This window comes from Acanthaster planci, linkage group LG11 (assembly GCF_054643075.1).
Source record: "Acanthaster planci isolate LZ-2023a linkage group LG11, COTS_SCS, whole genome shotgun sequence".
Taxonomy (NCBI): domain Eukaryota; kingdom Metazoa; phylum Echinodermata; class Asteroidea; order Valvatida; family Acanthasteridae; genus Acanthaster; species Acanthaster planci.
The window spans coordinates 10,154,650-10,215,597 of NC_141787.1; the positions used below are offsets into that span (position 1 = coordinate 10,154,650).

General features: G+C 41.9%; 4 protein-coding genes across 10 annotated transcripts in view; all 4 read right to left on the reverse strand.

Moving 5' to 3' along the window:
• LOC110989110 (complement C3-like) overlaps positions 1–264 on the reverse strand; it is a 92,141-nt gene extending 91,877 nt beyond the window's left edge. For 2 of the 3 annotated variants that reach the window (XM_087143325.1, XM_022253252.2), the window contains exon 1: positions 1–264. This exon is cut by the window's left edge and continues 67 nt beyond it. The gene's annotated coding sequence lies outside the window, so the exon portion shown is untranslated. The other variant, XM_022253253.2, reaches the window with a different exon arrangement.
• Positions 265–21,544: 21,280 nt separating this feature from the next.
• LOC110989120 (CDGSH iron-sulfur domain-containing protein 3, mitochondrial-like) lies at positions 21,545–26,464 on the reverse strand. The gene is made up of 3 exons (XM_022253266.2): positions 26,136–26,464; positions 23,874–23,964; positions 21,545–23,618 (listed from the first exon to the last, which is right to left on the reverse strand). The coding sequence occupies exons 1-3, from the start codon at positions 26,295–26,297 to the stop codon at positions 23,383–23,385; spliced, it is 489 nt and encodes a 162-aa protein (XP_022108958.2). The 5' UTR covers positions 26,298–26,464; the 3' UTR covers positions 21,545–23,382.
• A 1,022-nt stretch (positions 26,465–27,486) lies between these two features.
• LOC147797452 (uncharacterized) lies at positions 27,487–47,116 on the reverse strand. Of its 3 annotated transcripts, none has more exons than XM_087143329.1 (14): positions 46,962–47,116; positions 41,517–41,732; positions 40,598–40,792; positions 39,613–39,843; positions 38,339–38,560; positions 37,018–37,296; positions 36,601–36,771; positions 34,902–34,967; positions 34,067–34,330; positions 33,624–33,773; positions 32,796–32,947; positions 32,065–32,167; positions 30,984–31,190; positions 27,487–30,325 (listed from the first exon to the last, which is right to left on the reverse strand). In XM_087143329.1, exons 1-14 carry the CDS (start codon positions 47,044–47,046, stop codon positions 29,877–29,879), a joined length of 2,790 nt encoding a protein of 929 aa, XP_086999455.1. In that variant the 5' UTR covers positions 47,047–47,116; the 3' UTR covers positions 27,487–29,876. The 3 variants fall into 3 exon arrangements, with proteins under 3 accessions (XP_086999455.1, XP_086999454.1, XP_086999456.1); XM_087143328.1 differs by having other exon boundaries at positions 34,785–34,967; XM_087143330.1 differs by lacking the exon at positions 46,962–47,116 and adding an exon at positions 42,626–43,620 and having other exon boundaries at positions 34,785–34,967.
• Positions 47,117–50,901: 3,785 nt separating this feature from the next.
• LOC147797453 (general transcription factor 3C polypeptide 5-like) lies at positions 50,902–60,575 on the reverse strand. Of its 3 annotated transcripts, none has more exons than XM_087143541.1 (9): positions 60,418–60,575; positions 58,438–58,705; positions 57,761–57,984; positions 56,570–56,755; positions 55,100–55,307; positions 53,848–54,023; positions 53,037–53,265; positions 52,639–52,772; positions 50,902–52,602 (listed from the first exon to the last, which is right to left on the reverse strand). In XM_087143541.1, the coding sequence occupies exons 1-9, from the start codon at positions 60,565–60,567 to the stop codon at positions 52,492–52,494; spliced, it is 1,686 nt and encodes a 561-aa protein (XP_086999667.1). In that variant the 5' UTR covers positions 60,568–60,575; the 3' UTR covers positions 50,902–52,491. The 3 variants fall into 3 exon arrangements, with proteins under 3 accessions (XP_086999667.1, XP_086999668.1, XP_086999666.1); XM_087143542.1 differs by lacking the exon at positions 60,418–60,575 and adding exons at positions 59,636–59,804; positions 59,956–60,134 and having other exon boundaries at positions 50,904–52,772; XM_087143540.1 differs by having other exon boundaries at positions 50,904–52,772.
• Positions 60,576–60,948: the final 373 nt, after the last annotated feature.

Genomic DNA, 60,948 nt, shown 5'->3' on the forward strand with positions numbered 1-60,948 from the left:
GTCCTGCCTTTCCGATTATTTCACCGCCGACCTTTCCTATCGGAAGAACTGAAAGAACGAAGACAGTTAGAGTATTCACAAATGCCTGCACTTTCACCAAAGAATTTTGATGGACTACTTATAGTCTTTCGTCCGATGCCTACAGCAAAACCTTTTCAGATACGTTTCCGAGCACTCTGTATACGAGTAATACATAACAACTATCCACAGGGGAGATAACAAATCAACTTGAACTAGATCCATCTCTGACACTTAATGGCACGGAACAGCTTGTTTACATCCCCCTGCACGGGTTATTCACTTCAGCTTGGTAGAGGCTCTCAACCTTTCCCAGAAAAGAGAAAGTCATAAGTTTCATCACAACCAACGATTTATGCACTGGTTGGATGCAAAGGTCCAACCCCCAGGGATCGGCACAGGTTCAAGGCAATGAACATAAATATCATGCATCTAATAATGTTTCGGGGGGAAAGGGAATCAATCACAACTGTAGAGCAAAAACACGATAACATTTCAAGTCTGTGGGAATGTTAATACGAGGTTACTGTAAACTGTACTGAACGAAAAGGGCCTGATTCAAATGGGAGAGGCGACTGCAGCTAGAGATGGTGTAAAATTTGCCCGTTAAAGTTGGAGTTTGCTGAAAACAACAGATGCTTATCAAATCAGCGAATGGCCTGGTTAGTTTATGGTACATTGAGTTTCACTGAAGAAAGCTGGAACTTCATTTCAGATGATAGGATTGCGACTACATGTTCTGCCCGCATGGCAACGTAAACTCTCTAAAATTCGGAAGGCCGGCCGCTGCTGGCATTGGTTCAACAATACCTCAGTGAAAATGTGACACCCAAATGAGGTTTCCAAAATGCAAGACATAGGCCTACTTGCAATATACATTGGATTGCTCCTAGTATCAGTCAGGGATTGTTCACTGCTGTTCGGGATTTTTAATTATGGATAATCTGCATGTACACGAATGCCTCCTCACTGGTAGACAAGACAAAGGCAGGGATGAAATATTTAATCAATCTAGCGGCTTATCAAAATCAAATATCGGCACATCCATAGCCATACCTGTGCAAATCTTTCTGCTATGCCTTGCCTACCCACCGCTATTATGGGAGGCGTGACGCGCGCCAGCTTCTTTGTTTTCTGCCCCTCACCCCCCCAGTAGTAGAGAAGAGCCGATTCTGGATCACACGCCCTTTTCACCGTTTTCAGCAAAAACTCCTGGGTAGTACATCAACTCAAAAAATCGGGGGAATACCCTAAAAATCTGGAATTCCAGATTTTAACAATTTTCCCTGGGTACCTCATCAACCCCAAAATCTGGCTCTAAAAATACCGGGTAAATATACACCTTCTGAGCCAAAATCTCTTTCACCCACCCGCGCCGGGGATTTCCACTTCACTGACCTTGAACTTTTAACCCCGGCTGGCTAAACAACTCGTGACAGAAATCCCGCCCGAATAAAAATGAGAAAAATTTAGAAACCTAATTATAAATAGAACATGTCAACTCAAATGTATATCGTCTCAAATGACCACAAACGTCTAAATGCTAGCAACAAAAACCCAAGAATTACCTATGGGCCCTTTGACTCTGAAAATTTAGTCATTTTAAGACCTATAAAGTCTTCTTCTAAGATCCTCTATCGCCACGAGGACCAAAACAAACGATTGTTGATTAGGCTTGAAGACCCTTGTTACGGTATCAACCCGGTTTACAAATATGGCACTAAGGAACCTACTGGCCAAGATCAAATTTGTTATCAAGTGTCTCCCGATACTGAATCGCTGCTACTATGTATAAATGAAGCATTTTATAATTATTTTGAAAAATTAACAGATGATATCCTGGAAGATCTCCCCGTGATTACGCGTAACTCTTTTAAGGTGTCTCAAAAACTAGATGACATACCCGATCAAATCAATTATTTAGTTAAGCCGGCTTATACCGATAAAAGTAGGATGTACGTTAAGATCGCCTATGATGCCTCTTTGGTGGATAAATCGTTTAAAGAAATTGATCGCTCTCTTTTTGCTAATAAGAAATGCCAGGCGATCTCTTTGATCTCTCCTAAAGATATTTACTACGGCGCCCACGGTTCACTTTCTTGCGGCGCGAGTGTTAGGTATAGAGTTATATCGGCTATGCTAACGGTTGAAGAAAAACCTTACCTTTTGGACGCGTTTGATTAAAAGCAAAGTTAGTGAAAGTCAATTTAACCTCGGTTATATCAACCGGGGTTAAATTTTTTTACTTTAAATAAATAAATCCTTATATAAAATGACTGATGCGGAACTTTGCCACTTGCTGAATCTAAAGGAAGTACACATAATTGGGGCAACGAGAAATGTACAACCTAGGCTACCTTGTAACCACCAAATAGTTGAAATGGGTGAAAGATACGCGTGTAAACATTGCGGCCAAATTTGTGGGTGGGTTTCTTCGTTCGGAGCCGCAGACGTGGGCGATCGATACTTTAATCATCACGTTTGGAAGAAACCACCGCCGCCAAAATCGAGAAAAACCTTACAAAAATTTAACATTTGTTTTCAAAACGGTGAAGCGGGTGAAATAGAATACAAGTTGAACCAAGTTTTAAATGGTAATATCTCTAGAGGTAAACCGTTGAAGGCTTTAATTGCAGTCTGTTACCAAGACGTAACCGGGGAAATCGAATCTGAAGTTAAAGACCTTTTTCAAGTCTCGGACAAGCACTGGAAAAACGCCCTCGAGAAGTTTAACCTCGCCAAACAAGACGTATAAACCGTATATAATAAAATGGAGACTCACACTTTAAACTTGACCGAGAACCCGCAGACGTTTAGATTGAAAAACGAGATCAACAACACCAAAGGCGACAAAGTAGTCCAAGTAAAGAATATTCAGTTTGAAGCTGGATATTTTAACGTAACAAACGCCACCGAAATTGAGTGGGATACAAATTTGGACGGTAGGCCAGCGGGGGTACTTGGCGAACGACCGCCCGGTATGCCCTCAGTGGAAAGAACGGATTCATCTCCCAATCCAGAATTAGTACAAACAGCTAAAAACAGATTGATCGAAGCAAATAAAAGAGGCGAGTTAGCGGAAGAAATCAGAATAATCGCTGATGAAATTGAGCAGCTAAACCAAGAAATCGCAGCTTTAGAAGATCAGTTAAACCAAAGACAACCATCAGAAACGAGAGTTCGTTTAGCTTTTGATCTCGACGATAAAAAAATCAAATCAGCTTCACTGCTCGAGGGGCAAAGACAAGCTTTAGATGAAATATACGAAGGGAATCCACCAACTCGACCTACCACCACCACCAACTCCCCCAGGAGACCCAGAAGAGAATTAACTAAAAGACTTTTTTTGACGGGACTAACTGAACCTATATACGACAGACTTCATTCGCAAAGCTCATCCGAACAATTACCCGAGGGTCAAAGAGGAAGCATCGTGGTATCCCCCGGTTATTACGGCATAGACTGGTTTCACTTTTTGTTAAACTCGATACCGGGCGTTTCTTTTAAGGTTCACACGGAATCTAAACGGGTCACTTTGGCCATTACGGACCCCAATCTCAAGTTGCGACTAAACAAAGAAGTGTCCAAGCTATTAAACTTACCCAAAATAAAACTTTTACCCAACGTTATTTACGAAGGCAATTACGATTTAAACCCCTTGAAACTAGTGTTTATTCATTGCAAACAATTAAATACATTTGACAACTTTTATAACGGAAAGACTTTAGACTTGCTAGACGTGATAGCTACCGAGCCTAGCACCCGTAATAATTGTAAAACGCCTAAAAAGTTAATCGACAGAAACATCAGTGAATTGACTTTTTCTGTTAAAAATGACAGAGGTGAGCTCTTGAATAACATCGGCAAAATTTTAATCGAGTTAGACATTTTTTAAAACGTGTAATTATAAAAGTAATAAGATGATATACCCAGATTTAAGTAAACACTCGGACGTGACTTTAAACTCGGTTGAACAAGCGGAAACAGGCTAAGAAAGATCGAAGAAATTAAATCCCAAATCCAAAGAGAACGCGACGCGAGGGAAGCTTGCTACAAAAAGATCAAACGACTTTTAACAGCGCTCGGATACGTGGAATATGGAGTAGAAGCACTGGGCGCCACATCGGCAGCAGTAGGTATTCCCGCCATCTTGGGTGTCATTACCGGTCCCGTCGGACTCGTGATGGAAGGAATCGCTATCGGTGCGTTTGGCGCTTACGCGATTCTAAAGTACGCCTCTCGTAGACTCACCCACAAAACTAAAAAACATGACCAAATTCGAATGTTGGCAGACGCTAAATTAAATACCATCGAAGAATACGTATCTCACGCGATTGAAGACGGTGACATATCCCAGGAAGAATTTGTCCTTATTTTATCCGAGCTGAAAAAGTTTAACGAGATGAAAGAAAAGATCAGATTACAGGAAAATAAGGAAACTTCTAAAGAAGAATTTGAACGTCAAGTCAACGAAAGAGCAGAAGCGCTAGCCAACGAACGAGCGGCGGTTTTAAAAAAAGATCTTATGAAAAAACTTGGCGAATAAGTTTTACAAAGTCGGTTGAGTACGAACGAAGTGAGAACGAGCGTAGCGAGTACAAAGAGAAACCAGAATGTTTAAGGTGTTCAAAATTATCAGAATCACCACCCGCTTATCAAAACTTGGTCCGACCAACGGCACCTCCTTTAAAATTCTTTTAAAATAAATGGGAGGCAATTTTAGTAGTCTAAATATTTTAGTAAACGAAGACAATTCATTTACAGCAGAGTTTCCAAATTTAACGCACGCGTATAAATTACCAAAAGTAACTACGGATGAAGCGGTCAATCGCTGGTCTGCCGAGGCGATATCGTTTTACCAAAATCAATTTAATTTTGCGGTCTATTGCGCGACGACGGCCTGCGGTGTGGGCTTTGATCTACTGTCTGACCCTAATCCATACGTCTCGGCTTTATTTAACTTTCACGTGTATTACACCGTACGAAAAATATTTTACGACTGCGTGATGCCCATTCCTAGCGACGACGTATTTGACGCGTTACACAATAATTACGACAATCGGAAGTTTACCGACACGTGTCTTTTATACGGAGTAGACCCGAATAAATCGTATAAACAAACGAGAGACACTTTGTCGAACGGATTAGGGACAGCTTTTTATTACAACAATGGATACGTACCTGTTCCGGACAAAAACTATGACGCGCACGACTTACACGTGACCAACGGTAAATACGCGGGATCTACTTACATGGGATTTGGATGGGCGAAGCCACCTAAAGGCTCTGGTCACGCGAGCACATACACGGTTACCTGGATTTCACAGTCGGACGCGGTTACTTTGGCCTGGTGGGACTTCGTTCCTAAAAAGTCTCGTTTGACGGACGTGGGAATCACCAAGGTAAACGAATCAATTCGAGCTTACGTCTACGCGTTACTCGGGGCACAGGCGCAGACCAAGACCAGCGTTTTGGCCACCGGCACCGGATTAGACGCGCGACGGAAATTTATTATGATCGTAGAATCTTTAATTAATTCGGGTCCCGATTTGGAACAGTCGATTGACCAATATCAAGATTCGCTACAATACGCAAAAACGCCTTTAAACTTCGTAGTTGCCCCGGGTTTGTATCTGGTACCCTCGGACATGGACTTACGCATCGGCACGTTTGAGGGGTATAACAATAACTTACAAGTCGCGACTGAGGATATGAAGACTGGATACGTACCGAGTTTAAATAACGGAATGAGCGAGTGGAGCGAGCGAGTTACTAGCGTAGCGGGTACGACCGGAGCGAGTACGAGTACTAATGAAGAAGCGATTCAACCAGAAGTGTTACCGAGGAAGCCAACTGTAAAGCCGGTTTTTAGTAAGCCTTTAGACGCACACAACGAAGAGAAATTGTCCTTGACCATCGGAGCCGTTGCAGTGGGTGTTGTCGGGTTTATGTTGTATAAAATTTTAACTTAAACGAAGCGAAGCGGAGTATGAGCGAAGCGAGAACGTTTTGAATTAGAGCAAAAGAGAATATTCCCTCCTAAATCTAGGAAGGAATATTTTTTCTTTTTGGTCCTTTTTACCCATTCTTTTGTACGTACGTCAAAAGCAAAACACCCGCGCCCACGAACAAGGTCCACACGTGCTCTGCCACCCATCCAACCGCTTTACTCGCCACGTTAAAAATCCAACTCAAAATGCTACCGATGATCCCGGCTAAAGCTCCTAATGCGCTCACCCCGAGTTTCTTCAATACGTTTGCCAGGTTCCACAGTTGACGTTTGATCCAATCGGTAACTCCACCTTTGGAGGGAGGAGCTGGCGTTGGTTTAGGTGCGGGTTCAGGTTCAGGCGTTGGTTTAGGCGTTCCAACAGCTCTGACGCTAGCCACTATACTACTAACGATGGTGCTCACAGCTAAACCAATAGCCGTCAAAATGCTAGCTATTGTGATACCTTGTTCTCTAAATAAAATATTAATTCGTTCGCGTAGTGTTAAATCCGAATCCATCACTGCCGTAATCGTTTCTTTAATTCGATTAATTTGACTTCTCAATCGATCGGTATTTCTATTGATGACTTCTAATCTACCCCGTCTTTCGTCTCGCAAGTTGTCTAGTTGTTCTTGGAGTTCTGTACGTTCTTCTTCAGACGTCGCTTCTTCTAACTCGGCTTCAAATTGTTGAATTTTTGCGTCTAACTCATCTAATTTACCTTGATTTAAAATTAATTCTCCTTTTACCGTTTGTAACGATTTATCTAAAGCGTTCAACTCGCGGTAATTTAGTCCTTCTGTTTGAACGTCTACGTCATGGGTGAGACCTTCTATGATTTTACTTACTTGATCTGCGGCTTCGGGTAATTTTTTTGACTCAATTTGTTTTGGTTTAATTTTGATTAATTTTGATCGTGCTTGCTTAGTTTTTGTACCATAGTCGTTGAATCCTAAACCACGTCTTATAAAATCTACGCCTTCGTATCTCAGAATGGTACTGAATTTAAGAAATTCACTATTATTTTTTTCATGGGTTAAAAGAACTTTTTGACCTTCAAACTTTACGTATAAGCGACCTTTACTATCTAAATTAAAAATATTTTTATCCCTAATTGTCGGAGTGTACCCAGTATAATCGGGGTTATCGTAATATACCACGGGATTATCGTCGTCTATAAAGTACGTTTCTACAATTGAGTCATCTCCAGCTTGATATTGATCTTGATCTTGATTTTTATCTAATAGAGGTATTTCCTCATCGTATCCTCCCGTTGCCATTTCTTTTATAATAATAAGTTTTTAAGCGGTGGGTAGGCTCGCGGGTAAGATACCCTGCGCCACCAACCAACCTTGGGTAGCCAATGCACCGCTGGACAAAGCGGTTAATTTTAATGCATCTTCGGCGGACAACTTATTTAGATCTGGTGGTTTAATTTTAAATAGCTTACTCGACAGCATGGCGTATCCAAGTGAGATTCCTGAAACAACTGCGCCGTGGTAAACCGTATTGGCGATTCCGTTTACGTCGATTGATTTAGCGTTACTCATATTTAATAATAAGGAACTTTTAAATTGAGGAACTTTTATTCCATATCTAAAATTGGTTCTTGTTTGGGAATACTCGCTTCTTGCTTTGGCTGAATAATTTGTCGAGTGGGTTGTGAACTGCTCGACTTGTTTCTCCAAATTAAGTAGAGAAGAACCCCCGCAACCCCCAACGAACCGAGTATCAAGCTTCTGTTCTCTGTAACCGTTTTGTAGATCTTGATCTCTTCGTTGCTTTCTTCGCCCGCTAGTTTCATCTTAACGAGTTGTTGCTTCATCTTCTTGTTATGTTCCGCCAACTTCTTACCGTGTTCTACGCGCTACGGATTTTTAGCTCGTTCTACTCGCTTAGTTACCGTCTGAATTTGGTTGCTCGAGTTCGCTTCGTTGTTGCTCGCTGGTGTTGGGGTCACTTCGTTTGTTGACATCCTCTTTTATAATAAGAGAACTTTTGTTGAATTCTAGATGTTTTGTGGTAATTAACGCTGCTGTAAGTGGAGACAAGTACACACCGTACTTGTAACAGACCTCTGTAAGTAAATGACCCATCGTTTGATTTATAATCGGGTCGTCGTTTAAGTCCTTAGTCAGCGCTTCCTCTGATTTTAAGTTGACGTTGAATCCGAGTAGATCGATCGGGGTGGCTATTCCTAGTAGGAGGGAGTACAAACTTAAAATTGAAAGACCGAGCGTTTTGACAATTTCTTTGCCAAACTTAACTTCGTATAGGTTAAACAACTTTTCTTGATCTTTTGGTGGCATAGCTTCAATTTCTTTGATCGTGTATTCTTTACCTAAGTATTTTTTAGATTCACCCGAGGCAGCTATCGCGCAAAGTCTATCCTTTACGTTTGAGGTTGATTCGCTTGATTCGCTTTTTGAATCGGTGAATATGCTTTTTATGTCGTCCATTTTAATAATAAGTACTCTTTAAATTTGTTGTAGGTATGCTTTAGTCGTATGTATTCAACTGTATAATAAGTCAAGTTAGCTGCAATAACTAGCTGAATAACTAGCTGGACGTATTGTAGCAGGGCTATCATTTTATTAATAACAAAAATAAATTTACTTGAGCACAGCTGGCGTAGCTATGCTCAAGCAAAGAGTAACTAATTAGTAACTAGTTAATAAGCAAAGTCAAACAAATAATTAACTAGTTAAACCGTATTGCAACAAAGCTATTATTTAGTTACAACTGGGCTGACGTAGTCCAATTATAACAAAATTAACTAGCTTCACAATAATGGTGATGCGAATACTCGATCTCAAGATTATTCGACTTTTTAGCTAAGTTACATTTTAAACAGCAAAGCACGCAATTTGATTTGATATGACCAAATTTGTTATCTAATCTTTCAATAGTGCCTAAATCGTCTCTTTTCTCTGAGAACTGCATTTCAACTTCACAATCTGGGTAGAAGCAACGCGGATAGTCCTCAATTAACCCGCGGCAGAAATCTGTATCAATAAACCGATTAGGATCAAATCGATTATACATTTTGTCCTTTTGTCGGGCGCTACTAATCCAATTTCGTATAGTTACTTTAATTGTATCTTATCAAGATGTATTTTTTTTTTTTTTTTTGCGTTGGGGAGATGTTAATTATATATAACGGGTTTGCCCTTACCCAACGTATATTTATAAGCACTGTATGCTCAGTGCTTGTCCGAGAGCTTGCGAAAAAAACCTCACAAGCTTACTCGGGTGGGACTCGAACCCACGACCTCCTGCTTACTAGTGCAGATGTCTTAACCACTCGACCACCGAGCTTGCCGGGGTCGGCTGGCCGGTCCGAGTCAAATGAAGCAGCGGGTACCGCGAACTATTATCAAGATGTATTTTTTGCGTTGGGGAGATGTTAATTATATATAACGGGTTTGCCCTTACCCAACGTATATTTATAAGCACTGTATGCTCAGTGCTTGTCCGAGAGCTTGCGAAAAAAACCTCACAAGCTTACTCGGGTGGGACTCGAACCCACGACCTCCTGCTTACTAGTGCAGATGTCTTAACCACTCGACCACCGAGCTTGCCGGGGTCGGCTGGCCGGTCCGAGTCAAATGAAGCAGCGGGTACCGCGAACTATTATCAAGATGTATTTTTTGCGTTGGGGAGATGTTAATTATATATAACGGGTTTGCCCTTACCCAACGTATATTTATAAGCACTGTATGCTCAGTGCTTGTCCGAGAGCTTGCGAAAAAAACCTCACAAGCTTACTCGGGTGGGACTCGAACCCACGACCTCCTGCTTACTAGTGCAGATGTCTTAACCACTCGACCACCGAGCTTGCCGGGGTCGGCTGGCCGGTCCGAGTCAAATGAAGCAGCGGGTACCGCGAACTATTATCAAGATGTATTTTTTGCGTTGGGGAGATGTTAATTATATATAACGGGTTTGCCCTTACCCAACGTATATTTATAAGCACTGTATGCTCAGTGCTTGTCCGAGAGCTTGCGAAAAAAACCTCACAAGCTTACTCGGGTGGGACTCGAACCCACGACCTCCTGCTTACTAGTGCAGATGTCTTAACCACTCGACCACCGAGCTTGCCGGGGTCGGCTGGCCGGTCCGAGTCAAATGAAGCAGCGGGTACCGCGAACTATTATCAAGATGTATTTTTTTGCGTTGGGGAGATGTTAATTATATATAACGGGTTTGCCCTTACCCAACGTATATTTATAAGCACTGTATGCTCAGTGCTTGTCCGAGAGCTTGCGAAAAAAACCTCACAAGCTTACTCGGGTGGGACTCGAACCCACGACCTCCTGCTTACTAGTGCAGATGTCTTAACCACTCGACCACCGAGCTTGCCGGGGTCGGCTGGCCGGTCCGAGTCAAATGAAGCAGCGGGTACCGCGAACTATTATCAAGATGTATTTTTTGCGTTGGGGAGATGTTAATTATATATAACGGGTTTGCCCTTACCCAACGTATATTTATAAGCACTGTATGCTCAGTGCTTGTCCGAGAGCTTGCGAAAAAACCTCACAAGCTTACTCGGGTGGGACTCGAACCCACGACCTCCTGCTTACTAGTGCAGATCTTGATAATAGTTCGCGGTACCCGCTGCTTCATTTGACTCGGACCGGCCAGCCGACCCCGGCAAGCTCGGTGGTCGAGTGGTTAAGACATCTGCACTAGTAAGCAGGAGGTCGTGGGTTCGAGTCCCACCCGAGTAAGCTTGTGAGGTTTTTTTCGCAAGCTCTCGGACAAGCACTGAGCATACAGTGCTTATAAATATACGTTGGGTAAGGGCAAACCCGTTATATATAATTAACATCTCCCCAACGCAAAAAATACATCTTGATAATAGTTCGCGGTACCCGCTGCTTCATTTGACTCGGACCGGCCAGCCAAGCTCGGTGGTCGAGTGGTTAAGACATCTGCACTAGTAAGCAGGAGGTCGTGGGTTCGAGTCCCACCCGAGTAAGCTTGTGAGGTTTTTTTCGCAAGCTCTCGGACAAGCACTGAGCATACAGTGCTTATAAATATACGTTGGGTAAGGGCAAACCCGTTATATATAATTAACATCTCCCCAACGCAAAAAATACATCTTGATAATAGTTCGCGGTACCCGCTGCTTCATTTGACTCGGACCGGCCAGCCGACCCCGGCAAGCTCGGTGGTCGAGTGGTTAAGACATCTGCACTAGTAAGCAGGAGGTCGTGGGTTCGAGTCCCACCCGAGTAAGCTTGTGAGGTTTTTTTCGCAAGCTCTCGGACAAGCACTGAGCATACAGTGCTTATAAATATACGTTGGGTAAGGGCAAACCCGTTATATATAATTAAAATCTCCCCAACGCAAAAAAATACATCTTGATAATAGTTTCGCGGTACCCGCTGCTTCAATTGACTCGGCCCGGCCAGCCGACCCCGGCAAGCTCGGTGGTCGAGTGGTTAAGACATCTGCACTAGTAAGCAGGAGGTCGTGGGTTCGAGTCCCACCCGAGTAAGCTTGTGAGGTTTTTTTTTCGCAAGCTCTCGGACAAGCACTGAGCATACAGTGCTTATAAATATACGTTGGGGTAAGTGCAAACCCGTAATATATAATTAACATCTCCCCAACGCAAAAAAAACATCTTGAAATAGTTCGCGGTACCAGCTGCTTCACCTGACAAGGACCGGCCAGCCGACCCAGCAAGCTCGGTGGTCGCGTGGTTAAGACATCTGCACAAGTAAGCAGGAGGTCGTGGGTTCGAGTCCCACCCGAGTAACCTTGTGAATTTTTTCGCAAGCTCCCGGACAAGCACTGAGCATACAGCGTTTATCAATATATACATTGGGTAAGGGCAAATCCCGTTATGTAAATTAACATCTCCCCAACGCAAAATACATCTTGATAATAGTTCGCGGTACCCGCTGCTTCATTTGACTCGGACCGGCCAGCCGACCCCGGCAAGCTGGGTGGTCGAGTGGTTAAGACATCTGCACTAGTAAGCAGGAGGTCGTGGGTTCGAGTCCCACCCGAGTAAGCTTGTGAGGTTTTTTTCGCAAGCTCTCGGACAAGCACTGAGCATACAGTGCTTATAAATATACGTTGGGTAAGGGCAAACCCGTTATATATAATTTAATTGTATCGGTGCAAATTTTGCAGAGACGTTTTTCTTTTTTGTGCTCACATATACCGTTTCCACCACATTCAATGCAACGATATTTTTGTCTGTCATGCTTACATATACCTTTTCCACCACATTTAATGCAATAATATCTTATTCTACCATGCTCGCAAATAGATGTCCCTTCACATTTAGCGCATTGATGTTTTAATCTCCCATGTTCGCAGATACCTGAACCTCCGCAGTCAACGCACTGATGTCTTTGACGTCCGTGGGGGCATTTGCTTCGTTCCTGTCGAGCTCGTACTTTGGCAATGCAATTGTCGCAGTTTAAATTAATGTTACCACTTCTTTGTACAGAGAAGTTCGTTAGGTCTAGGAGACTACGACACATTTTACATTTCTTGTTCTCGATCATATTATTTAACAAACGTAATTAAAATTTTTTCCTCATTTTTATTGAACGAAATAATTTGCGGGTGGTTCTGTATTCAACACCAATTTACTGAACCGAACGTTGCGTAGATGCCTTTTAATTTCTTCTCGTTTTTCGTCTGGTACAACATCGTTTTCGTCGAGGCATTGGTCAAATGACGAACGATCTTTACAGTGGAATATCGCGGTCCAAGCGGTATTTTCGCGAAAATCTTTTAAAACCGAATTGTACTTTTGCGTCAAAAGCCAGCAGCTGTGGAGGTAGTGCCTACCCGAGAACGCCATCTTAGACAAAGCACAAACTGAACCACTCTTAGACTTCTTACGATATTTGATAAACTGATCGGCTGCACAATCGTCGATAATAAATAATGTATTTACACCATCGAATACTCTCTGATAAAGTTCTATCGCCTCATTTAATTCTAGTCTTTCTCGATCCAGGTCACAAAGATAAAAATTTTCATCGGTGTACACCCACAGTCGTTCTAAATACGTTTTATTCTTAAATAGCGTCGGGCATATGATCACGATAACTTCAAACGCAAAACGATATTCTGTCTCTAAAAGATTTAAGATCCAGTTGGTCTTCCCCGACCCCGTCTTGCCCACGATCAAAGCGCAATGAGGGGAGTAGTTACTTGCTTCGCTTTGGTTCATTTAATTTTAATAAACTAAACTTTTGAAGTTTCCGTCCTCCACCGTGAGTTGAGAATCCATTACCAGGAATACGTACATCGTCAACGGTCCTGCGGTCTCGGCCGTTCGTTCCATCTGTATAGATATGTCTCCTCCTCCGCCAAGGGGTCTGCCCGATCCGTGAGCCGAGTTATCGTCGGAACTTCTGAAGTCGAGCCATAGACCATATTTGTCCTTTAGGTAGTCGGCCATGTCTACTCCCAACAAGGATAAGTCCGAGACAACTCCTCTAGCCAATTCTTTATCCGAGTCTCCGAAATATTTAGTAACTTCATTCCAGTGTTGATATTCAAACAGACCCTGTGAGTACAATTGATTAGGTCTACCTTCAACCGTCACAATCGTTTTAGTGATATGCGGGTTGTAAAATTTTTGCGGGTTCTTGATCGTCGGGTCTTTAAACAGGATCAAAATTCCTTTTAGACTTTTAATACTCTGGTCTATGCTTATATTCCATAGCGTATCACTCTTGTTTACCGCTTGCTTCTTCCACGAGTGAATACGGTCGAATAGATAATACATCGTCTTCTTGTTTCTCAAGGTTTGCGCCAAGTCTCGATTGGTAACTACCTCGTATTCCAAGGTCAGATCCGAAATGGAGTACTCCGCGGCTGTATCTGACGAATTAACCACTTTGTCGTGTCCGTTAAAAGTCAGTTGGTACGTTAGAGGCTCTTTAAACCACGAAGGATAAAATGGAGAATGATCCGTCAACATCGGCGTGTCCAGTGGAATCGCGTACCTGTTTTTAAAAGCGTCGGCGATTGCCTTGTCTTTACCGTCGTTTGCGGCAGCATTAGCGTCGTCAGCTCCTAGACGTATCTTAGCTACGTTTTCTTTCTCTAGTCCAAAATACGCCATATTTTTAGTCTGCGACGGGGGTAACCAATTGTCCTTAAAATTGTGAAATACGTCCGCATCCCGGTAGCTTACGATCTTGTTTCCCTGGAGAGATATATTTATTTCCGACACCAGGTTTCTCGCCACGTTGTTATAAACCGTCCTGTTGTCGTCCGAGGCGCCGTCGAGGTCGAGTTTAAAAGCGAGTTTTGCCGTGCCGGGTACAATGACGTCGTCGGTGCCTAGGGCCGGGAATTTTATGTTTAACGTGTGGCCCGCGTCTATGGTGCTTGGGTTGTGCGTAATGGTTACTTCGCGCCGCTCGCCTTTGATCGCGCGAGGAACTTTAAGTCTGCGACTAGGGTTAAGCTTTTCGGTGTATTGTTGCGACATTCTTACTTTTATATAATAGTAACCTTATTTTAAAATGGCTAGTGCATTGATGATGGTTGGAGGAGCGATAGTAAACGCCTTGGCATTCACGGGCTCAAATTTTTTATTTAGCAGTTTATCAAAAAGTAAAGTCGACGAAGAACGAAGGCGACACGACATCGCGTTGGAGCAATTGGCGCAAGCGAAGGAAGAGTGGGAACAAAAACGCGTACACATGCTAGACTTTTTGAACGAACGAATGCGACAAGAACGCAAGAGTCAGCAAACATTTGTAAACGTGGACGAAGCTTTACGAGCTTATTCAGAATTGACCGGTAAGAGTATTATCCCGTTACCGCCAGAACCTACTTTGTCCGATTTTTACGAGCCTTCAGAAGACCAAAAAACCCGCGAGTTGGTTTGGATTTTAGGTGGAACTGCGATAGTCGGTTTGTTGGCTTACCGGTACTCGCTCAGCTCGTAACTCGTTACGCTTAACTTAATTTTAAAATGGAGAGAGAATTTTCAAAGTTGTTTTACAGTCCACAGGGTTACTGGCGAGGAGAAAGTGCTGTCGATCGTCTACACGAAAAGACCGGTGCAGACAAATCAGTTATTAGGAAGTGGCTAAAAAAGCAGGCCGTTTGGCAAATATATTTACCCGCACCACATTACGTACCCAGACCTACAATGTTGCAATCAGAATCGGTTGAACCTAATTACGCGCATCAAATGGACGTTTTGTATTTACCCTGGGACCGAGTTAAAAGGAAAACGTTTAAGTACGCTTTAACCGTGGTAGACGTGGGTTCGCGGTATAAAGAGGCAGAACCGTTGACCAGTAAAACCGCCGAACAAGTGAGTGAAGCAATAAAGAAGATTTATTTGCGATCACCTTTGACGTGGCCCAAATTCGTAATGGTAGACTCGGGATCTGAATTCAAAGGCGAGTTTAAAAAGTTAATGACAAAAAATAAAGTACAAATTCAAGCGGGTGAACCTGGGGTACACAGATCTCAAGGAATTGTAGAAAGGTTTAACCGTACTTTAGCCGAAAGGTTATTTGGCCACCAATACGCTCAAGAAATGTTAAACGTGGGTGTGCGTAACGTGGAATGGGTGGAACGTTTGCCCCAGGTCGTGAAATCGTTAAACGAGGAAAAAACGCGATTAATAGATGCCGTTCCTGCAGAAGCTATAAAATCAAAGCGAGTGAAACAAGAACCGAGTACACCTGTAAGAACTACCCAAAGAGAACTTCCTCCAGACGCAGTCGTCAGGTACCTCTATTACCCGGGTGAGCAAGAGGGTGGCACCGTCAGAAGGGCAACAGATCCGATATGGTCCGTGGACGTTTACCAAATTGAAAAGCGAACTAGTCAGTTTAAACGAGTGAAAGGAAAACGCGTCAAAACGGGTCCAACTTTATACTACCTTTTAAACGGACCAAATAGGAGTTTCGTCAAAGAGGAACTTCAGGTCGTGCCCGAGGATACCGGATTACCGGAGTAGCTCGCTCGCTTATGCCCGTAAGCTAACGTATCGATTCCGTTCGGCAATATGTAGCGCTTTGTGTCCAACGGCGACAAACTAAGTTTATTTTGTGAAATGGTGAACACCCGATGTTTATCCGATCTAAATAGTTGTTGTTTATTGAAATGAGAAACCCTTTCAAATAGGCATCTTTTATACATCTCGTGGGTCAATCGTTTCTCGGTTACTACCTTGGAGACCCCTTTCGCCTTCTTTAAATTGTGATCGGTAGTTAAGATCGAATACATTTTTGGTCTGATACAAACGGCTTCTAAAATTGTTTTACCGCCAAACTCGTCTTTCATTTTGCCTATGACTTTTTTATTTTTGACGCTGTAAAGCGGATGACCCGGTGGATAATTACTAAAGTCAAACAAATGGCGCTTTTCGTTTAGGTAACCAGTTAAATCGTCAGAGCTTTGCTCGATTTGAACTAATAGAGAATCAGTGTCCGTATAAAGTAAATTTACTTTTTCACCAAAAGTTGATTTTAGTTCGTTGTAGTAGAAATCATACATCAACGTTTTTGAGATATCGAGAATACTTACACCGCAATAGATTGGCTTATTTAATTTTGTTTTGGTTCGGTACATCTCCACAAACGAAAGAGAACAGTCCCCAAATGGCACCGTCGATTTATAATTCGGTTTATAAGTTAATTTTTTGTATTTGGCGGCGTCTTGTTCGTCCCTTAGGAGGTGGCCGTCAATTCGATGTCTTACATTTTCCATCGTCTTGCCAAATACCGAATTGTTCATCAATTTGAAAAAGTCTTTCTCAAAATCATTTTTTGCTTTCTTGCGCAATTTTGTGTTTTTATCGATGTAGCTCTTCATCCACGGCTTTTGGCGGAAACGCAGTACCCGGTGAACTTCTTTAATCCACAACCCTAGTTTGAGATATTTTTGTAATGTACGATAGTGAACCACGTATTTTCGTTTGGTGCCCAAAGTAGCCACTAGTTTGTCTACCGAGGTCACTTGCTCGCCATTACCAATTAAATCCAGTTGGTAACTCGAAAACCATTCGTTTGGTACCGTGATATTCTCAGGTGCAAGTGGAAAGTCATTGTGTTTGTCATGGTGACGTTCCGGGTAATCTAAAGAAATCTCAAACATGTAACCGTAGTCGTCGGTTAGTCGCAACTCTTGGATGTAATAGTAATTAAATTTTTCTAAGTCTGTTTCCCAGGTAAATTCCCCTACAGGCAGATATTTGCTCATCGCCCAGCCGTATAAATTATTTGCGTCTAGGTACATGATCTGTGACTCTGGCTTATTGGGGTCGTAATCGGGTAGTTCTGGATTATTGGCCTTTGCATATCGCTTTGCACCCACGCTCGAAATACCACCTCTTTTTGCCCTTTCAAAGAACAAGTGCTTGTCAATGTCTGTCAGTAGTTCCAGTTGTATACCCGAATGCTTTAAGAGGGCGTCCCACGAAAGGCCTGGCGCCGTATAGTAGTTGGCTGGGTCAAGGCCGTAGTTCTTCTTGCATACCTTCCGAAAGTTTTCAAATACACCCGCTAACAATAGCACGTCCGTTTCCACGTATAAGTCGTGGTAGTCACCCAAGTTTTGACAGCCAAAGGCTTCCCATACTTTCTCCGCACGAATGTATTCTTGCTCGGTTATCCCTCCCTGCTTCAGAGAGCTATAGAAAGCATCTATAGGCGGGAGTTTTGTTTCTTGAAATCGATCAAAGGAATCGATATACTCATAGGGATAAACCCCCTTTTCCAAGAGTAAACTCGTACTCGCTGGAAACCTTTCGCAAAGTAAGTTAAAATCATCGGGTAGACAATTTTTAACCAACCGATCTAGCGAAGCCGCCATAAAATGAAAGGAGTCCAAAAATCTGAGTTGGCCAAAAGAAAACGAAATGTAATTTTCAGTATTTTTAGCGATCAACTTGATTGATTTTCCATAAAATTCGTGAGCACCTTGCATAATCAAGTGTGCGTCGTATTTCTCCAAGTTGTGTAAGATCACCGGAATGGGTGTTTGATTGGGCACTATTCTTAACTTGATATTACAACTAGCGAGCGCTGGGCCTCGGTACTTGCCCGTCACGTGGCAATGATCCCTAACCTTTCTAAAATTGTTGATGGGCTTTTTGCAATCTAAACATTTCCACTCTTTGAACTCTTTATCTTTGCCTTCGACTTTAACTATACGACAAAACTTGATTTTTTCTTCTTTTGTCTCTGGTGTTTTTGGAATATCACATTGACAGTGAGATTCACCCGCTTTCGCCCGATCTATCAACTTTTCGCAGATCCAACATCTATTACATTGTTCGTAAAGTTTTTGTAACTCGGGTGACCAGATCAACTTCGCTTTGTTTTTAAACGTTTCGTTGATATTCTCTGTTTCCTGAGAAAGTGACCCTACAAAATCAACAGCCGCGTCTTGGCCTCTGTAAGTCTTTTGGCTAGTGCAAACTCCATCGCATCTGACGACCGCGTATGAGTATCCACAAGGCTTGTGAATCTGTGTTTTGAGAGTGTTTGTGTCTGCTGGCGGTAATTTTTCTAAAACAGACTCAAAATCGGCGTAAATGACAAAAGGCGCGTCTTGCTTATTTTTGTAATTTTTAAACTTGAGTATATTTTCACCCTCGGCTGGCATTTCAACTTTACATGTAGGAACGTTTAAGCCTTGGCAATCTTCTTTGTGGCTGGCTAACTTTTCTTCCGTTTGGAAATGCGACATGCACTTGAAACACCAGTGTTTCTTATGCTCGTGATGATCGATATCACCCGTCAACCGAGAAAAGTTTTTAATCCAACAGTAGTGATTTTCGTCACCTTTGTTAAAGTAAAGTAAATTGATCGGTTCTCGCTGCGCTCGTAGTCCGCTCGCTTCACTCGCTCCTTCTTCTGGACGCTTGCTTTTGTGCAGAATGTAAATACCGTCTTTTTTGGTGTAACCAAACACATTGATCGCCAAGTTATTTTGCGATTCGATACGTGGAATTTGTGAAATCGGTGTTGGAAAGCTTATGTTTATAAAATTTAGACTGTCTGCTTCTGACCGGTAAGTCGAAGGTCGCTCCTTATTTATTTTATATTTTGGATTTGTTTCTAGCTGACTTTTGACTCCGTCTGAATACAGCTTCAAAGCTGCTCTCAACGCCCATCGGATACATTCTTGATCTTTATTTTGGACATTTATGATTGCTTTTTTGTCTAACAATTCCTTAGGTAACGGAATGTAAGAAGAACCGACTGGATTATATTTAACCACGTTGACATAAAAAGCGACAACTTTGTCAAAGATCCACCCCGAGCCTTTTTGTGTATGGGCCTCCACCTGTTCGATTTGTTCTTCGCGTTGCTTAGCGAGTGCATTTTTAACGTCGGCTTTATTTGCTATTACGTCTTGATCACTCTGAAAGGGAAAGGTGCCGTAGTCAATCGTTCCGTCAATTTTTTCCAATCTAAACTGCACTTTAAGATGTGTTTGTAATTTGTAACTCCCGATTTCTTTGAGTTCGGCTAACGCTGTTTTCTCTATCAACTGCTTGTAAAAATCAAAAAAATGTATTAGGTCATCTTCATAGAAGCGAGGAATCAACTCCCAATTACGAAAATTATCTTTAAAACGTCTTATACGTTTAATGTCTACTTCCTCGAGTTCTTTAGGTTGTGTATAAGCTTTAATCGCATCAATAAAGTCCTGTTTGACATATCTGTCTTTGCTTGCATAAGGAATATTATGTTTTTGTACCGTTTTCAACAGCTGCCGATACGACTGACGCGAGAGATATCTAAATTGTTTTTGATCCTCTTTGATAGCGTTTATTAGTTCAAATCGTGTATGATGTTTATTTTTAGGTGTCGGTAATGGGATGTTATACCGCTTGACAAAATCTTCTAAAAACGCCTTCTTAAATCGAGTAAAATATTTTAGTATTGGTCTGTGTAGAAGGTTGCTCATGTCTCTATTTATATATAGGTTTCTAAAATTTTTATCATTTTTTCTATCGACTTGACTTGGCATGTTTTTATATATAGGTCATTTATTTAAGGCGGTTTGTTTTGCTTTGAACAGAGCCAAGGCCACGAGTTCAGACCGGAAAAGCAAGGGAAAGTCCCTTTTTGTTTGTGCAGGTCGGTGCCAGTCACGAGTTGTTTAGCCAGCCGGGGTCAAAAGTTGAGTGGAAATCCCCGGCGCGGGTGGGTGAAAGAGATTTTGGCTCAGAAGGTGTATATTTACCCGGTATTTTAGAGCCAGATTTTGGGGTTGATGAGGTACCCAGGGAAAATTGTTAAAATCTGGAATTCCAGATTTTTAGGGTATTCCCCCGATTTTTTGAGTTGATGTACTACCCAGGAGTTTTTGCTGAAAACGGTGAAAAGGGCGTGTGATCCAGAATCGGCTCTTCTCTACTACTCCCCCTCCCCGTGCATATGTCTGTTCTGCACATTCTTGCATTAGGTCTTAAAAGAGTGCAGGGGAGAAATGTCTTGTCACAGAGGGGTAGATACAGACCAGAGACGAACGAAAGAGAAAATTTGCGATGGGACCAAGAAAATGAGCGTCGGTTACAATGTGCATCGAAACAGTAAAATACACAAAGCGCAGGCCTGTTTCTAGAGGAGCTTATACGCGAATAAAGCTCATAACAAGGGTCGGTGCAAGGAATTTTTCTCAGACAGACTTCTTGTTTTTCTTTATACATGTGCTCTTCTTCTGTGTATGGATACTATTCGACATCCTTTTGATAAATTACACTTTAATAACTATAAGTCCATGCAATCGGGAACACATTGATCAGTTTAAGTATTTTGTCTGCTCAACTTGGGAAGCTTATATTTGCCCATGGCAAATATTTCTGAGAAAGGTTTACTCACTGGCCTATTGCCATGTATTACACAACAAATCATCACAGAGACAGAAAGTTAGGATGGAAAAAAATCAATAATTCCGCTTTTTCTTCCTTTTTCGGCAAATAAATGCACATTGAGGCTTTTCCTTTGGACGTCAGCATCATTTTGCTGATGAACTGATGAATATGGAAATCTGCATTGGTATGAACTTCGATAATTGAAACAAAGTTAATTGAAACTCAGTAAAAGATGCAGTTTCAAAGACTCTCGTAAAACAATTGCATTCCATGGACCTTTAAAGAGTGGCAGCAATGAATTTCTCCAAGAAACAGTTTTTCTGGACTTTGGTACACTTCTTCATAGTATAAAAACTTTTACATTTCTATTAAAAGTTCTGTTAAATGCATTTAAAATGCACTTTAAATGCACATTATCCATACTTTCCTGGGCTACTAAGGGCGCATTTGCTGCGACATAAATTTTAGTGCATGTATGATGCGTTTGTATGTCTGTGATGATGATGTACACGAGCGGAGGATCTACAAACGAAATAGCGCCCTCAGTAAGGCAGTGGAGGGTGTTGTCCACCTCAGTAACTATGTCTGTGTAGTTTAGTGCAAAGGTTTCTTTGAGTAGTGAACTCAGAATGTCCTTCCTGAAACCAACTTCTAAGATATTGATGATTGCTAATTGCTATGCACATAAACACAATGAATCAGCAAAGAGTAAATTTATTCCAGCAAAATTTACACAAATATGTCGGAGCATTTATCATGTATACAAGACAATGTAAAACACTGAGGCTTCATCACAGTTTTGCTCATGAAAGTGTAAATATCATTAGCATAAAAACCAAAAGGGCAGTAAAATACCATTTACATAGTGAAATACAAGCTGAAAGTAATGTTATCTAAGACACACAGGTGCATTTTGAAGATATGTATTAAGTGTGACCCAGGCCAGAATTACTTCTCTTGCCAGCAACAATAAAATCAGACCTAATACGTGATGACATATAAATTCATTCTACCATAGTTTTGCTTTTTCACGGAAAGAAGGCATTAAAATAAAAACAGAAACAGTACTTTTAGCTAAGGAATTTAATTGCCTTAGCTAAAATTGTATTTGATAAAAGAGATTGATCCTTTTTTTAACATTAAAAAGCATTCTCTCCCCTATTTTGAACATACACACATATATTTAGATTGTGATTGAAAAGTCAAAGACTTTTTGAAGGCATATCATTCTTTCTCCCTTCCGAAAGAAGCAAAAAGTATCTATACAGCATTCAAGCATTCATTTCATTTTGCTTTTAGAGTGATACCATTATTAAATGAACTTGGGTAGTTCTATGAATTTGGGGTCCAAAAGTGGGACATTTTTGTGTTCCTGTTACACCTAACCTGTGTAATTTGACATGGAAATATTCCTGAAATTGATTTAAACTCTTTCAATTTGTTTGGCAAAATCTTTGCATCAATTCGTTACTCTCCAAAATTTGAGAATGTGTTCTGAATAACAAAATCGTATGTCAGACTTGGCAGGAACAAACAAAAATTTGACCCCTAATTTATAGAATGACCCAATTGCAAGCATTGCAAACTGAGTAATTAATATTATGAATACATGTATATGCAAATGAATTGCTTTCTACATAAGTTCTGTAAACAAAATCTTTTAGCTCTTTGTCTTTATTTTAATTGACCAGAAGTAGCTGACATGGTTCCATTTATTTCAAAGTAGACATTTCTATCTTAAGGACTTCCCTGAATTTCACTGTTTTATTTCCTTTTTCACTTCCAATGAAAGGGGCATTAATTGTCATTTAGTTTGCCTTGTGCTCAATTTCATTTTTTTTCCCTAATTTGTTCGGTAACTTTTTGTTTTCTTAATTTTTTTTTTTTAAAAGTTGCTTCCTTAAGTTTTATTACGTGTATGTATTTTTTTATTTGGCACTCCTTGAAATTCTTTCCCCTCACTTTTAATTTGCAAAAACTGGGAAAAGCTTGTTGTATTTGTTGTTATTTTTTACAAATTAAAGTAAAAATAGAGAGCTTTTTCTAATAGACTTGAAGTTTGTGGTAAGGCTATGTCTGAGTAAACTGGCTGTGAATCTGAGTAATGAGGTAACAGCAAGTCACTTCCAATTCCATTAGTACCTAGGTTACTTCCAGCCACAGCTGTGTCCCTATCAACTGGCTCTGGCTGGGCATAACAAACACATCTATTGGAAGTGTCTACAACTGCTTGTCAGTGGTTTTCCTTGATACCTATGCTATTTCCAGTAACGGGATGTACGAGTCAGCTTTTGTAGCCAGGAGTTACATACGTGTCGATCAGAAGCGGCTGTAACCGCTTGCCAAGGGCTTCCAAAATGCCTGCAGTATTTCTAGCCACAGCTATGTCTACATCAGCTGACTGTGGCTAGGAATAATACACATGTCTATGGAAAGTGGCTCTAGCCGCTAGCTTATGTCTTGCAATAGTGAATGTGTTATTTCCAGAAACAACCGAAAACACTGACAAGCAGCCACAAAAGAGCAAAGCCCACCATCAAAAGTCGGGCACCCAGCCACACTGGGTGCAGAGCTTTGGGCAGGCGGTCTGGTGCTCGCCTTTCAGTGGGCAGGAGGCCTGGGCTTGTTCCACCAGTGCAGGCAGGTTGGTGTGGGTGCCGTCACAAAAGGGCGGATTTTTGGTGTGCTTGCACAGGCAGATGGAGTACACACTCTGTGGTTTCTCTGGGACAACCCACTTAAGAGATTTGAAGCCTGTGCCTTTGTGTTTTCCTGGAATCAATGAATCATAAAAGTAATGTAAGGGGACACAGCATTTCTATCAATATAGTTCATCACCAGTTAAAGAGTAAAAAATATCAGTAAAATGAACCATGAGAACAGTCATTACGTTGTACATGTACATAATGCCATGTGTACCAACTGCTGATACAACATCGTGCTTACATGTATAGCAAGGTAACTTTTGGATCTCCAAGTTCTTGTACTGTTTTATGCCAACAATATTGGGACAAATTTCTCCCTCACCATCACACCAGGGTTGCTTCTTACTCAGCCCACAAGTGCACCACTTCTTCTTCTTGCCTGGTTCAAGATCTCGCACACTGGCTGGACCATACTGCATCAAGTGGAAGAAAAAATCAGAACCGAAATAACAAACTGCCATCAAAGTTTGGGCTCTACCTCAGCAACCAGAGCGCTGAGGCAATCTCTTCAGCAGCCAATGGTGTGTTTTTACAGAGCAGTGTCCAGCCTCTGTCAGAAATACCCGAATCCACAAAACAGGGAGGAATTCCACATCAGACCATCACAATTTTGGAGTGTCACAAGCAGTGAAGAGTTCAAAAACAGCATCGGTGTATTTGGCTACTTTGGGGGATTTTAGCAATGAGGGGGTTCAGTACCACAGGAACATAGGCTTGACAAAATACACAGTTTCATGTAACAGGTTAACTAACTGGTGTTTTCGTTTGTCTGAGGTGGAATTCTGTCCTGCACCCTACATGTAGGTTTTCAACTTGTTCCCCTTAGATAGGCTGTCTCTTTTCCTTACTTGATTCTTCAACACACATTAAAGCTTGTGAGAATTTTTGTGGCTTGGATACAGATTCTTCCCCATATAGAGGTCCACTTTGTGGTCAGGTGGTGGCCATGTTGAGCACATGCTGACCAATTTTCTGTTGGAAGGCACATGTACAGCAATTGAATGTTCATTTGACATGTTCCCCACAAGCCTCCCTTTTCGACGGGGGAGGGGGACTCCTTTTGTTGGGTAAATGGAGTAGAGGCTTCACTTACACCATTAACAATTATACATGCACATGTATGTCTATGCTGTAAATTGTCACAAGAAATGCAAATAAAATTTTTAAAAAATTGTAGGCACATGCTAACTCTAAATGTAGTGTCAGTGAAAAGCAAAATTTCAGTCCCAACCTCATCTTTGCTGGGCAATGAGAAAGTCATTTTGTTTTGTTCAGGACACAAAAGAGCCATAAAAGATACATAAAGAAGCAATCTGTAGGGTCACAGGCCAAATGCTACTCTGACTACTTGGGCAATACTGGGCCTACATGGTCTAAAATGGTAGGCCTTATCAAGTACCGGTAGGCACATTGAGAACCGCTGGTCGATCAGCACAGTTGTTCAATCGCACTGCCTCATTACAAAATCTGGATGTGTTTATGCTCCAATGAAGCAGATAGACTGCATCACATTAAACTGTTGATGACCTGACAAATGATGAGTCGATTCTGTTCTTGCTGTTTGAAATATCTGACTTTACTTGATTGGTTGATGGTGGAATTGTCCCTTCATCATGCAATAACATCAACAGATCACACAACGATTGCCCAAACACTCGCACTGGTTGCGCCCAACATACTGTACACACGAAACACTTTCTCTCCAGGAGGGAAGAGTCGCAAAGGCACTTTGTACCCTTCGCAAATCCCCCTTTTAAACATTGAGTGCACATCATACACGTCAAAGTGTTTATAAAGGCAATTTGTGGGGTCCAAGTTTGGATCGCAGTTACCAGGATGTAGCTCCATGCATACAGTAAGGCTGTGAGTGGCTCTCTTTTAACATTTGTCTTTTATACTGTCTCCATCACAACCTTACTTCAATGTAGGACATTAATGCCTGAAATCTTAACTGCAGAATAGTGTCTCTGAATAGGAAGTCAAGGCACCAGACAGGTGCTTCTCATGTGAATTACACATCACACAGCACCAGGTAGGCCTACCTTGACTTTCTAAGCACAGATGCTCCACCATCGTTCTGAGACATCTGGGTATTATTTTTTAAATGGCGATCAGCCCACAGACCTACATCCCAGATCAGGTAAAAGCATGATTAGGATTCAAACTTGAGACAATTCTGCAGTAAGACTTCCCGGCATTAATGTCCTACACTGAATTAGGGCTGTGATGGCAACAGTCATGTATGACTAGTGCACAATAAATCTATGTTTTACATTGTAATTTCCATTTTTTTTCAGGGAAAGAAAAAGTCCAAAATCCATCCATTGCAGACTCATCTGGTTCCTTTTTCCAATGCACCCAACTAGTGTGAAAAAATTGGCAGATTCAACCTGTCTGAACAAACTCACGTAACAATAGCCATGATAGCCACTGCATAATTATGGTAAAGACAAAATGTCAACAGAGGGGCACTCGCCACTGCGCCCCGTTCACAGCCCAAATTTGGACCATGTTCGACAAGGCCGCTCGTACCTTGCTCCATAAATAATCGTACATGTCGTAGAAAAACTTGAAAGACACTTACCTGAAACACTGCAGGGCACAGTCTTTCCTTCTTTTCCATGTTTTCCTCTGAGGCAGCCATACTTTCAGCAGTTGTACAATATAAGTTTATGTGTCGATACCCTGCTCCCCTTGATCCTGGCTTCACTGTAACTTGAGCATTACGGGCTACCTGCACGAACATCGTTCATGACCACATGACACATGTACTTGTACATGCATGTACATGTTGGTGTACATGAACACGTGTCCGTGACTAAGGCTAATGGTGATGTAAGTATAATTTACCATAAGTGTATCCGTTTCCGGTTGTGAATACTTCGTCCACACGCGGTACGCAAGAACGGACCACAGAGAGTGCAATTGAAGTAGCGCCCTCAATAGGCATGTAAACGACTCCTATCTCTGAGGGCATGTACAACCGTTGCCGTAACTTTGAACTACGGATGAGACAGATAAATGATTTCGAAGAGGTAAAATTTACAAGTCTACAATCACACACCCGAAGGGTACGATAGTGGAGAGTGTCCACTAAAAGCGACTAGTATGTTGAGATTAAGTTTTACGGAAATGTAGTTGGGGACGGATCTATAAGATGAGATCATCGACCCCATCTGATAGGCCCTACATCTAAAGAACCTCAGTAAAGGTATATTAACCACGTACTTCGGCTATTTTTTGAGTGTACGAAAAAATACAAAGGAGCAAACACCCACACTTACACGGCTACACTTGTGGAGTATTTCCTTTGTACTTGTGTACAAAACTACTCCCACACAACACGCAAAAATTTTCAAAATACTCCCATGGAAACCAAATTCATTTTCCTTGGTTGAAATTCGACCGTATGTCCCCTTATATTAAACACTTCAATTTGCGACGGATTTTTACCCATCAAAAATTTCCCCTTTTTGAGTTATTTCCAAATATCGTTTCGTGAAATTCTTGTGGGGTACCGTCTCAGTACCCCACAAGTACCCTATGGGATCATCTTCCCATTGTTCCGGTACCCCACAAAGCACCATGTAAAAGCGCAAAAGAACGCCAAGCTTAAATACCTTCACTAACGGTGACAACTGCGTAGTACCCCTTCCCCTGTACGAAGAAAATGGTGTTTTGAAAGAGAAACAGTGTGAACTCGTAGAGTGTTCCCACGATCATTTACAGGTTGTCTATGATTTGAACCACTGTGACCGACAGAGCATCCCTTATCCGTCCGAACCAACAACGTGAAGGTCCGTAGGCCCAATCCGGCTCAAGCTTTGGGCCAAAGGCGGGCGGTGTACGTTTTCTGACAAAGTTTTAGAGAAATTGTGGTTATTGCCCAACCAAGCTACTTAACACGCAAAAAAGTAAAACTTTTTCAAAGAAAATGTGGAAAACTGTGATTTATTTATTATTTGTACATCGAGTTATGGAGTCGCTTGTTATGTTTTGGATGGAATCACGCTCTAGATCATGAATATGGAAATTTCCATTGGCTAAGGAAACCACCAAATTTCTCCGGTCTACTGCCACAAAGAAGACGGATGGCCATTGCAACATAAAAAGTAAAAACAAACAGACAGTAAACAAACAAACAATAAAAACACCTTACTTACATGACTCCATAGCAACAGTTGAAATAAACCACAGACCAGTAAGCACGGAGTAAACACTTCAAGTACCCCCGGTACAAATTTGGGGAGGTTAGTATAGTAGATGGTAATAAAAAGATTAGCATATACATGAAAATAAAACAGTACAAACAATTCCAAGGCTGGTACATGTGTGATCAGTAAGCACACATGTTCCCAAGCACTGCATAAGCAGTAACGTGTGCTGTAACTATTGAGTAAGCGAAAGAACCGTGACGTTATTAATGTCATTAAAATGTGTAACGGTCACGAATATTTTGCTTAATACACTGATAATAAAAGTGAGGAATAATCACATTCATAGCAGAACTAAAATCTGTTTCGTGTTAATCGTCACCTCTAGAGAGGAATCGTGGTGACACGTTAACTCTGAACAAGCCGGACACAATAATATTTAGCCCATATCTCAGCCGGCGGTCGGATTCCACTATCCCCAAGAACTCGGCTCTGTGCCTCTTTTGATATTTTTAAAACTTGGCACCCATATAAAAAAGGAAATCGGAGCACTCCATCACAAATGGGAAAGTTAAACTCAATCAAACAATTCGGTCATTAGAAGTTCAAGGCTATATGCGTGCCACCCTTCGTGCACATGAGCACACATAATTATCTAGGCGAACCGTCTCTAAAAAAAATGCGCGCTGCACAAGAACGGTTGATTCGATTGTTAGAAAATTGGTGTCGAAATGACTGCGGGGAACACGCTGAAAACTCTGGACAGCTCAGTTCCTTTAACCCTCATAGAGCCGGGGGGCAAGAATCCTCCCTCTTGTTCATTTTTGCTTATAGCATCTCTGGGATTGATTTCTGCGTTACGGTACGGTATGACAATTTGGCCCCAAAATTATGAAAACTGGACGTGGCGTTCTCCCTCAGTGAAAAATTTTATGAGGCAGGATGAAGTATGATGTGAAATTTACCATTGACTTTGTACACAGAAGCACATCGTACAAAAGGCAGTGGTTTCCTTTTGTCAGGAAGTCTCTTGTTTTGGGGAAGGTATATTAATTGTATAAATTAACTTTAATATGCATATTACTGTATACAGCTCATAGCATCTCTGGTTTCATTTCCACTGAATATACAATCCATACAACATCTTTGATGTGAAAAATGCAATAAAATGGTCCGCCAATCGTGGAAGATAAAAAACTAATATCATGAAAAAAATAATAAGTCATAATTATGCAAACACTTAATTAACTCAAACATAATTTCACACAGATGATTAGTATGTATGCCTTTATGACACTGCCAAATTTCATTGAAATACATCATCGTATATTACGGCCGAGATCTGCGGGCGGGGGCAGATTTTGCCACCCCCCCGGCTGTGACAAGGCTAAAAAAAAAAAAAAAAAAAAAAAAAGGAGAGAGAATCCGTCACCCAGTTCTCAGGCTTATAGTATAACGACCAAATACGGACATTTCACAACAAACATGATGCTGATGAACATTATAAAAAGGCATACAGAATTATCATGGACGTCCAAACTTTAGGCAAACTATTACAAACCCTAAAAGGATGACAAGTGATAAAGCCCAAACGTTAGAGGTCACGCACGCAGTGACCTTCCGAACCATACAGTTGCTCGCCTGTGGGGAGTTTACACAGACCTGTACTGTACCGTTTGACAATAATTACAAAAAATATTTCTTACTCGAGAAAACGTTAAGTTGGATTAACATTTCAGTGTCCAAAGCGTCATGTAACATTGTATGAAAAGTTACCTTGAGATGGATAAAAGAAATCGACTTCAATAACAACCCTTCACTTCCGGAACTGTACCGTTCCAGGTTTCCTTGTTTGATCATGTTTATCTTAGATACAGTACTTACGTAAGAACGATCATAGCCTATTGAAGATTTACTAACACTTATAGTCGACGGGCTGTATATTAAGTTGGGCTGGCATGTAACGGGCATAACGTTCAGACTGATTAGTTCGCTTATTGATGCAATTACGTAATCACATAATATTCTAAACTCCTTTTAGAGTCCTGTTCTTATTTACGATTTTAGCTATAAGCAGTGTACACAATCAGTGTACGTGATAAGTGCATCGGCGCTCGGTGACCCTGCAACTGCGTGTGTATCCCTGAGCGCCCCCTCCCCCAAAATTTACTCTAGTTACCCAACTGATCACCGACTTGTTCTTGGATCCAGTCGGTGTAAGCCGACAGCCTGGTGTAAATCCCATATCGACCCTCTACGGCGCAACCCTCTCCCCAGCTGACAATACCAATCTGGACCCATCGTCTGGTACCGTCTGCCACGGTTAGCTGCCTCATGACAGGCCCACCTGAGTCCCCCTTACATGCATCAGAACCGCCCTCCGGTACTCCCGCGCAAAACGCGATATCGGGCCTGTAATCTGACACAGTTGCACACTGAAAGTGATGGAGAAAACTCTGCCTGCATTCCTCGTGTGTCCGCACGGGGACAACGACGTGCCGGAGGCGAGATGATGTTGTCCGGTATCCTTCAATGCACAGGTTACCATAATTGTAAGGTCGTGTCGTACCCCAACCAGCAACAAACGTGGGTTCTCCTTTCGGCGAATAAAGTGTTCTCGCTGAACAGAAAAAGACTTTTCTTAGAGGAAGCCAGATTTATGGTAGAAAAGGCATCATAAGGAAAAGAAGTGCCATTTGAGCTGGAGGTGTGCCTGATGGCAGATTGGAGTTTGCAAAATCAGCAATCAATGCAATGAATAACAGACACCAAGGTTACGTTATTCGCACTATATAAAATCTGCAGCCAAGCATCATACAATAACCACGACAAATCCAGAGTGTTACGCGAGGGACTCGTGCATGGCATCGAGTGCAAAATGATTGAATCCGCTTGTGCAGGGTTCTCTGGTCAGATTTTCCTGCTTTCTATTACCTCAGCAGTTACATATTCTTTCCCTTGCGGTTATCACAATAGTGGCTCAGACTACAAACTTTCTAGTTAGGAGCGATAGGCTTGGGACAAAGCTGAAAGGAAGGGTAAATTTTGCATTGAAACTGTGATTCAAGCCGCAATGTTTCGAGAAAGGGGATTACAGTTTGGGGCTGTATTTATTTCATTCATGCAGCGACTTTAACTTTACCAGTAGAGCCTCCCTTCGTAAGTTTCAACAGGAGTTTGGTGAGTGATGCAAGGGGATTGTCTTAAAAGCTACCGAAGTTTTTTTACATTGAGGATGCAAAACAAATGGTTTTATTTGGCCTTGAAGCAACCCTTACCTTTTGCAACAAATTGTGGCATACAGATGGGTGTTATTTTCGAGTTCAGCTTTACACTGCAACTCAGCCGTAAGAGGGCGATATCATTATCGAGGTTGACCGATGAGTTGAATGCTTCGTGCTTTATCAGGGCGTCGTCACCATCAAGGGTATACACCAGGGCTGGATCGAAAAGTTGTAGAGATGATGTAGATTTGTCGATAAACCCTGAAATGAAGAGTATCGGCATTAACAACGAGTGTATACAAATAAAGCTTGGAACTGTACTAGCTCCTACGGCTAGACCTCAGTTTCTCAGACAGGCCAAGAACGCGTACTTATTATATGCAAAAGCTTAATTATTCACTGAAGTGCAAGGGTCACTTAGTGATAAAAGGTAGTACAACATCGATCATTTTTTATCTAATTAATTCTTCTAATTATGTGAAAAATACCAAAAAATAACTAGGTTGTCACCACACAGCTAGGGTCTGTTGTCTGACATTACATCGGAAAACTGAAAATTGGAACTTGTTTTGGTCACTGCAAAACCTGTGGTGTTAAAAACAATGCTTTTTGGTGTTATCAAATGACCACACATTAATTAAAATAACACTATTGGTGTTACTTTACACACCTACAAGTATTACAATGCAATGGAAGGAGTTAAAAGTAACACCACGGGTGTTGAAATAACACTATAAATTTTATCCATACTGAAAAGTGTTGGTGAATTCCTCTGATAACACCGAGTGTGGTGAATGTAACACTCCACTTTAGGCAGTTCACCAAACACTGTGACTGGCCTGGATGTGATTTTCCAACAAAATGGAAAGATGGCTCACCTGGTACATGAAGTGATTTACGCAAGGATTATCAAATATCACACCGCAATAGATAAGACACAAAAGATAAGAAACACCCAATGTCTATACCGTAGCGTTACTTTATTAAGGTGTTGTTTAAACGGATCATTAAACATTAGAGAATGCCCATGAACTAGGGACTCAAATTCACTCTTCCTATTGGTCAATCGTGTTAAGGCATGATGGGAAACAATACTGCGGAGGAAAATCACATTCATGTAAATGAGACAACCTACCCGTATAAACTCTAATGTTGGACGCTGGGCAATCTTTGAAGCAATGTGCGGCTGACAGAACCCAGTTACTAGCAATGAGGCTGCCGCCACAGAAGAAGGTTGGCTGAAAGAATATGTCAGAAACTTTAAAAGCCGTTCAAATGAACAGCATAGGGTGACCATTTTTATTTGTTACATGCACAACGTGGTACGTGAAACGACTAAAACGATCAATTTGGGATAGACTTCATGTGCATACCTGCATGCAAAAGGAAAGACAATCAGAAAGAAACGTTGACGGTTCAGTGAAGATAGTTCCACTTTCTGGAAGCCGTTGACAATTTGTCTTTCAGGGAACAAAGCTCTTCTGTCTTTCTAAGGCTCTTGAGATTGTAATGTACGTGTTTGGGGCAAAAGCGGTCGGTGGATAAATTTGGGATCAGTAAGCACTGATGGACTGGAGGTTGGTTTGTGGCATGAGAGGCACTTATTTAAGCTTGGATGTTTGTACTTCTACCACAGTAACTCAATTTTCCCAGTTTTTTATCCCGCTGATGAGGTAACTCCGAATAATATAAATGCCTCAAAACTTTGAGAATAGCAAGCCTTTGCGCAAATTTGAGCAAGCCCTGAAGCCAAATTAGTCGAACAGTAGTTACTGAGTAGTTCTTGACTGAACTTAAAGCAAAAGCAAGTTGTAGTACGTACACTGAATTACCTAATCATACATATTGTACTATTTATTGTATTACCAAACATCTTTTGCAGTTACGACAGAATAGCGCCACCTGCCAGGGCCATTTGCCTTCCTCTGCATAGTCTCCACCTGATATCCTTCCCCAGATCTGACGAGTGGTGTTGGTATTGTACCTATCGGTATTGTACCCACAAGCCAAGTAGTTACCTTGATGGAATAATAAAAATATTGTTACAGATATCATTGGGTTTACGAAGTTTGCGTGGGAAAAGTCTGTCAGGCCTTTTCGGCACGATGGCATGCACTCCTGCAGTGTTGGGCGAAGCACGGTTGTTACAACAAGCCCCAGAAATATCGGAGTACAAGATCATTGAGAAAAAAATCTTCCTGAATCATGACCCCCATGTGCCAAAAGGCAATGCACCATGTGGACATCGTACAGAAATCGTTACCTTTGACAATTCCCCAGGCTCGAAAAAGTTTCGATCACACTCCCAAAATCGTTGGGCTTTCCAGTCCTCATTTGCGGAGCGGCTCATGGGATTACATGTATGGTGTCTGTCTTCATGCATGTTTCATTTAGAATTTAATTGTCACAAATGCGATAGGCGAACATTTTTTCCTCTGCATTTAAACGCAGTTTTGAGCCAGGCACAAAATTTAGAGATTGCATGCCCCAGGCAGGAGGCACTGAATGATTGGCGTGACTGATACCTATTTTTGCCGTAGTATAAGAAGCCAGTGTTGCAACTCGTACTACATGACTAAGTTCCGCTGGTGTATTATTTGATTTGGACATTTTAAAAGAAAGTAATTTTCGAGAAGATCGTCTTGCAAGATCAGTTGCAATCCCAGTTTTGCCTTTGACAGAGGGTAATCATACCGGACGAGGCTTGCCGAGTTTCGTTCCTTGGTGGAACACTGTCGTTGTCTTGCCCTTCCGTTAGAGTGGCAAATGTCAAGGTAGCAGACTCAGGATCAGAGATGGATGACTGTGAACTTTCGGAACTGCTCTCATCCAAAACAGGGTCTCCTGCAAACACCAAGTATAAAGCGCAATGTGTCTCCGATTAGTCATACGATGTTATGCAGTAACAGCAAAGCGGGGAAGACTGCATCTTGGTGAAACTTCAACTACCTAGAAGTCTCTGAAGTGTTTAAGGGAACCTAGTACCTTGAAAAGGTGAACCTTGTATGCTAAACTATTTCTATTTCGCAACAAGATGAACAGAGTTTTCCACATCAACAATTACTTGCTTCTTAGAACGTTTCAACAGATTTTATGCCTCACATTGGAGAAGGAACAAATACAACAATCTGCCGTACTTTCCGGACAAGGTCCCTGGCTAGCGACCTGAATGTCTAGATCGAGCAGACAGGCGGTAGCCTTCAGTCTGCAGATGCTGGTGTACGTGTAGCCGTCACTCCCACAGTATTGCTGGTGGCTTGTGGTGTCATCACACTGCTGGGGGTTAATGCAGTTGCACGTCCACTGGCCGTAGCTGTTTGGTACACATCTCTGCCAGACCTCACAATTGCAAGTGTCTGGCGTTGGTAACGTGCCAGTGTCAAGCTCATCTTCATCATTAGCTACCAAAATATGGATAAGGGCTTGCCGAGGTAAGATATAACCTGTTCAATATTAAACTATTTCAAAAAGTGCGACTGCACATCTGTCGCAAATCTTTGAACAGCAACGGTTCTGTCAAAGCCATGTTTGAGAAATAGATCTTTTCTTCAAGTTGATTATGTTCAGGTACCTGATAGGCTACGCTTATATAAATGCTTCCTGCAGGAAGTCAAAATTATAGTTACAAAATGCTTTTCCGAAAGATAGCATTTCCAGCAAAAGGTTTTACTTTTAACGATTATACACACGTGAGACAAGATTAAACTTCCTTCATTGCATGTTTTAAGATGAAAAGGCTTTCAGTGTTAGATGATAGTGGGAATCAAGCAATTTAGATCTTGCCTAACTCCTGACTGCCTGTTGAGGCCCTTCTGATGGCGTCTTTCATTAATTCAAAACAAAACTGTGCCTCACCATTGCAAGTAGGGAAGGGATGGGACCAGCGTCCACCCTGGCACGTCAGGAACGTTTCCCCAACATTATGGAATCCTAATATGCAAGAAAATGCTAACACTGAGCCTTGAGATGTACCTCCGTCTACCTTGAGTCTCAGGTTGGGGTCGAGCTCTTCCATGCGGATCTCAGGACACGCACGAGCTGGCAGTGGAACATAAGGCACCAATATTAATTCGTTCTCATTTGTTTGGCATTAAAGGAACCATGAAATAGAAATATTTCTTATAAATGTTACAAAAAATCTTGAAATTACATCTTTGGGTTCCAATTAACCTAATTTAAAATTTTTGTTTTGCACTTTTAACCCATATTTTGATGCTTTGTTGTTTTTATGCTAATTCTATTTTCATATTCATGAGCAAAACTATGATGTCATCCAAGGCACTGAATTTCGATGTTGCAGTGATTTGTGCACAGAAAAATTCTAGGTTTTTTTAACCACTGCTAGGGCAGATTTTATTTTCTTTGGCAATGTATTGCTGTGTAAGTAGATGGCAATAATTTCGCAAACACCCTTTTCACAGAAATGTTTCCAGATAGCAAATTTGGGATTCACAATTTGAACATGAAAACCTGCAACCTGAAGAATGTCTTCCTGTATTTACATCAGAGCAAAAGCGCCCTCATTTGTCCAGAAATGTTTGGTCAATTTTTAATGTTTGAAAGAGTGCACCGTTCAGTTCATGAAACTCAAAAAAACATTTCAAACAGTCTTCATACATGGAAGAAGAGTACAGATATACACAAGAGTGATTCTAAGGAAAGTTCATTTCCTGGTTCATTTAAACATAACAAACTGAAAATATCCGATATCACACCCCAAAAGGGATGCAGATATGGGTCCAACAAGCTTACAACTAGTTCGATGCAAAACGTAATTTGCCAATAGGCTCTATTTGTGAACGAGAGATGTCACGTTTTTTTCAGCAACAACATTCGTTTGGGGCAACAGTTTTGTGCGTGCTTTTAGGTTTGAGAGCCTAGCAAGCAGAACTTATAATTAATACCACTTTTCACTGGAACGTTTGGTATGTTTATGACCCTGGTCAAACAGTCGAACAAACAGCATATTTCCATTCTCTGCAGGCAAACAGTTATTGGACCCAGAGCAGGTACCTAACTGGATGCCAGTAAATTTAACTATATCATTGAAGCTTTACACAGATCAGCTTAACTGCATTGGCTACAGTCAGCAGGGCTTCTTTGAAGGACAGAACCATTGACGAGTGGAAACATATTACAGAGAGACGGGGGGGCTCCCATTGGCAGTCTATGGGTGTAGTCACTGACAAAACTAACCCTTGTTTTTGTTTCAAAATTGTTCTAGGAGTGCGGCAAGAGGGATGAAAGACAAAGGTGTGGGGTTCAAAGAGGAGAGGACATAGGTAACCGCCACACCCATTTTGATGCTTCAACGCCTGTACTTGAAAGGGATTTGGTAGCAGAAACCATGGCTAGAATGAGGCTGGCAGATTAACACTTCTTGAAAAGAGAAGGTGCTTTGGAACAGAAATGTTGTAGAGCCTGCGTACACACGATAACCTTTTCACCTCCATGTGTTAGGAAACTGAGTCTTATTCCATTCCTACCTACTGTATAGTTCAAGTCTCAGATGCTGTGGAGCTGTGGTTTTACCTCACTTTTTGTGTCATAACTGACCAAAGACAGCAAAGCAACTCGGTAGATTTGATTTTTAATTCTTGACGCATCACTCAGTCACTAGATTTCCAGAATAACAAATCCCTCTCATATATACAGTAAGTTTGTAACTCACCTCTGCAGTACGGTACGTCTCCTATCCATTCTCCAGCATTGCACTTGATCTGCTGCTCCCCTTGGAGATCGTATCCCTCGTTACATTCAAATGACACTGTCTGTGACAGGCGGAAGTCATTGCCAATACGACGGCCGTTCAATGGAGGCAGTGGCTCTCCACAAGATACAGCTAGGGAAAATTATAAGTGATGCAGAAAAAAAGACAGCAGATGATTTTAGGAGTTTACTCAATCACAACAGTGGATCACATGATGAGGAAAAAAAGATTAAAAGAACATGAAACATGTGCACACTTGGTAACTTCAGCATTGTTCACTCATGTATAGAAATTATTGCATAGTTTCAATTTAAAACTCAAAGCGTTAAAGACCAAAATGCAGATTTTGATAATAAATCAGTTGATACATGAACTTACCTCTTACCTGTATAGAAAGTAAATGGTAGTCCTCACTCCCTGCCTTCAAACATGTATAAATCCCGGAATGACTTTCTATTGGTCTACCAAACCTTTTCCCATTTTCTATTGGTGTAAATCCTTCTGAGTGACTGGCCCTCAGTGATGATTTTCCTCCTGAGACAATGCATTGGATGGTCAGTTCACCAACACGTGGGTAGATGAGCAGGGTTCCGTTAGCAAGGAACTGGTGGAGCATGGTGTACAGGGAGGGTATGGCGAAGCTAATCGCTGCAGACTCTATCATTGGAATCAAAAACAGATACCACAATGAACATCCTCTCCCCTTAAAAATCCCTTGACATACCATTGTGCCCTGAATTTTCCTGAACTTTTTATAAAAGGATTTTTCAGCCTGTTAAAAGATTAGCAATCACCAAAATACCCCTGAGAAACCTCCATTGCTGAGTGACCAGTGAAACCATATAAGTGTTTAATCCCCTAAAGAGTGTATGGGGGTACTATATGGTCTGCCCATCATTATCATGGGGGATAGGGCCTCAAAAACCTATAATCACCTGGTCAATATCTGTGAAAAAGCCCTTTAGGATTTCACAAGGAAATGGTATATCGAGGGATGAATTCCAAACACTATGTCAGTCTCTCAGACTGACCAGCGAGTAAGGGCAGCGAGTTCTAGCGATGGTGAACTTTTAATTGCAAATTAAAGTGTCTGCCACTCAACACCTTGCATGTATACCAAATTGCATACAGAATTGTGTCCATGTACATATTTGTATAACGGATGGGAGTCCGCCCTGTTAGTAAAATGGCCTTTATACAGGCATCTTGTATTGAAATGTGTGACTTTACTGCACTAACCCTACGAGTTTGTGTTCAGTAACCTCCAAATATCTGGCAATAAGGCGCAGTCACATGGATCCTGCCGTTTTTTACCTCTGTTATTCTCGCCTGCTGATATGGACTCCTCAAAATTTATCAAAATGCCTAAAGTTACCAGACTACCCTCAAACTTTGGGGCAAAATGGGGCATCAAAACAGAGAGCAATAAGGGGTTATAATGTATTAGTAAAGAGTACAACTACAATGGCCAGCTTTGCACATAAGTTTAACATGAAAACATACCACATCTCGGCACTTATAAGTCTACGATACTGGGTATTTCAGCATCTGCCAAAATGCCTTTCAATAAGATTTCCTACAGCTCTGGGTAAATGTCCTCGATAAAAAGCCTTTCGGTCGCAACCTGAATGCCTCGCTTTATACTGTCTTCGTAATTTAAGATTACTGTGCATGCAGCAACATATGCACAACTGCATACCACATCTCGGCACTGGTCCATCCCATTGGCCGTCATTACACATTCGGAGCGCACCAGTCATTAATTTCTTCTTCAGTGGATCCACACAGTGTGATATCATGTAGGAGTTATGGTGAAACACAGTGCGGAGGCTGTCAGGTAGCTTGACTAAGCCATCCACGTACTGTCTGACATGTGGGATCGTGGCTGGACGAGAGCAGGAGCGCTTCTGAAATGCAGCCTCTGTCAAACAAAAAAGGAAATTGGTTAAATATTCGATATTGACTATTTATAAAAATATGACAGGTGGATGACAGAAGAAGTGGAGGAACAGAAGACAAAGAAAAATGGGACAATTTACAGAGCGTTTAATGTGAAAACATCTCAGACTACATGTACCAGACTGCCTGACAAGTAAAAGTACGTTGCTCAATTTGTCCTAAGAATGCCGGCTGCAATATCTGGAACATCCAACCCAGTGTCCCCATTTTGTGCACATGGTTAAAATTGTAATTTAAGTCTAAATTCATGTCTGTAGCTAACATCGTCATTAGAGAGAGATTGAAAACTGTGATTAAATCATTTGCCTTAGCATCATGTTGTCTGGATGGGGCAAAATCAAATGCCCTCATGCTCTGATTGTTCCCTTTGGTTTTGTGCACACACGTACGTGAAGTGCGGGGACAACTGCAGTCCCAAACATCGAAAAATAACAAACTGTCCCTTTGACACGGGAAACCAGCATGCCTTCCCATTCATACACACATCCAGTCGAGCAGGTGGTGTAGGTAGACCTTGTGTAGTGCCCAGACTCAGCAACTGAAAGTGGCCCGCTACTGCAAATATCACTCCCGGGCACAGCCTGAGGTGTTTCACTTTACATTATTACTAGATGCTCAGAGAGCTTGTCTTTTCCGTAGAATATGTTTTTTGGGGGTGGAAAATATAATCCCAAGCAGTCAGGTCGGTTTATTGTGCAATAATCCTGGTGTACAATGATTGAACACTTGGCGGTTGCAGGGATTTGGAAAGGTTGAGCAAACTATAGATGTCTTACTCATATTTCAACCTCACTGTGTAAACAATGCCAAAAATTTGTGACGTGAAAAGCATTATTTCTCTTATGTCTCTTTATACGACGGAAAAGTATTACATTATTTACACGCACTGTACTGAAAACTGCTGAACATATATTTTCCTATAGCTGAAAGCACAAACTAGTGCAGTCATACTGCATGAGTATAACTCTGCAGGCTTTCTCGATCAGAACACACAGCCACGAATGTTTGTCTTACCGCAGGATGGCAAGGCAGGAGTCCAAGCGCCATTTGAACACATAGAGTCGACTGCCTTCCTCCCATTTGCACTGTAGTGGTTAATACAGCGAGTGACAATCCAGTCACCTTGACCAAAATTGATTACAGAGTCAATCAAGGCAATGTTTTGGCCATTGTGGAAGACCAAGGCATTGGGTGGAGAAGGCGTGGGGCATGGAGCATTTGCATTCGGTGTTTCTGTTACTGGCACTGTGAATAAATAATCAGAGAAGACGTAAACGATAATAAATGTTTGTTCTTTAAGTGATGAGCTTGAGTAATTGCTGACAAGTTTTGATTTCCATGCTAGTCCTCAACTACATGTACATTTAGTTGAAAACATGATAATGTTCAAAGCATCAAGGTGATGACTGACACTTGGTATAAATTTTTTGCCAAATTCAGAACAAATCACATTTGTCTGTTGTAACAGTTTTCTTCTTACCCTCTGGCATCTGACAACTACTAAGAATAATTTCGCAGAGAAGTCTACAGTAGCCCAAACCCCAAGTTAGAAAATCAATGGAAATTTGAGGTTTGAGGATAGTTATGTTTCTAGTGCTAAGATGTTTCAGGTTTGGATCTTTTCAAGTAAGCTTGAAAAGAGCTTTTTCTCATGAACCACTCGACAAGGCAGTGCAAACTTCACTAAAAATCAAATCTCCGTGGAAAACATGCATCGTGGAAGCTACTGTGACATTATTTCTGCACATTGTGTTCTGTCCCGAGTGGGACCAAGAGAGGGCGCAGTTTTCCTGGCAATGATGGCTCCTTTGGCAGGCTCTGCATTTCACCAGTTCACAATGACTTTGAAAGGCTCACTTTACGGTCGCGTAACTACCAACAAAAATGACACTCCCACCAACATAATTCTTTTCAACCAATGAGGAGGTGCCTCTGCTCAAGGCGGTTATCATGGAATATGCATGTGTCATACTGACCCCAGCCCACTTCCAGTGCTTACCTGTCAGTCGTTGGCACACAGGTAGCTCCTCTGGGCTCCATCTCCCATCAACGCAGTAAGAATATTTTTTGGATGGGTCTTGTAACTGATATCCCTTATAACACTCGTACCTTATGGCAGAACCGTGCACCGTACTGTCCCCCTGCTCCAGGTTGTAGCTGCCATGTTCGGGGTATGGTGGATAGTCACATCTAACTGTGTAAAGCATTAAGTTACAAAGTTTATCTTCAATAAAAAATTATGCTGATTAAAATATACGAGCCATGTGGAAGGCCAACAGAAAATATTACTCCTGATCTTATCAAATTTCAGCAATGATACAAAAAAATGGCATTGGTTAGTTAACCCTTACAGTAATGTTTGCAGGCCTGGTAGGTTAAGATGATAAAATTCCCAAATCTTTGCAAAATATATACCATGGGAGAGTGTACTGCACACATGTATTTGTTGTGTTGCTATTATAGCGTTGTATTTTTCTCTTTCTACGGTAAAGTTTTTTGTAAACTTTATAATATTTTTAAATCTGTGTGAGAATGGAATTATGAAGATATTAAATACTCCAACCAGATATACATGTAAGTCATAAGAGATAACAAGCAGGGTTGACAGTGTACACTCAGAGCCCATACTATTGACAGAGTACCAAAGGCCATGTCCACATCACCTGGCTAAGGCCAAAAATTGCACACGAGTCTATTGCAGTGGCCGCGGCCACTTGAGTGTAAATTCCAGCCATAGCCAAGGGATTCGAACACGGCCATTGGTCCATGTACACACAAAATTTTGTCATGCACAGAAAGTCATAACAAGTAAATTAGTGAATCCATGTCTTGGCTTGCAGAGTAGCTCTTACATAGAAGATTTTTACACTGGATCTGCAAATAGTTGTTGTGGTACTTTTTATAATACCAGAATTTACCTGGGCTACAATATGGGATGTGAGTGATATCCTGAAGATGTCCCATCCAACACCAAGGAGTGTTTCTATTTTGATTTATCAGATTATGTCCTCTTGCGCAGGTGAAATGGACTTTAGTACCATGAGGTATGTGTACAATTCCGTCAGCATCAGGTGCAGGTTCGTTGTTATTGATGATAACATCACCGAAATCACTTGCCTGTAGTCTACAATGTTCTAAAGCAAAATAATTTGAAAGCAAAGTCAACTGTCAACCTCAACAGAATTTACATCAGGGCAAGACTAGATGATATTATGAAGTTTTCTCAAGAATTATCATCCAACAAGCACATTTTCGCTGCTGCAGCCAATTTCATGAAATGTACGTAATAGCTGACTTTCACATACGCAATATTTGGTCGTGTAAGTTGTGCAACAAACTCTCACACATTTTGGGAAAGCTTTCCCCTGCATAAATTCATGACTAGCACAACTAATGGTGTTTACAACTTAAAGTTACAACTTCACTGTGTACAATCAGTTTTGGGTAGTGAAGAGTTGAAATCAGTTATTTAACTATCAACCAATCAAGCTCACTTAAGGCTCATCACTACTTTTGGAGATTTTGGAACTGTGTTTACCTGTGAAAGAACTTGGCTCCAACAAAGAAAATACCAAAACATTTCCAAAATTACTCATGGAACTACAGTTGTCATGAGACTGAAAAGGAACAGTCATCTTTTACACTCTGATCATTTTTGACAATGAATTTTCAGATAGTTAGGATGCTACAAAGCTACGCAACTTTTTGTAAACTCAACCACAAGCACATTACACAGCTACACCACATACTCCTGGCATAAGGTTTACGCATGATGCGGAGCTACACCTGTTTCCTGAAATTGGTGGCAGGTTAATGTCATGCGTTCTGACAACACCTGTTGACAAACATTTTCAAACTGAGCTCATGTCCTTTATTCTTTTTTCTTTCAAAGTTTCTCAGTTTAAAAATCTATTCTGCTGTTGAGTCATAACAGAGTACAAGTTCATTTTTAAGTTTTCGTTGAAATTTGATCAGTTGACAGTTTCTCTTTCTTGAACTTTAATTTTTGTTTCAAACGAATACTTACCAGGGACACACCGGGGTTCAGGGGTCAACTCGCCTGACTCACAACGAGTGACGATATCTTGTGCCTTTTCATATCTATCTCTACAAGAGTAGGCAAGCTGATAGCCGTGAGGAAGACGGCTTATCTGCTGTAATAGCCTACCATTTTCAGGGGCCTGAAGCTGGCAATATCGTGCACAGCCTTCACAATATCAGAAAGGTGGTGCGGACGGAAAAATGATTCGAGGGATGCATTTGGTTACTGTGTGTTCTCTCGGAGCTGTATGACGAGTCGACCCAATTCACGTACCCTGTTACGGATATAGCCATGCTGATCTACATCGTACCCTAGTTTCATGTATTGACGCTTGGCTAATTCAACAATCAACGTGTCATTCTTGACTACCAAAGCCACATCGTCTCTCTTCATTTGGACTAAGAACCTGGTGCAACTGGAACGACACGCCCACAGGAGGAGGTTTCTTACCGGTGCTGTCAGTCTATGGAGGGGGTGCTGGCTTCAAAGGGCACACGTGTCGCCACAAATCGGTACGCACATAATAGCCGTAACAATATACGCATGGTCCATACGCATGGGGAGATACCTTGCGATTTGGCCTGTACCCGACAACGAGCACACCACGACGTTCACGCAGAACCTGATTACCTGTACCTGTATTGCGAATTTTCAACAGGAGTTTCTTACGCATATTAGCGTTGGGCCCACAGGCGATCTCAACGACTTGTCTTTCTTCCTTGTGACATGACTGGAAATGACGGGGGAGCTTGGCCTGGAGTACATCGCAGTAAAAGCAGAAGTGTTCCTTGTCCCATTTCCTGCAGCCAACCTATTTTACTGGTTTGCATTACGGTCACACCATAGTTCTCCTGGACGTCAGACGTGTCATCACTTAGAGCAACAGATGTAGTAGGCTTACTGCTGGAACCGGTGGACGACTCAGGCATACTGTCCAAACTTCTTCTTTTAATTTGGTATGGACTGGTGGTGGGGGTGGGGGAGAACAGGTATCCGGGCTCCAAAGAGCCACATTCACCCCCCACCCACCCCACCCCAAAAAAATGTAATCACAATTAGGCCTAGAACCACCAAATACTGATAATAGATAAGTCTTCGTTACATCTTGAAAACTAGTTCGCGGTACCAGCTGCTTCATTTGACTCGGACCGGCCAGCCGACCCCGGCAAGCTCGGTGGTCGAGTGGTTAAGACATCTGCACTAGTAAGCAGGAAGTCGTGGGTTCGAGTCCCACCCGAGTAAGCTTGTGAGGTTTTTTCGCAAGCTCTCGGACAAGCACTGAGCATACAGTGCTTATTGATATACGTTGGGTACGGGCAAAACCGTTATATATATAATTAAGTCTTCGTTTGTTGCTGGAAAAATGTGCTGCAGGAACCTGTTCAACTGAATTATGTGATTGAGCTTTATGGACTGCGTAGGTGTACCTATTCCACTGGCACAATCACTCTAACAGCGGTATAAGATCTACATTATCCTATCGACAACATGGGGGGGGGTTAGCAGCCATACTTTAACTACACTTTAACTAGTAGCATGGTACTAGCCAGTACTGGGGCCATGTATTTAATGATGTAGTAAACCGTACCGAGATAGGGTCTGGTCATATCATGCTCAACATTCTGCTTCAAATTAAATCGTTTTTATTCACCTTATTTTCCACTAGAAGAAACCTACATCTCAGAACGGCTACAGGAGTCCACGGGTGTGATGGCAAGGTGACGCTATAATGCTTTTGGACAGTTTGGAGGCTTTTATATTTGTTGGGGTTATGCATCCCCTGCACTTGGCGACGTTCATTGTGCTCAGCGATCCGGACAGGGTAGCAAGAGAGGTAGAGAGGGCGCCATTCCATCCAGGGATGCGCTGAAACTGTCCGTTTAGAGTGGGTGTCTTTAAACACCCGGCGTGTTAAATGCATACACCGAGTACGGCTTCCAAATGCCTTGAAATTTCGCTGACCCTCATAACTGCTGACTGCAGCCTCAAATTTCACCTTATTGCGAACTGAGGACGTCCTCGATTTACAATTCGACCTCGATTCACGTTGTGTTAATACATAGAAAAGGTCCGTCTGCACCTTTCACAAGTACACAAGAAACTTAGGATATGCCTCTGAACACTCCAGTTTCGAAGCCGAGCCGGGGATGTAATAAAACGCACTCTAAAATAAGAGGGTAAAATAAAATTATCTTTCCCATTGGACTTTTAGTAGGTGTTGTATTCAACACACCTTGCTTGTACAATGAAGATAAGTTTGTGAGGTTTTTTCGCAAGCTCTCGGACAAGCACTGAGCATACAGTGCTTATTGATATACGTTGGGTAAGGGCAAAACCTGTTATATATAATTAACATCTCCCCAACGCAAAAATACATCTTGAAAATAGTTCGCGGTACGTGCTGCTTCATTTGACTCGGACCGGCCAGCCGACCCCGGCAAGCTCGGTGGTCGAGTGGTTAAGACATCTGCACTAGTAGGCAGGAGGTCGTGGGTTCGAGTCCCACCCGAGTAAGCTTGTGAGGTTTTTTCGCAAGCTCTCGGACAAGCACTGAGCACACAGTGCTTATTGATATACGTTGGGTAAGGGCAAAACCTGTTATATATAATTAACATCTCCCCAACGCAAAAATACATCTTGAAAAAAAAGAAGATAAGTTTGTTCTTTAATACACAATATGTAGGGTGTGAAGGAAGACATTTAAAAGTTAAGTAATAGGTTTCTGGTAGCACCAAAGACAATTTCAATGGACAATCGTGTACCAAGCACATGGTTTGTGTACTCATCATGTCGATTTGCTAAGTTATCGACTACAGGGACAGTATTTTTCTTTTCCCAAGACACACTTCCTGAGCTAACATGCGACGAACGCTTCCATGTCTGTGCACCGTACAAGTAACACATGCAATGCAGTGTTAACAACGAGGATATAAAAATTGTATTGAATAATTATGATAAACACTGTTCTTTTTCTTAGTACAAACTGAACCCTTGATTTATTCAAACAAAAGAGGAAACTTGGTGTACGTTAAAAGAACTTACACATTGATTATGCATGCATTTTGTGATTCTTTGATCAATTTAGGATACATCCAGCATTATTTTTGGTGTTTTCTACGTCCACCCTGCAAAATGTTCCAAATATCGAAAAGCAAAATAAGAACTTCAGTCATACAAAATGGTATATTTAAAGAATACAGAGCAACAGAAAAGACGTTTTTTTTAATTAGATATAAGGACCTCTGTATCTTACCTGTACCACTGTTCCATGCTCAATCACTTGGCCCATCGTGTAACATTCATGGCTTTGTGAAAAGTAGCCATTTTGGGGCGGGGCTGGGCACTGTCCATTCAGCTGCAACCACTTAGGTATTGCAAATACCGATGAAAAAACAGGTACTGTCCCAGAAAATATGACTCCAATTGCTTTCAATTACACTATAAAGCAAGTTTTAGTGTGGTCGCAAACATACATAAAACAATTAAGCTATTGTCAGTGATAGTAAAGATAAAGGCAATACATTAGCGGTGCCACCATGCATATTTTTTGTCAGTATGTGTGGTTCTGAAAAAAAAAAGAACTGCAGAGTACTTAACGTTTCGGACAGTATGCTCAGTCCATAGTCAGACTGCAGGGATCATAACGGTGAAGCGGTAAAGTGGCATAAACGTTGCTTGGAGACGCAACACCCAAGATCCATCCTTGGCCTAAGGGCGAGACTGGCAGGACCTCAGCCAACACAAAGCCCATGGCAGGAAAGGAGAATTTGAGAAGTCATCCATCATCAAGCACTCCCACACCCAAAGACCACCAACTGAAGTTAAGCTGGATAGCATGGATACTGGGTACCCTTGCCGTATCAGATCACTGTCACATCGGTTTCAACATTAAGGACATCATGCATCCGGTGCGATGGGTCTCCCCTAGGATATGCTTCCAACCTATGGGCCTCGTATACCATTGGCAACCTCCTCCCCCCCCCCCCCCATTTCAGACTGACACACCTCACTGTTCATTTAGCATGTCATGTTTTGTTTGGATACCCTTGGGTTAATTGGATCCTGGGTTAGCATCTGCCCCACACCTCACCGCTTCCAGGCAACATTAATACTGTAAGTCCTTGAAATCCTGCAGTCTACTGACGGGGGAGACAGCATTCTATCCCTCATGCTGAATTGAACAAAGTAAACGTTCATAAATTACACACTTCTGATCACAACTGCAGAAGTTAATTTCAAAGAACTTTGCTTCCACAAACAGATACTCATGGTAACCCAACAGCCAAGACAAACCAGGCCTTGCTTCGGAGTTTGTCCTTACCTCTTTGACAAGTTGCCCCGATGAGAATCATCGATAACAAAAGGCACGACACCACCACGGACGCCATTGCTGAGCGATACTCCATTTCATAAGTGTATCATCCACCGGTTCCAGGTTTGAGCTTCTGGTTTTATATCCGGATACAGCCCCACGCTTCTTGTTGGCGGAAACGGACGGTCACGCAGGTCAGGGACATGCTGGCACTCACCGCCAGACACTTGAATTCTCGAAAGGATAATGCTCTCACAACAACACCATACACACCTACATACGGACAAAATACAAATGCAAGGACTGCGGTGTCAGTATGCAAAAAAAAACAACTTCGGCGTTATGCTCGTTCTATTTTATTCTTGTTAGTTAAAAAGAATGGTCTGATATGGTGGCCCCGGAGGGACATCGTCAATATTAATACATGTATCAGTATTTGCGACCAAATTTACGACCCACTCTCTGGTCTCGAATATTGCTGCCAATATCAACAACCGAAATTCACGACTTGCTCTTTAGTCGCGAATACTGACGCCAATATTTGCGACCAAATTCACGACTCTTTGTTAGGAGAGAATTTGCTTGGTTTCAGACACAGCAATTGGTTTTTTAAAGTAGTACCCCCTGCGTTGTGCCAGGTCTGCCCAGCCAAATAACGACTTGAGGGGTACAGACCGCTAACTCAAGCCCCATTACAAACACTGTAGAATCAGCACTGTTCAGTTCAGGGTCCATTCCGACATCCCTGAGATTTCTGAAACACAAATTGAATTATTGTTTAGTCCCTAGCATTTCAATTTCTTTTCAATATTTGTGGGTTAAATACATTTTTAATTATTCCTACAAAACAACCCCCCCCCCAAGTGATTTTTCTGAAGTGAGGTTGAAACCATTCTCAAAGTAGCAACCCTCAGCTTTCTTGGGCACTTCGAACCATTTTCAACCGTATTTTTGTAGCCATTCTGCTCTCATATGAAAGCTCAAAGACTCAGGCAGTCGATCCTGGCAACGATTTACTCAATCTCATCATTTTGGGGGCCAAACAATCTCTTTTTCAAAAGATACTGTGCGTGGAACTTTTAATGCTAACGAGCTGGCCAGAAATTTTCACTTGAATTAGTAAACTGCACCCTGTGTATACGAGACCATTGGACTATTCTTCATGTATTTTATATTTTCGAAATTGATGGGTCCGTTTTTGGCAGGACATTTCTCTTTTAGGTCAGGTACTCTTTCAGTGTTTATAAATATTATTCATATGCTATAGCAAATAGATTTTTACAAGTTGAGATTTTAAGAAGGAACTGAACGAAACAACATTACTGATTCTAACTGGTTTACGCGATATCTCTTCTATCCAAGGATTCCGGGAGCGCCATATGGGGTTAACTTTCAGGCTCTATTTTTATTTTCATTAATTGTTTTCTATTTCGATCTGTGTTTGGGACCCTTTCTGGTTTTCATGCTAATGGAAATTTGTATATTAATGAGCAAAACTGTGATGGCATTCCAGGCCCTAGGCTAAACCTCAGTGTTGCTCTTAGTATTGTGGTACACAAAATCTGTTGAAATTGCGTAAATTACTGTGTATAATTTCCATTTCTTTATTTTGGTATTTATTTTGGTCTCCAGAAAAAGTATAAAAAAGGAACATTTTTATTTCTTAATTCTCTTTAAAAAAAAAAAAAGGAGATTGACCAGGCTAGGTCCCCGTGGCACTCAACAACATAGCAAACAAAATACAACTTACATGACAGAAGAGAGACACTGACAGACGGCAGTTACTTATACAAAATAAGCAGGCTACATCTAACTTCACAGAAAAAAAGACCGGCCGCCGTCAAGCTACAGAGATGTGTCCCCAGCCAAAGATTCTGTGGAAATACCTACACCCAGTGTTGTTGTTTTGTTTTAGTGGCGCTTTCAGCAACTCGGGCTATTTGCGCCAACAACTGTGCATTTATTCATACACTTTATTAATCAGCATCACATTACGGAGTTAGGAAGAAGGTCCAGTTTTAGAGGCAGGAGGAAACCAGAGTACCCGGAGAAAACCTGCGAGAGCGAGTATGGACCGGAAACCAAATGCACTTAAAGCTTGGGCCAAGCCGGGATTCGAACCTGGGCCTCATTGGTGCAAAGCGAGGAAAGAACCACCACGCTAACCCGCTAACCCACCTCACCCAGTGGTAGTTGCATGGGCCTTTTATACCAACCTAGCAAACCATCAGTGGAATGCTAGAAGCAACCCATTGTACCTTTTGTACTTTACCTCAATGGACGTTGCTCAGCACCCCCAAAAGGAATGTACCAATGCAATGAACATACCACCAGCTAAGCGCACTACCTACAACTGTGTCTTGGCCTAGCACCAGAGACCCATATTATGTGACAAAATATAAAGTGAGTTCTTCATGACATGTGTTCAAGATAAGATCTTGGAGTGGAGTTAGGCAATGCCAGTAAGCATAACATCAGTTTCCGAGCGCAGTGTACTCAGAGACGTGATTCTATTGTCCACATGATAGATTAGATGATGTTCTACAATCCTGGCCAAATGTCTTTGGGCCCCCAACGAGAGGCCCTTTCCAATGGCTGGGTCTCAGTGCGCGGCCTGCTGTCCAGCTCGCCGAGATGACAACATTGGCCGGGGGTGGGGGGGGGGGGGACCGTGTGGACAGGGTAACTATTGTAGAGATATATGAATATGTGTACAGCGCAGGAACGCTGAGGATCTCTGCCCATGTGGGCTATTTTATGGAATAATAAAAACTCAACCATGACTCAGTCAACATCAGCTGCCTCCGTGGTCCACCTTAGTTGCTCAATCCCAACACGGTGCCAGCTTTAAAAGGACCTATTGAACGTTAGAGCAGGTGCTGTGGCATCGTCTGTGCCTTTGGAGAACTTACCGGAGGCGAAGACAGGCAAGATTGGCCTGGAAACTTTCAGACGTCCAGACGACTCTCGGCGATGTTTCCAGCCTCCGTAATGCACCTGGACCGCCCGCGTATACATGTACATTGTACCTTTGAACGAACATCGCTCACATGTGCTTATCCTCACTGATCTGACGACTAGTCGGCTAGGCTAAGTCATGCACTCACACATGTATCTAATCTAGTCCATGCACTGTGACCCGTGCAGACTGTCCCCAACACGATCTTCAGAGCTCGTCCATATCGCACGTGGGATGCCGAATCAAGTCACAAATGTCGCAGTTGGCTTGTTCCTTCCCATTCAAAGTGCCGGACTTGGAGGGGGCCGTTGGGCCGCGGGACTAACTGTAGGAGTAGTTGGACTGGTTACCAGTGGCTGTTGTTACTATGGAAGCCACTGCTGGGCAGCAGGAAACCCCAACATTTACGGTGACATACCGTAAATGACAGTCGTATGGAAGTCACATGTTGGAATGTTGCCCGCTCGTCCCCCGAAGCCATGGCCGGTAATTCCAAAAATGGCCGGCGGGGGCTGTCAGAAAATTAATCTCCGGAGGGCCTGACGGAGATGGGGCAACCCAAGGCGGCGTTAAACCCATAATGGGACGGGGCTTGGCAACCAAAGCAGAAGCTGGTGCCGATTCTGAGTAAGGTATGGGGCGATGGGAGGCCGTGAATCGCGTGGCTTAGAGTGATGATCTCCTGCTCAAGGCAAAGAGAAGCTTTTTCCCTACAAGGTTGGTCGACCCGAGGCGAAGCCGAAACCGACATGAAAGCATCCGGAAGGCTGGAATCTTGATCATTAAGAACACTCGAGGTTAATTTATCCTCAAGAAGTGCTGTCGTTTTGGTCGTGGACTGCTCCACTTATTGCTAGAAGGGTATCGAAAGATAAAATCTGTGGATAGTGGAGCGTGGACTACACGCAACTATTTCAGACCATACCACATAAACAAAGACACGCTTCAGTGGGTTTTGGGCGTGTTAATTGGGCTGAAGGTGGGGCTGAAGGTAGGTGGGGCTCCTTTGCATTTTTGTCTATGAGGGAATATTTCATTTTTTCTAAAAAGGTGGATCAGACCGTATTATGTAATGTAATAATACAAAGTGAGTCTTGACGAGTAGGGCGAAATATAATCTACAAACACAAACTAGGGCTATTATGCACAATTTCGTGCCAGAATTCATTCATAGATATTGCTATCTATTACATGTAATTACCCAATGAGACTAATTGTGCACAGGAAGGTAATGTATTTTTGTATTCTGCTCGAAGCACAACTGAAGCTGGAATGGGTAACTCGAGCCTTGTAAATTGTAAGTTCAACAAAACATCCTGCACATTTTTTTGGTAGTATATGTACGTTTATTTTTAATAAGTTACATACATATTGTAATCTTCTGTTAATTGTATAAGGCAGTACTGACAATGCAGTACAGGTTATCATGTTGAATGTGCTTAAGTGACCTCCACCCGATTGGCAGTCAGATTTCAAGTGCATTAAGACAGTCGATGTTGACGATTCCTACTGGATGTAATGCCTGCCGACCTGCCTTATACTTGTTACTTTGATTAGCATGACATTTCCTCATGGCACTGTAATCCAGTCCACAAGAAGTCCTTTCACAAGAGCGACCAATCATACATAACATTGTGAAAACAATAACAAAGCCACAATTTTGTCACAGTTCATATAAACAACTCGTGATTTGGCTTGAGACGAGATGTCTTGTGATAGACTTGTGATGGACTCAAATATGGCGCTGGTTCCTAATTGCCAGTAGCTGAGATGGAAGTAGAGAGTGAGCTATCAAGGTCAACCACTGTCTAGTTGCTTCCTACCAATAGGCGTACAGCATAATCATGTCATGCTTTGTTTACTTGTGCCCTATCCTATGGGGACTCGATCGATTGCTTACCACCCCATTTCCATTGGAAAGTGTCCTAAGAAACAAAAGTGTGAAGTCATTATGTTACAGGTCTATTCAAAAGCACAACTTGGTTCTACTCAACAGGCTCGATTTGAACAATTTTTGCCAAATCCCATCGTCACTCACATTTTCCAATGGGTCCATCTCTGCCACCATTAGTTTCATGTCAGTGGTTCACTATTGTCAATGTTCCCTGTGTGGAAAGAGAGGCCTCTTAAACCAGCAATGCGACTGTTTCCTGTTCCACAACTGGTGCACAGTGGGGGAAAAATGTAGCTGCTGGCACAGCAGCCATGTCCTCTGTATGCCTAACAGACAGTTTGACCAGAACCGTCAATCTACTTGAGAGTCTTTGTCTGTGCCAGCCGGACAACAACCATCCCACATATATATACATCCCATCACATATTCTACATCCCAACACATCCCAGGAGGATGGCACTTTTCCACTGATGCAAACTGATGCTGAATCGCACTCCAAACTCACCAACCTCCTGGATTTCATCTAGGATTGAAACATATGCCTGTCCTTTCCGAGCAAATTTTAAAAACTGCCTGTCCTTTCCCAGCAAAATCTTTGACACTGACACTTTTTTTGCTTGTCCTCAGAACAGGTTGTAGGTGGCTAGATGAGACACTGCTGGTCCCCAGTCCTACACCCTTTCTCCTCATGAGGTCCCCGAGAAAAATTCCAACAGCTCTGTGGCCATCTCGTTCTCACTTTCATCCTCCTCCTCCATGTTGAGGCCATCCTCCTCCATGTCCTCATTGTCATCTACGTCCTCAGGACCATCCTCGTTATCATTGTCATCTATGTCCTCAGGACTGTCCTCAATGTCCTCATCCTCATCATCATCCATACATGTATCTGGACCTTCAATGCCAACATTCTCTACTTGTGATGTTGATGACCTGGATGAAGTATCTTCGTCTCCCTCTGTTGTGACACCTTTTAATCAACACAGAAAAGAAAAAAAACAAACAAACTTAGAGTGGCAACACAACAAAAATGCAAACCTGCCATGATCTGAGCACACATGCATGCAGATTTGTGAACATTCAAATGAAAGTTGGTAAAAGATGCCTAATGCACCACACATCTGCCAACCAAAGCAAACACACAGTGCGCCTGAGAATGGAATGTTGTTGCCATGTGATCAAGAGCCCTTTACAGTGCCTTTTGGGACCAACTGTATTCTGCATTTTTATGTACCTCTCTTGAGCACCTCCTGTTCTAGCGTTCTCTTCAGTATCTCATTCATGGCAGACCTCATCTGATCCAGGACCTCTTGCTCTAAATACCTGACCGGTTGTCTGATCCCCGCCGAGTTGCTCTTGGCCCTTATCATGGCCTGGACGCCTTCATCATCGATGTCGCATAACTGATAGAACATCTGGTTGTAGGCCGGCACCAAGCCTTCCCTGAAAATAAAGTAGGCTTCCTGAAGAGCGAGAACATTGTGGAAAAAACAGAATAATTTGACCTGAAGCAGCCTCTCTAAAAATATGAAGTGAGCAGTGGAAATCAAGAAAAAATAGTTCAAAGATGGAGGCCTGGAACCCCCCCCATACGATTCTTGGGAGCAGTATGGCGCTTACCCTTCATATACAAAAGTTATATCTGCCTCCCATTATGAATGTATTTATGAAAATTTCATTCTGTTCCGATACGCCCATTTTCCTGAGACAATGTTAGCTTTTCTAACTGAGACTGCTCAATGTATGTAGGCCAGTGCGTGAGAGTGTGACCCATAAATGACTCTAGCAAGTAAACCCAGAACCAGATTGAGTTGAAAAAGTTACTGACATACTCATAATGAATGTCTCTAACTGCCTTCCAAGTTTTTAAATGATGAAGCATGGGACTGCCAAGGTTCATATACATTGGGAGAAGACAGATTCTCCCCTCTCTCCTACCCAATATCCTGCAAGATGACCCCAAAAAATTGGCTTCTTAGCGTTAAGTGAGGACAGTGTTAAATGAATGCATGGATTTATTGGTGCAGAAAGATGAAGATAAAGACCTTTTCAAGTGCTTTCCTGTTTTCTCTTTGCAAAACCTTGCTCTTGGGGGGTCTGACATAGGTAGACAACTTCTTATCTGGCTTCTGGAAAGAAGCCGGCATACTCCGACGGGTGGAAGTGTTCCTGAAGCGGTCTTGGTCATCTGCAGGCATCACTAATTTGTTCCTATACAAAGCTGGAAGAGCAAAATTGTAAAAAAATAATACATGTGAAATTGCATTTTTCCCTGAAAGGGCATCACACGTTCTGTCAAAGGTCCACCACACGTCATCCAGTTCAATCAAGTCTCATGCCATCAAATGCCTCAGAGATAAAAAGCATTCCTTTGTCACTGCTAATGCTGTTACCTGGATCTAGACTTGTGAAAGGACCCATGACGGAACTGACAACACTGATTTGTCTTCAGGATTCAGTTTTGGACAGACTGTTTTATTTCACCTCAGCGATTGGACAAACGGGTATCTATGGGACTTATCACACTAATGTCACTACAAATTTGATGAAACTTACAGTTAGTATTTGCAATAATTCTTACGAGTAGTCACTTTTTCTGAATGACCAATCTCTCAACATCAAGGGATTAAGGGAGTTGACCGAAACTCTAAAATCCCATGGCAGAATTAGTACGTATTTGACCTCTTTTTATCGACACGTGCCAGAATAATGACTACTTTGTTAACGGCAGTTCCGACAGAAATCTAAAAGTTCCATGACTTCTCCAGGAGTTTCCATGACTAAAATGTGACAATTTCCATGACATTTATGCCCTTTTGCAGAGAACAATTATTTGCTATCATGAACTGGAAGACTACCACATCTACTACGACAGCAGGCAGACAAGGATATAGTCTGTACAGTTACCATTCTCCAGTTATCACATAATGAGCTGCCCAGCAAAAATAACCAGTGCTTCATCTTGATTTCCAAGACTTTTGGTGACTTCTATTTTGTTCTGACAACAGATTTCCAGGACCCTTTATCCCTTATGTTTTATTTCCCATGACTTGACAGGACAACTTATTTTCCCCAGGATTTCCATGACTGTGGGAACCCTGTCTACTCATCCTAGCTGCATCCATATCCACCAGAAGGGTTTGCAATTGAGGAAACTCCAGTCTGACCATGGCGCCAACGTTCCTTTCAGTGGGGTTTGGCATCCCTAAGAATTTGGGGAAATTCATCAGAAATTGCTCGGGGAGTTACAGTTTAACTGTGTGTGAAATTCAAAATGGAAATTTGAATCTCTCTTACATTTCCGTATCCGGAAGTCCAAAATCTGGTATTTCAAGCCATCCCGTGCAGTGCGGGGGTCATAGCCCAGACGAACCCACGTGGCCCTCCACGGTCCATTGCAGAAGTAATAAGATACAGATGGCAGCAGAACACTCAGCTGACGATCAGTAAGGGTGCAGTTGTGTCTCAGGGCACCGCGTGACCACACTGGGCGTTTAGTAAAAATCTACGTATAAGCCAATTCACACAGCGATGGGAGTTATTTGGGCCAAAGTAGAGGTATGTGAATCCATTTACAACATAAGACTCATTATAACTTCAGGCACTGAGCCTCACTGCATGCAATGTACACTATGTATATGGATAAAACTGTGACCCCTTTAAAGGCCGGTAAATACTCATACAAATGCAAATTTGTGATGTCAGATCACATATTCACACTTTGAATTCTCAAAAATTCAACCCATTTTAACAGGAGTAAAGATTTCGCTGCAAATGTTTCGTGATGTACATTTCACTTCGCTTTCCCATCCATCTAAAGTACATGTATGAACCGGCCTTAATGCTGTACAAGCCTTCTACATTGTACCATTACAGCCAAGCTGGTCCTCCTAACATTGAGTGTTATGCTACCTCAAGCTGCTCTTTCACCCCAGCAGTGAATTTTTTGCCAAAACCTGGGATATTATAATTACGCCTGGCCTGGACTGATGGCCTTGTGAACCTGGAAATGTTAGTGTTAGTCAGTGGGGTTTTTGGATGCTTCACCACAGCAAAGCCTCATGGTGTTGGATCAAAACACGAATGATTTTTTCAAGTCCCAACAATCTATCACATTCAATGAAACACAAACTCAAGAAGTACTTATGAAAGTGGAGAACAATCTCCAACACTTAAAGTCATGTTGCCCATTAAAGTTCAATGTGAAACCTTTACACATAAAGATACACATCCTCGTCAAGGTCATTATGAATGAGAATATGCAGTTACATACCTACCAACATTGAAAAATCGGAAATCTGAACACCAATTTTACAAGCCCACTGCAAGACAAGTTGCAGCACAAGAGAAGCTACTAACATGCACAAGTATACATGTATGTATGTGTAAGACCTCCCATTTTGACACAGTAAATAGCACCCTCTTTTGTCAGGACCTTTTTTTTTCAATCTGAATGTTCCGATTTCTTACTGTCTGAAGATATAGTTGTGATTAAATCAGAATGGTTGGCAGGACGTGGAAAAGTAATGAGTAGGAATGAAGTAACTAAATAAACGATTACGAGATTGCTACACAGTGATTTCTCATCAATGTGTGATAAATTACACGCTGAGCAGGTATAATGAGACTGCACATTATAGGCCACGTTCGAGAGACAACCACTTCATTTTGCCTGGTACCCAGAATACATTTCGCGTACATGTTACCAGGCAAAATCAACCACTAGTCGATAAATGGTCCTCACTCAAAATTGATCACAGATAATACCTGAACGAGTTCATCCCTCAACAGCCCTACACTGTTGTCTCTCTCCTTGCCCTTCTCAAAAACCAGCATGGCATCTGGGTGGGGAGCCATGGGTACACTGTCCTGCTCAAAGGACACCAGGTAAGTGTTGTGGGGCCGCCGCGCTCGCCCACTGCCCACAATGTTCTTGTCCAGTCTTTTGCCAACCTAGATTGAAGTAGCAAAAGTTGACATCAAGTACGTCACTGACAGCTTTGAAATTAAAATAACTCTGTGTATGACATTGCTACGATCTTGTGGATTGCCTCACAGCATTTAATACGTTTCCTAAGAATACCTGGGATTGAAGAGGGAAGAATCTCTCTGTTTGCCTCAGATACCATGGCAGCACATTCTTACTAATGCTAAGCCCTGCTGACATTTTTCAGCTGTCTTCCGTTTTTCTGAATCTGAATTTTATGAAAATCAAACATACCATGTTTCTGGCATGTCCGTTTTGAGACAATCGAAAATGGATTCCCACTAGCTATGCGCTCTGCACAGGCTGACATGCCTGAGAGCGTGAAACTGCAAATGACCATAACAAAACCCTCTGTCACATTGAATCTTCAGAGATGTACTCGTAATGGATGCCTTTACATTCTTGAGTGGCCCTGTGGCAAACTGAGAATCAATGTCGACAGGAAAAGTAAAAAACCCTCCATTTTTAGAACTACCAGTATACACATTAGCTGGGATGTCAGGGCTCGAAATTCGGCTAATCATCACGGGAGCAAGTGCTTGCTCCCTAAACAGCTGAATTTGTCTGCATGCGACGTGCAACTAGTTGGAGTACACGACCAACCAGAACCTCAAACGTGCTTAGCGACACTACGCAAAAAGTCGTGCACCGGGCCTTTATAACGTGTATATGTACACAGACGTAAAAGGAAACTGCAGCAATCGAGTGTTCTAGAAATGAGTGGATTAGGCTGAGACTTTAGTTTCGCTGGTTCCAGCTATTTTGGAGCACGGTTCAAAACCACATGTTGAAGCTATGACTGGAACCAGCGAAATCCATTATTTTGATTTACGGGCGCATTTCTGAGACAAACAGGTGTATTTTAGCTACCTGTGCCCGTTAACTTCGAGCCCTGGATGTTATATTTTACAGCAGCACACCATTCTACAGATTACAGAAAGTGAATGGAGTTTCAAAGGAAGAAGTGGTACCATATAGGACAAGCTCTCCATGGAAGGCACAACATCAGGGTGGTAATGATGGGTGGAGGCTTGGTCCGTGCGAGAGAACACAGGAGGCAGCATGAAGAGAGGCACGTCCTGCTTAAGAAAGCTGGCGTCTTCTGGTTTGGTGGGGATGACCTTCTCTATTAGAGACTCCATACGACCTGTTTCCTCATTCCGTTGCATGGGCAGGTACTGGAAGTCACACATTCCTTTATTTTCAGAGGAAAAAGCAAAGTGAAAGTAAAAGCTCTCCTTTTGACAACAGTGAATTGGTAATGAATTTCTTCAGACAGTGGCAGTGTGTCTTGGCAAGTGGGGTTCACCTGTGAAGTCCTCCATTAAACTTTCTTCATCACTCAGACACCGAACCCGTGAATCATGGCAATGGGAAGAACTGTCACTTTGTGGGCTTGTCACTCAACCAAAGACAGCAATGGGAGAGCACTCAAACATAGGACATACAGTAGCAAATGTTTTCATTGGGCAATACTGCTCTCTGCAGCAAGTTTAGTGCATAACGCTAAATGCACTGCCATTCCACACGTCATCAACCATGAAAGATGCACGACAGGCACTGTTCATGAAAATACAAAGTATCACGTGTCTACCAAAGTTTTATAACACGTAAATTTAAAAGTGAATAAACAGCTTCCTTTCCAAACCTTTAAATTGATAAACATTGTCAATGACTCCAACAAGTTCCGTCTGGTACCCTGCTTGCTCCTGTACAACTTTTTTGCCTTCATCTTCCAAACCATCTCCCTGACTATCAGACTCCATCTCCACACTGCCAGCTTGTTTCTTATATCTTTTCTTGACTCTGAGCAGGATGCTGGTTGCCGGCTGTTTGCTGGCGTACAGGGAGCGGCAGAAAGGGTCATCTGGTCTGAACTTCATCTGCAACTTCTTGGCCGAATCAGCACTTAGGGTCTAATCATTGGGAAATAGTTTTTTCTCAAGATTGAGCACTTCATTTACATGTATAAAAGGTTCAGAAAGCCGTATTCAAATGAGTTGGCTTCTACTTGAAATTACACACAAAAAGGGGTACCATTGGAGGAAACTTAAATATCCAAAAAATAATCACCAGAGGTTTTGAGGACCATAGCAGCATATAGGGTCTATGGTACACATCAGTGTTTGTCCAAATGCACCCCTTCTTTTGTTCTATGTAAAAACACCTTAATACGATAATGGTTAGATTCTTAAAATGATTGACTGGATCATCCAGATATTGGGAACATCTAGACAAAAACAATCCTGAAATCAGGAAAAATACTGACAAACCTCATGTTCACCAATGCAGTTCTGTGTGACAAAGTGGCTGCAGCCAGAACCATGCATGTACATGCACACTCGAGCATTTTTTTCAAATGTAGTAGGCTGGTAGGGCCTAATTCAAAATTATGCCAAAATATTTCTGGATGAAAATTGAGAGTTTTCCGAAAAACAAAACTTGGACCCTAATATTAATATGGCAGGCAATTGAAGAAAAATTGTAAATATGTCATACACAAGAAAGAATTTTGCCTTTTAGCACATCTCCAACAATTTGAAAGGTTTGAAATGCAATTTCAAAACTGGTTTCCCTTGCTGTGCTGAAAGTTATTAAAGTGAAATGAGAAGCCCCATAAGGCCCCTACTATCAGCTACTCCTTAGGATAGTGACAGACTATTTGTGTATTGATTGTTAATGGGCACTGAACTGTTGTTATGCATAAGGTCCAAGACTTTACGAAAACAATTCTTGTTTAATCAAGTGATCAGAAAAACTGTCGAACTGTCACACTCACTGTATTGTGTGTGTTGCCAACAGTCTGTCAAGTTTGGTACATGCTTACGTACTGTACGTAGGCCTACCTGAATAAGGTTGTAGACTATAGTATAAACATAATAAGCCTTCGCTCCATGCCTGACGTAAGGCAGGCCTTGGCCCTAGGGGGAGGCCTTGGTCTTAATAAACCTTTTCGACGTTCACAATGCATTATGGATATGGATGACACACAAGCAATGCATTTTATGGACAACCCTATGGGGGAAGTGAACCAGTCAAAAATCAATACATGTATGCAGTTTTCTATTAAATGTTTTTTATGTATCTGCTCATCAACTCACATATATCAGATTATACAAGAAACATTTTCAAATACGTTTCCAAATGATTGTAAGAACAAATCAACCTTAACTGCCCTTTATAATAAGGGCACCAGTCATGCTACAGGCTGAAAATGAATGTGTCCGGTCAAAGCGGGATTGGACAACACTAGAACATTAATATTCACGAAGTAATCAAAGCACGATCCATGACAAAAATTGGTGTTGTTGGAAGGGCTTTTCCAAATTTTCCTTCTCAGACAAGCTTTAAACTTTGAAGTTTGTGAATATCTTCGTCCCAAATCAATAATCCAACAATTTGTCAGAAGGGGGTGGCTTGAATTGAAGTATGACATAAAATGGAAACAGATTAACATTTTCAGGTACACTTCTCCCAATAGAATTGTGCAGAAAATGCATTGCACGTTTGTAATCCAAACCCACAATGCATTGCGAACGTCGAAAAGGTTTATTGACGGCAATATGAACTGCACTGCCCGCAAACGTCACAACGGAAATCCCTCAAATTAAATTTGCAAAATACCAACCTTCGAGACTGCTTCTTCGCCACCGAGAGTTTTTAGCATCTTGTCCACATTCTGAACTCTGGCTGGAAATTCAACACAAACAAGATGGGGGAGTTTTTGTGGGTTGTCTGCCAGTGCAGACGAATTTTCTTCGTGCAAGTTGTCCGCCATTTCTGACACTGTCCTCGTTCAAAGATTTGTGTTTTGTGGGAAAAAAGAACAAATTTATCTAACCGTTCCCCAATAAAAAGAAAATGATAAATTGGAGTACATTAATAAAATGTTCAAAAAATTGACAGTAAATATTCTTAATTAAACGTCTACACCCACACGGTAAGTCAGTTGCACTTTATTTAATTCACAGACTAAGCACCTAAAGGGGCGTGGCTACGTGAGACCATGATTCGGGGGATGAGGCAAATGGTTGACAGTGGTTCCTTTCTTGACATTTCTGTTGACAAGAAAGTAATCTACTTCTCGTTCCCCAGTCTTCCTCCATTCTCAAAAGAACATCATTATCAAACAGACTTCATAATTCATTGAAAATGCTCT

What these genes read in the sequence shown, in the direction of transcription:
- LOC110989120 (XM_022253266.2), bottom strand. Translation starts at nt 26,297, where the DNA reads ATGTTCGTGCAGGTAGCCCGTAATGCTCAAGTTACAGTGAAGCCAGGA. An exon ending in TGTGCCCTGCAGTGTTTCAG is followed by an intron (nt 23,965 to 26,135) that starts GTAAGTGTCTTT and finishes CACTTGATGCAG; the next exon opens with TATGGTCCAGCCAGTGTGCG. An exon ending in GAAGCAACCCTGGTGTGATG is followed by an intron (nt 23,619 to 23,873) that starts GTGAGGGAGAAA and finishes CATTGATTCCAG; the next exon opens with GAAAACACAAAGGCACAGGC.
- LOC147797452 (XM_087143328.1), bottom strand. Translation starts at nt 47,046, where the DNA reads ATGGAGTATCGCTCAGCAATGGCGTCCGTGGTGGTGTCGTGCCTTTTG. An exon ending in CATCCCATATTGTAGCCCAG is followed by an intron (nt 40,793 to 41,516) that starts GTAAATTCTGGT and finishes TGCTTTACACAG; the next exon opens with TTAGATGTGACTATCCACCA. An exon ending in AGACGTACCGTACTGCAGAG is followed by an intron (nt 34,968 to 36,600) that starts GTGAGTTACAAA and finishes TTCCACTGCCAG; the next exon opens with CTCGTGCGTGTCCTGAGATC.
- LOC147797453 (XM_087143540.1), bottom strand. Translation starts at nt 60,567, where the DNA reads ATGGCGGACAACTTGCACGAAGAAAATTCGTCTGCACTGGCAGACAAC. An exon ending in CAATGTTTATCAATTTAAAG is followed by an intron (nt 57,985 to 58,437) that starts GTTTGGAAAGGA and finishes CTGAAAATAAAG; the next exon opens with GAATGTGTGACTTCCAGTAC. An exon ending in TGAGGGATGAACTCGTTCAG is followed by an intron (nt 55,308 to 56,569) that starts GTATTATCTGTG and finishes GCTTATACGTAG; the next exon opens with ATTTTTACTAAACGCCCAGT.